This window comes from Mytilus galloprovincialis, chromosome 10 (genome assembly GCF_965363235.1).
Source record: "Mytilus galloprovincialis chromosome 10, xbMytGall1.hap1.1, whole genome shotgun sequence".
In the NCBI taxonomy this organism is placed as follows: domain Eukaryota; kingdom Metazoa; phylum Mollusca; class Bivalvia; order Mytilida; family Mytilidae; genus Mytilus; species Mytilus galloprovincialis.
Genome location: NC_134847.1, coordinates 35,931,497 through 36,003,585, shown reverse-complemented (window position 1 = coordinate 36,003,585; position 72,089 = coordinate 35,931,497). Strand labels below are relative to the sequence as shown.

General features: G+C 31.4%; 1 protein-coding gene across 1 annotated transcript; it reads left to right on the top strand.

Annotated features, from left to right (window-relative positions):
• The first annotated feature begins 33,974 nt into the window (after nucleotides 1-33,974).
• Nucleotides 33,975-71,651, top strand: LOC143049471 (uncharacterized). Its single transcript, XM_076223089.1, has 14 exons — nucleotides 33,975-34,038; nucleotides 36,316-36,383; nucleotides 39,308-39,487; nucleotides 41,424-41,495; nucleotides 44,951-45,022; nucleotides 50,024-50,095; nucleotides 54,689-54,760; nucleotides 55,200-55,271; nucleotides 56,137-56,279; nucleotides 62,998-63,108; nucleotides 63,922-64,026; nucleotides 67,206-67,277; nucleotides 69,611-69,686; nucleotides 71,477-71,651. The coding sequence occupies exons 3-14, from the start codon at nucleotides 39,318-39,320 to the stop codon at nucleotides 71,649-71,651; spliced, it is 1,212 nt and encodes a 403-aa protein (XP_076079204.1). The 5' UTR covers nucleotides 33,975-34,038; nucleotides 36,316-36,383; nucleotides 39,308-39,317.
• Nucleotides 71,652-72,089: the final 438 nt, after the last annotated feature.

Below are 72,089 nucleotides of genomic sequence, written 5' to 3'. Positions count from 1 at the left end.
GTATTTTCATTATAGTCCGATCAGGTCATAATTTTTGTTTTTTCAACAAAGACGATTTTACCACAATTAGAACCTTTTAAGACCTACTCAGTGAGCAATATTCGGTTCATTAATAGTTCAATATTATATAATTAATATCAACTGGCTTAAAACAAAATGATGTTTTTTACGGTAATATGTCCAATCTAAATTAAACCCAAGAGTTAATTTATCGGATCAACAAGTGAACTCTGTTACTTTCAATTTATTTTGAAATGTAAAATATTATGTTTCACTACCTCGGTAGATTACCGACTTGAAATATTTGAATTTAAAAAAGAAACTGTAAAGTGACAAATAGTTTTGTATGCAATATGGCAGCTCTATATTCATAAATACTGAGATACATCCGCCGCCCAGACACAACACAATAATCACAACCTTTAAATATTTAATTATATGGAGAAAAAAAATCATGTGTTTTTTATCCGTTATGATCTGTTATTGATCTTTAATTATTTAAAATAAAATTGGATTGGCGCAATCCGTATTTTACTGCTCGTTAAAAGTCCTCGGCGAAATATAAAAAGAAGTATTTCAACAATTATAAAATAGAATATTTAAATGAAATTATATCGTGTTCTACAAGAAAGAAGTATGTTAAAAAAAATGTGGATCGGATTTTTACGATCGACAAATTTTCACAGAGGATCTCTACCAACGCCCATCAGGAACTGAACGACATGCATCCTGTTTTCATCTACCATTAATATATAGTGTTGACTATGGACGTATAAATAATGTCCGGTTTTATGTCCTCTGTTGACTGAAAAACGTAAAAATAAAGGCTGATGTTTGTTAATTCAGAAAAGGAATACAATTTAGAATCCGGTTAATCAATTATAAAAGTACCTTCTAGAGCCTCAATCTTAACGCACACAAATTTATGTCAATCATTACAAAGCAAGTTTAAACCTTGAATGAATTTTCCCACAGTTATCCAGAAAGGTCACCTGAGTTTACTGTTACATGATACTATTTCCCGCCAAATAAAAATCTCGTGGACAAAATTGATGTCACTATTTTTAGCATTCAATATTGTGAGCAAAGTCAAGTTCAAGTTCAACTACGCACTGTTGATCACTGAGATGCGTATGGTCTTTCCACGGCAATTATTTGCTTTAAAAATATTTAAAGATCACTGTTCTAAACTGAGGTTCTAAATACAACACAAAAGTTTACATTCATTGTGCGTCAATGAATATTATGCAACGACGAGTTGATGCAGCTATAGAAGTATTCCTGTTGTAGCCGAAATGTATTATTTATCCTAAAGTAATGCTAACAAATCGTGAAGAGAAAATGCCGTAGACTTATTAAGCATAAGGAATGGTGAAAAGTATTTTCTTTTTTTCTTGCATATACAAGTTTTAAGACACGTAATTTTCTTTCTTTCTCACATTTTATACCTTCAGCGTTAATTTCCGTTTATTTTCACGCAAGTATGTCTCTTTTCGTAAGTTATATAAATTACCGATAAAAAAAACCCGAGGTCATAATCAAGTATAGATTTTTTTTTTATAAAACTTTAATGCAATTGAAAGCATTAACAATAACCTTTTGCCTTTTAAAACTTTTATTTTGTAATCGTAAAATGGATATGGCGTAGACTTATTAGCATAACAGATAGTGAATAATATTTTCTTTTTTACTTGTATAAAAAACTTTGAGACGTGTCACTTTTCTTTAAACTACCCTAATTTATTCAGCGTTAGTCTCCGTTTATTGTTACACAATATTATCTCTTTTAGTAAATTAAATATTTATTTACTGATAAAAAACGGAAGTCAAAATCAAATATAGTTGTTTTTAAAAACTGCTTTAAATGTACAGAGTAATTAAAAGAATTAACAACAACGTTTTGATTTTGATTTTAATCTTTCATTTGTTTCAAGCAATCAGATATAAACTGATAATCAATAGACAGGAAATACAATTGTTTAATTACATTAGAAATCTCGCATACCTTGACTGTCGCGTGCCGGCATAGATCAGAAGGATTAGGGCAATTAATTACCTGGTGTGACACCGCGTCACTCTAGACTGGGAGAGATGTCGCTAATACAATAAACAAAAGGTAACGGATTTACGCGGAAGTCGGAGGGAATACTCCCAAATTTCTCAGAGAATTTAGGGAGTGATGTCGGAGTTTCCTGGTGTCACACCAGGAAAAAACTCGGTGTATGGAGTTTGAGATGGCTTTCGCGAAAATTGTACTGTAGTATAAATTACAATATATATTTTCACCAAAATATAAGGTTTTGTCTGAACTTCGAAAAAATGATGACAGACAGCAAGACTTGGCAATGATTGATCCAATTTTTAGATAAGGACAACAGAGTGGATGTGGGGCCACTAAGCTAATCTGCCCGCTTTGCACCAGCTAATATCAATTAATGCCTAGGGTGGGAATCGAACCCACATACACCAACTCTGTTTTCCTACAATGACCTAAAGATGTGAACAAGAACATAAATTGACTACATACCAGCTAATCTGTATAAAAAGTACCCATCGATCTGTTCTCTGGTGAGTTTGGAAAAAACCAGTCTATGGTCTGGAATGAGTTGCTTATAGCCACACTTAGGCCATGAAATATCAGTGTGGTCAGGGATTTCAATGGCTGGCTGTTTGAAATCTCTATTTTTGTCATAGGCAATTAATCTGTGGAAAAGATATTTTAGAATGTTTTTAGTGTTAACAGATATACATTAGAACCTAATAACATTTTTGCTAACGGTTATTGTTATGATAAAAGTTTATTTTTTTTACAAACCAATGCCATTGGCAATGCATATTTGTTTATCTTTATTTTTTTATGATATGGTTTTGTCAGTTCAGTTGTTTTAAAAAAAACTTTCGATATTCTGTTAACATAAACACTCCGTCTTGAAATTATTAAATGTCAAATGAAATGGTCAGCAAAAAAGTCTTGTGTTTAAGTCATCAGAAAAATTTAATGCTTTAAAACAATGACTTTCACCAAATGAGCAAACAAAACTGTTGAAATTCTGAATTTAATGGTACCAAGTTTATTAAAATCGGTTCAGTAATGATACCACCATATACTTTTTAAAAATTGTGATGCCATTTGAAATATATTTCTAGAACGGAAAATTGCAAGTGACACAGTCTCAGTTTCATGGTCAGAAACATTTTCTATTGACGGCTGTTTTATACTGTTGATCTTATTTCACATTGAAAAAATACCTATCAATCAGGTCTGCTGTTCGTCCTGTTATCACAGCTGCCCTTACAACCAATTCTGCCTTTAACTTCGGTACCGTCCACTTGTTGTACTTTGCCGCCTCCATTAGTTTATCGTAGTTACAAGCGTCTAAACGATAAAAAGCGTTTCGCTAACCACCGTTAAGACACAAACGACCTCTCGAGTGCAAATTCCGGTGAATGAAAACCATTCCAACCACTCGCTCAACATTTGAATGGAAGTGACGACGCCCCTAAACGCACAAATGACGTTCACTAAAACCAGAGCTTTTGACGGAAATGCATCGAACTCGAAAGTTGTCTTTCCCTTTATATCTCAACTATTTAGAATTTTTCATTTTTCTGCTAAGAGTACTAGGCTTGACAAACAAATACTTTTGCAATTTTCAGACGTGGTTATCGTAAAGCATAAAAAAAACACAAATAATTGACATATTTTCTTGCTAAGTCATAAATATCATAGCAGTTCTATCGGATTCAACGAAAGTAAACATGCTAATCCGTAGGAGAGAAGCACTTGTGACTTCAATTTCAGTTATTTTGAACCAAGAAGAGACATATTAGTTACAATTATTATTTATCTATGGCATGACATTCTCATATTTTACAAAAAAATCATTGATTTTCAGTAAATTGACGAAAAGTCGACCTATCCTGTGTTTATTTTGAATATTTTGAACCAGAAAAGCTCAACCGGAAGTGCCAGAATACTTTTTTCCATCTCAACATTTGGTTGAAATTAGATGGTTTACCAGGCGTGAAATATGAATTATCATGTGTTTAAAGGAAGATTTGAATGTTTTCATGGATTTTTTTTCAATTACGCATACATTTGTAAGCAGTTGTAGATCTTTTACGATACTTTTTGCGATCATAAATATGCAATACGTGATTATTCACGATTCGAAATATATTTTTTTATACGAATTTTCCTATTTTTGCAAAATTTCTGAAAACCTAAAACATATTAGTTTTAAGGATTTTTCTAAAAAAATAAATTGAATAATATGTTTGAGAGAAATGTATTTTCTGCATTAAAAAAAGAAATATCATGTTTGTCATCACTTTTATTTGAAATTCCGAGGAGCAATCTGCCTTTTACAGTTTTGTAAAAACAGTTTACTTTTAAACCTTAATTTTTCCTCGTATACCGATGAGAATGTTTAACCATTTTGACAGACAGTTTTTTTCCAGATGTTAGTCATTATAATTCATAAATATTGGATTATTCACTGACGTTGTATGTATCTTCTCTATAATATTTCCCTCACGATCCTATACCTGATCGTTTACGATCCAATCGCAATACTTGATCACCGTTACTTATTCTTTCATGATCAATTTTCTCGATATACCGAATGACAGTCGTGACAGAGATAACAACAATAACTTAACAATATTTACAAAACAAGTGAGCGAGGTTACAAAAGTTACTAACAATGTTGCAACCTTTCGGTCTTTAAATGTTAGAATGTTAGAATGTTGCTCATTCCGAACCTAGTACTCTACATCTCTACCACATTTAAAATGTTATTCAAAACACTCCAGTTTAGTTGAGTTGCTTCACAATTGTCTGCTTTGAATCGTCTTTTCAAACATCATCATTTTCCCTTTATTTTGATGCGATAATCTAATTATATGCATTATTGTGTAGTTGAATTTCATCTATTTATTTTTTATTTATTGAGGTTTCATGCCATTTTTTTGTTATTTTCGGCACTTGCCTACTATTTAATCTAGTTTGGTTCACATAGATAGTTTCGTACTTCAGTCAGCCGGCAATAGTAAAATTGCACTATGTGAAATACCAGTTACACCTTATCAAATACTGAAGAAATCGTACGAGGCTGGGGTACATGGATATGAGCTATTTTAGAGGCCATGCCTCATTCTTCCTTTAGTTCCATAGCCCACGTACAAAATCCTTTAGTTTGGCAAGCAGGCAGTTGTTAATTTTCACTTTGTGATATTCCAGGGTAAAATATGCTGATAGAATCTAGGGCATAAGTATAATGGACCATTTTGAAGGCGATGCTTACCTCTACCTCTGGTATCATGGCCTATGTGGAGAATCTCTTCTCTTGGCCAGACGGTTATAGTTAATTTTGACTTTGTGATATACCGGATCCGGTACACTACTGTGAGAATACCCATTAATGAGCCATTAAATTAGGTCTATTAATTACGGTTACATTTAATGTGGTAAATTGCCATTAAATTGATCGTCTTGCCATTAAAAAAATGAATATTAACCATTAAATAAAACCACCAAACTTGGAATAATGGCCATTAATTATAAGCACTTAATTTTTCATAAATATATTAATGGGCATGCATTTACCAGATAATGGCCATTAATTTCTATTTTATAACAGTTAATGGGCATGAATTCTGTTTTCAAAATTTTAATGTGCATTAAAGGTAACCATTATTAATAGCACCATTATTTCTATGGTATTTTTAATGGCTATTCCTGCATTTCAATGGCAATTAAAACGACTAGATAGTCATAATAGTGGGCATTAAAAAATAACCATTAAATTTGGCATGAAAAAGTAATGATACATCTATAAAAGAATGTAGCGGCCGTTATTATCTCAATCGATGGATCATTTCTTCTTTATTGGCTGGTTTGTACTTTAATGGCCATTTAACTCGTTACAAGCCACAAATTTAACACTTTAATGGCTGGCTTGTTACTTTAATGGCCTGATGATTTACACGATTTGCATATGCATATTAAAGCAGATGATCAGGAATCCTGCCAGAGTCAAATATATACACCTTACAATCATTTCATTAAGTAATTATAATTCATGTATAATATATTAGGGTTCCAGTATTAATTGTAAAAAGGGGTGGGGGTCAGAAGGCACTGCTGAATTAATTATAGGGACTGTAGGAGATGGAAGGCTCTTCCAATCGAATTTGATCAGTGGTGGTTATTTTAGAAAGATAACCTGAGCAATTAATGGAAATATTCAAATTTATGCATGGTGGGGTCCAATTTAAAGTGCTGTCCGACTCCCACTTTGAAAATAGACCAAAACACAAAAACCCAATTTTGATCACTGTATCATGAAAATATGATCAAAGTCAGATGACACAAGGCCTGCCAGTGATATGGACATTACCACGAAAACTTAACCCTGTTCACAAATCCATGAAATGAGGTCGAGGTCAAGTGAAAACTGTCTGACAGGCATGGAAACCTTGCAAGGTGTACACTAGTCCAAATAATAATGACGTCTTGCAAAACTTTTTTTTTTTGACACCTTCCTACGATGTTATTACGTCTGGACTTTGACAGCAAATTTTGGGGGGAACTTTGAGACTCAACATTTGCATGCAATCTTTATTGCCGGCTAATAATTTCACATTATTACAAAGTCCTACCTTTTTGTGCTTATTGATGCAAAATATTTCCAGAAATATCAAAAAGAATTGATATAATAAGATACGATTCCATTTGAGGTTGGCAAATATTTATTTTGCTTCTGTATTCTGCTTTCAAAACTGTATCCCATAATTTCCAAGAAACGTCACATCCGGCGAATATAAAACATTAAAAACAATAGACCAGAATTTCCGGAACGTTCGATTATTATTATCCGGAATTTCGGGTCTGTCAAAATTTACCGAGTTTAATCCATTTTCAAAATATGTTCTGTTCGATCTAAACTGGACCCCTGCTGTTGTTTCAATCTTATCTACACAAACTTTGAGTCGAAGTATCAATCAGCGGGTGGCCAGATAATGTGCGATCAACCTTACAAGTAATAGCTTCTCTAAAAAGCTTGTTGTGTTTGAGCTGATCATATTGAGACGGCGGTTTGTGATCGGTTTGTGGGTATAGTTTTTTTATTGGAATCGTGCACTCCAAGCAATATGAATATATAGTGTTTTTCTCCTGGTTTTTGATTTTAATTTAGATAGAAGGAGACTTTATAGTCACATATGATAATATATAAAATTATTATGTCATATGTAATTTCATTCATTTGTATTTATAGTAGCTAGAGTAGCAATACAAGATCTTTTATCTTTGTTTTGTTAGGTTGGGAACTAGTTGTTTTATCTAAATCTGAAAATGGAGCTCTACATAAGAATTGTGAAGGAGAATGTAATCAGATGAACAGTGGCATTCAAAAATATTATTTCCATCATGAAATTCATCATGGTACAGGAAGAATTATTAAATATTCTTATATATATCTATAATCTTTCCAGATCAACAATGTTGAAAACCGATTCGTCTTTTGTGTGTCCAGAAGTGAAGGTTTCTTCTGGAAAGGTTTTTTTTTGACAAATAAGTAACTTCCTTCATCATAAACGCTCAAGTTCAAGTTATAACTCTCATGCATGCATAGAAACATTTGCAGATCTAGTGTTTGACCCTGGTTTCAAACTTTGGTACTGTGGAAAGGACAACAAACACAAAATCTTACATAGTAACAAAGAACCTATCAGCTATAGCTAGGAGTATGGAAAAGACATGAAATGGGCATTAATATAAAATCATGTAAAGTAATAGACATTGATTTATAAATCAGGTTGGTTAATGGTCATTAAAATAATAACATTTAAATCATGTCAAGTAATGGGCATTAATATATAAGTTATGTAAAGTAATGGGTCCTTATATAGGTCTTGAACTAGCTAATAACTGACCATTAAAAAAACAGAAGTCATAACATTGATTTGATATAATTTAATGGCCATTAGTTTGCTATTATTTATCACTTTCATGGGCGTTACTTTTTTCTCTACAGAAAAATAATGCCCATCATTATCTTAATGCCCATTAATCTAGTGAAGAGAGAACTATTTCAGTAAAATTAATGAAAATGTAATGGAAATTTCATTGATGCTTGGCATTAATCCTTATTTTAATGGCATATTTTACAAAACTATTAATTATTTTCTGACAAAAAGTAATGGGCGATGTTAATGGATTCATGAGATTTATTGGTTTGTTAATGGTATTTTAATGGTATTTTAATGGAATTTTAATGGTTTGGTCTGCAGTAGTTCCGGAGTACTACTCCCTATCATATTCTTACAAAAATCATGCCCCACATATAGTGTTTGGCCAACTAGCAATATTCAATTTTAACTTTGTGATATATACCGTAGTATCCTCCCCCACCCTTTGGTAACAAAACCGTACGGTTCTATGGCATAAGTACTATGAGTAATCTTAAACGCAATGCCTATCTGTATCTCTGGTATCATGACCCACTTGGACGATCTCTTAATTTGGCCAGCCAGTAATTGGTAATTGTGACTTGGTGATATATCAGGGTAATTCCCCATCCTATGCATATACAAGAACGTATTGGTTTATGACATTAGTACTTGGACCATTTCAAATTCAACTCTTTCCTCTACTCCTGATATCATGGTCCATATTGAGAATCTTTAAAATTCTCAAATTTAAAAAAAATAGTGCATATGTTTTTTTATAACTCAATGGATAGTTTTCATTATAAAACTTATGTACATATACTTTTTTCTGAAGATTTCTTTTTAATTTGTTCGTATTTAGAAGAAGTTTACTTTATTTTACATGTAATTGCTTCCTTCCCCGATATGTTTTCCGTATGCAAAGTGACCTCAGTGTGACCCATCTCGTAAAAATCCGGTGATCGCAATACGCATGGATGTCCTTAAATAAACTATTATCTGATTGTACATATTAAACACGTGCTCAATATCCATTCTTTTTTGTTGATTGTTGACAAACAAGTGACAGTCGTTAAACTTCGGCTTCAAAACACGAAACTTAATTACCTGCCATATTTTCACAACACTGACCGATTGAAAAAAAAATTGATGATTATACGAAATTTATGCTAAAAAAATGATAAAATCGTGCATAAAAGACTAAGTTTATGATGTTTGTATGCATTGGTTCAAGATTTGGAATAACATTTGTTTTCACTGGTCACTCGTTTCATATGACTTTAAGTCTTGCATGCCGGTAATAGTTAGTTTTGATTTTGTGATATACCGGGGTACTGCCCCTATACTATACAGACAAGGTCGTATGTGTCAAGGGCATACATTCTATGAACCATTTTAAAAGCATTGCCTACGTCTACCTCTGGTATCATGCCCATGAAGAGAAGAGTTTAGTTTGGCCAACAGGAAATATTTAATTTTCACTATATGATATTCCGGGTTAGAATACATTTGTATGCTCACAAAATTGTACGGGTCTAGGGCATACGTATTATGGGCCATTTTAAAGGCCATGCCTTCTTTCATCTCTGGTTTAATGTCACAGTAGAGGACCTTTTAGTTTGGTCAGCCATAAATTATAAATTCTAACGTTATGATACACCGAGGTATCTCCTTCCAAACCTATACTGACAAAATCGTACAGGTCTAGGGCATAAGTGGTTTGGGCCATTTTTAAGCAATGCATACTTCTACTTCTGATATCATGGCCACGTGGAAGTTGTTTTTAATTTCGGTACGGTCAATATTTAAGTTTGACCTAATAATATACCAGGATCAGAATAGCCCCCTCTTCACCTTTCTCTATGTTGACACAATCGTACGGGTCTAGGGCATATATGTGTTATGATACATTTTAAAGGCAATGCTTACCTCTAGTTATGGCCCACGTGGAGAATCTCTTAATTTTTTCTGCAAACAATAGTTAATTTTGTCTTTGTGATATACCAAGGTAACTACCTCCTTATGCTGACAATATCGTACGGGTCTAGGGCATATGTACTATTGACCAAAGGTAATGCCTACCTCTACTTCTTTTATCATGGCTCACGTGGAGAATCACTTAGTTTGGCAAGCCGGCAATAGTTAAATTTGATTTTGTGATATACTGTAAACTGGGAAATTTTCGCGGTAGTTTTTTTCTCGCTTTTTGTTTTTGGTAGCAGTTGAAACCCCAAAAATGAACATACAACGAATATTTAACTGGAATGTGTTTTACTACCTATATCGGAGTATAGTGATTAACATTATCTACTAATAGCACATGGTGGAATTATATTAAATGTCAACGGCAAATGTATACCAGCAAGTTATTTTAAATAACACTACCTGACTTTTTATTCTAAAAGTATTAAAACACAGACATTTGGTAGTTAAACATTTATTAATAATTATAAAGACAAGTGAATTAAAAACTATCTCACGTTAAGTTACAACTGATAGACATGATAAAAACAGTTCAATAATTAACGGTACACAAACAAGTACTTATAATGCAGTTTTAATATCAAATAATACATTTTGTCGGGATAGCAGAAAATCGCGAATTTTAAACGGCACGAATTTAAATTGACTCGACAAATCGCGAAATAAAGACGACGGGTCTAGGGCATTGGTACTATAGGCTATTTTTTGGAAAACAACACCCACCTCTTCTTCTGGTATCAGGGACCACTGAGTTTCTCCAGCCGGCAATAATTAGGTCTTTCAACCTTTCAGGTGAAAGACCTATTGTATTTGTTCTGATTATTATTATTATTATTATTATTATTATTATTTTTTTTTTTTTTTTTCTTCCGCCTAAATTTTTTTCTTGCGTAGTATTGATGTTTCAAAAGATGTCGCTTACATATTTGGATTCTGATGTCGTATAGTTTATACGCTTTAAAAATTTACAACTGCGTAACAAAATACTTTACGTTGTAAGAGTTATCTCCCCAAACACTGTTTTTCTTGTGGCCACTACTCCTTCGCAACCGTAAAAGATTACGACAAATTTATTTTACCAAATTGCTCGTTACATCTTAAGGATTAGGATATTCATTTGGACCGAAGCTTTACGGAGACTCCATATGAGAGTTATTCCCCCTTATGTATTTGATATAAGTGAAATGCATTTCTAACTGGTAAACCATAAGTGATAGAGACCTAGGGTCTTTTGATTTGAGATCCTTGGTCCAAAAAAATGAAAATTAGGTCAAGGTCAAAGGTCAAGGTCAAATTTAAAATTTTGATTTTTGCTTATTTTCACTTATTTTCAATTACTTAATAAGATTTCGACAAATTATTTTTACTAAATTGTTAGTTGCGACATGTCGTTACTTATAAATTTTAGTTACAAGGGTGCGTAGACAATAAATGGGAGTTTTCGCCCCTTTTATATTTAGAATTATGCGTAAAGTGATATTACTCATGAACCATACATAATACAGACCTAGGGTCTTTTGATTTGGGATCCTATGTTTATGACCTTGAAATTGAGGTCAAGGTCATAGGTAAATTGGACGTTCTAGATTTTGACCTTTGGTCGAAATTCATTTTTATACATCATAAAGCCATAGGAACTGACATTTTCAACTGAATCTTTATATTTTCATATCAAAATACATCCTTATTGGTTGAAAGACCTTCAATTGTTCTTTGAACAATTGGTTTTTAATTGATTTTGAACTTGTGATATACTTGGGTAATCTCCTCAACGCTATGCTTACAAAATCGTTTGGATCTAGGGGATAAATGTTCAGAGCCATTTTAAAAGCATTGCCTTCCTCTACTTCTGGTATCTTGTGCCATGTGGAGAACATCTGAATTTGGCTAGCCGACAATAGTTAATTTTGTATTTGTGTTATACCTGGGCACACCTTCCCAACACTATGCTTAAAATAGTATGTGTCTAGTGCATGAGTGCTATGGACTATTTTAAAGGCAATGCCTTCCTCTGTGTCTGGTATCATTCCTCACGTATCGAATCCCTGGAAATAGTTAGTTTTAACTTTGTGTGGAATACTGAGGTACTTTCCTCTCCCCATCATATGGTGACAAAATTGTACGGGTCTATGACATAAATGATATGAGCAATGCCTACCTGTACCTCTGTTGTCATGACCAACTTGGAAGATCTCTTAATTTGGCCAGCCGGAAACAGGTGATTTTGACTTTGTGATATATCAGGGTAATCCTTAACCCTATACTGACAAGATCGTATAGGTTTAGGGCATTAGTTCATAGACCATTTTAATGGAAATGCCTAATTCTACCTCTGGTATCATGGTCAACGTGGAGAATCTCCTAATTTGGCCAGCCGGCAATAGCTAATTTTGATCTAGTGATATATCGAAGAACACGCCGCCTCACCCTGTAACTGCTGCAAAAGCATACGGATCAAGGGCATATAAATGCTATTGGCCATGTTAAAGGCAATGCATACCTCAACCACTAGTATCATAGTCCGTACGGAGAATTACTAAGTTTGGTAAGTCGGCTGTAGTTAATTTTGACTTTTTGATATACCGAGGTGACCCACTCTCCCTCATCCCGTGGCTATTAATTGTATTGGTCATTTTAAAGGCAATTACCGGATTATTATAAGACTCTGATTGATCTCTGAAGTTTTGAAAAATGATAGGTCATTGATAAAGTAACTGCTAGTTTTTGTTTTTTCTGTTTTTTTTTTCTTTAATTGTAAAACATCTTGTTTATCTGGTCTATTTCAAATGGTAGATATACGATCTTATTTAGGGCATGTAGTACTTTTGAGATAGGACTATATTCGTAGACAACGAACAGATTATGGAATAAGATTGAGAATGGAAATGGGGAATGTGTCAATGGGACAACAACCCGACCATATGACAGACAAAAGCAAAAGTCACCAATAGGTCTTCAATGCAGCGAGAAATTTCCGCACATGGAGGCGTTCTTTGGCTGGCCCCTAAATAAATATATATACTAGTTCAGTGATAAAGAACGCCATACAAAACTCTAAATTATACACATGCCCATATTGCAGTTTATTCCTTTTGGTCCTTTCAGGTAACGTGTAATGTATTATTATTAAATATGTAAATACATTGTACTTCGAGAAGTCAGAGGTATTTTATTATAAGTAATGTTCTATTTAGTTTTTCCGGGAAATATATCCCGTGTTAAAGATGTATAATCATGAATATTTCATCTCTTTCGCTCAATTTCTTTATTTGTAGTGATCGTTAAATTTCTATACATCATCATCCTTTTATTTATTGTTGTGATAGTTTATATAATCTCACTAATCAGAAATTTATAATGAATTGATTCTGTGTTCCATGTTTACTGACGCATTAACCGTTTCTATTTACTGTACTTTTATTTTATTTTAATGTTGTTGAAAGACACGGACCTTGTAGAAGACTAATAACTCCTTTTGACAATTTTTTAAGTAAACGCGGACCTCTAAAATGACCCCCATTGACTTACATTGTACCAGTTAAAATTATGAAAACAACGTTATTTTATCACATTAATTGGTATTTTCTTCCAACACTTTATCGAACGCAAGTCATCTCATGAATATTATTGAAGGCTTGCGTCATAAATTTTAACTCCAGCTGGTGTAGACGGCAAGCTTAACACTAGTGACCGTTTCATATCATACGTTGACGTAAAATGAAGCACATCGAGCGTCACTGATGAGTCTTTTGTAGACAAAACGCGCGTCTGGCGTATATACAAAATTTAGTCCTGGTATCTATGATGAGTTTATTTATATAATGATGTAAACAAATAATGTAATGTAAACACATAACATAAAAACAACATCAGTAACTTTCGTCAGACTTACATGTACTGATAGTAATGCATCTTCATACACATTATCAATGATCTATCACAAGTAGTTCCTATCAAACTAACTTAAGCAGAAAACATAACAATCGTTGACAGCATCGATACAGTCGTCGATGGAAAAGCAATCAATATGTCTAGCTTTCATCGCAGGTGAGACAATAATTAGCCCACCATTGCATGTGCACATACTATTAATATTATAGAATTGCACACCATAAAGAGTAAATTACACCAGCTAATGAAAAACATCACAGCATATACAGGTAAAACACATCTTATAATGAACACGAGCATACAACAAACTTTAACCCGTTTCTTCTTACATTTTAATGTCACTAAAAAAAGATTCGTGTTGTAACTATGAAAGTTGATTTTAGAACAAAAGTCAGTATGCGTTGTTGTAAAGTCCTTGAATGCACTTTAAACTAGTCTCAATGCACAATACAACAGTCTTCATCCCACCATTAATGTATTACGGTTGGTAACCTCTCATATTTTGTTGTTTTTCCTATAAATATAAAATATTCTTTTCACCTTATTCACAAAGGAGCAAATGCAAATACAGTAGATTCGTTTATTTTCGTAGTAACAAGTTTTTGTGGATTAGGGAAACTAACATGTTCGTGGATACTTAATTTCGTGGTTTTGTTGAAGTCAACATACAAGCCTATAGAAAATTTGTCATTCGCTGAAGGTTTAATTTAGTGGTTCACCTGGACACACGAAATTCACGAAAAATGGTATCCGACGAGTTTTAATGAATCCACAGTTACTGTAGTAAACAATTGATAATGCGTTTTTGTTATTTTATCGAATTGATGAACTTACTTTTCACAGTGCTTCGTGTATTATAATTGAAACAATACATATTTTAGATACTGAAAAAATATTATCAACTCAGTCATGAAAGTAAATTGTCAGATATGTCCAAAAATTATAGGATGCAGTATGTTTTTTGAAATAAAGCATTTAATCAAATTTTATACCAATTAAAATTAATATTTCATTAAAACGATTTGATGGTTTGTATTTATCCAGATTTTTAACTGACAGGTTAATCACATACGAAGCAAGAACTGCTTACCCTTCCGGAACACCTGAGTTTACCCTCCTTAAAACTTATTTCTTCTGTGCATATAATATGAAAAAATTGCATAAATCAAAATAGATATTGTGAAATGATGTAGGTTAAAAACAGGCTTGACATATTCAATAACAAAAACTCACCAGATATTTGATGAACAGTATGCCCAACACTATTGGCAAACTAGCAAATCCAATTATCAATAATAATAATGTCGTCAGGTTCATTTTAATGGAATCTAAAAAAAACATCAAAATATTTTGCTGCATACAATAGATATTCAAAGATAAGGCATTGTTTAATAATAAGTTATATAGATACAATGGATAAGCATGGATTCTTGTAAAAGAAAACATGAGCCAGGAGGATGGGTGCTTTTTTTTTCTTCATGAAAGTACGCTTATCAATTGTATCTATAACTTAACTATTGTGTTAATTTCTTTTAAAACACAAAGACTTATCTTATTTAGAAGATATTGAAAGTGATTTTTGATAACCATGTTATCATGTCTAACGATGTATTGAAAAATATAATTTGATGAGTCCATTTCAGAGACAGCTTTAGTGAGCGTTTATCCTAGAAAAACAAATCCGCGATTATTGGATAGGCTGACGTCACGACAATAGTTGAGCTGTGTTTAATGTATATTAATATCCATGTTTACTCCAGATTGATGCATATAAAGCCAATACAATAATTTGAGTACTTTTGTATATGTCTAAAATAACGAGGTACAAATGTGTTAGCCGGCATGAAAAAATTACTTTATATATAACTAACAAAGGACTATGGTATTGTTAAATAAATACACCATTCTTTTGTTTTCCACATAATTAATATTTCAAATGATTAACAGGTGTCGGATCTAGTCCGAGACCAATACCAATAGTAGATATCACATGTACTCTCCGATTTCAGTTACGGTTTACCTTCTGAAATCCTTCCTCTAAGAGGAGGTATTTTAAATCTATTGTTAACTAAAGTACACTATTTTATATTTTTCCACTTCAATATGTTCGATTCCACTAAACATTTTGGTTAAATTGTTTAAGAAAATTAATTTGTTTATTGTGGTTAGAAAACCAGAACAGGTTCAAACAGGAAGATGATGAAGGCAAAAAAAATGTGCACCTTACAATCAGCATGACTTTATCAAATGACAATACGAATACTAAATATCAAGGCTTTAGTTATGGCATATAATATTCGTAGTATGCCATTTAACAAACAACAACAAAAAATAAAAGAAATCTTGATATGCTGTATAAATGATATGCCACTATTTTGTTTAAGGTAGCACAATACAACGAGATTTGTCACTACCTATCAGACGACTTTTAACTAATGTAATTTCTTTCATCCAGCTGTAAATTTATAAATGATGTACCGACAGAAAGAAAGACAACTCTTTCAAATAGTGATAATTTCAATGTTCTATTGATGGAAATCTGAGATACCCTTTAGAGGATAACTGGTCAATAACAATATGTGTGAAAATCAGGCATGTTAGGGCATCCATGTAGGAGCTAAATGCATTTTAAACTATATTTTCATGACGAAAATGAATGCATAAAAATTGAATAAATAAGGATTTTCCTACCTATTTCCCACTAACTGCAATATAATACACACAAATACCATGGGGATACTTCAGGGTTGGCCTTTAATCATAAATCAAATAGGTTTTGACCAGTAAGAGAGCATTGAATTTCAGCAATTCTAAGTATATAGAGAAAATGCACGCCTTATGCAAAATATCAGATCTGGCTGGAGATGTTATATCATTACAGACCTTGCTGTAAGTCAGTTGCTATTGATCCGAAGTCCGCCCACCATGATAAAACCTTTACTATTAATGATCTCAGAAGTTTAATTACACATTACATTTACTTTTTCCAATATGGATTTTATTCATTTACAAATGTAGTACATAACGTAAAATATATATATATTTTTTATATTGTTACAAAAAGAAAGTTATGCATGTGTAAAACAAATGACCATTTGGTCAGTCTAGAATTATTATTGTATACAATGACAACATGGTGTTTCACACAAAGCAGATTTTTTTTTCATTTTTGCAGTTTGAAATAGAATTATTTATAGTCGCCGTCACGTAAAATTCGTACAATGTTTTTGGTTATTTTTTTTTAACTAACAACTGCATTCACTTAAAATAACGTTTTCGAATTAGCGGAATCAAATATCATTCCAAAAATCAACTACTGTCCTACCTTTTATTGTTTTTGTACTGTATATTCCTGACCTTCACTTAATCCAAGATTATTTTGTATGCTGGAATCCGACATTGTTATTACCGGAAGTTTTGCTGTGGAGTTCCACGTGCTGTTTATTTTCCCAAGTCTCTCGGAGCTTTTCATCATTTTTATTGTTAAATGCAAAAAGTTCGGGAAATTGTATCACATTAATGACAAGGGTATAGCCGGAGAGTAACGAATGTTATGTAAATAAGTGATCCTCATAGAAACCAAAATGGCGGATTTACAATATAAATAATCTTGAAAAATGTGAAGGTCAGGAATATACAGTGCAAACACAATAAAAGGTAGGACAGTAGTGGATATCTGGAAATGAAGGTAAGGGTTTTGTGATAAATACAACTGGCGACACCTTACATGTCAGATGTACAAAAGAGGAGAAAGATACAATAGGCAGAGTCATGAGAAAACGACAAAAGCATGACAAAAAATGACGAAGAGACATATACCACTTCATGAAAACATCAGACCGAGAAACATGAATCCCATCAAACGCCGAGGTGATTTATAAATGAAAAACTTAGTACAAAAACACAGATGGAATTCAATGCCATAGTCAATGAAAAGGGATTACATCGTGGTCAAGACAACACAAAAAAGAACAAGACCATAATTAAACATCTTCTAAACAGTACACAAAGTATAAAGTTTGACAATACAAATTCCTAATGGAAACTGGATGTGAACCGAAACAATTTGCAGGTATAACAATAATACAAATACCGTATCAAACAAGACTCACAGTTACTGTACATGTCCTTAAAATGCCTTTATAATATATTCCTTTAAACATGTACATGTACTGTTGAATTTCGGTTATTTGAAAAAGCCAAAAACCTGTATAATATAACTGTATGGGAAAAAAAAACATTACATAAAAAAAATATTCGCAGTATCTCCAACAAACTAATTGTTTTTTGTTTACTGGTATTGAAATCATACCATGTTAAATCTATAATCGGTGGCTGTATATCGGACTAAGTTTGGAACATTTGTAGATATCTAATAATAATTTTTTTTTAGCGAGCTGCAAACTAGCTTCCAGTAACGGCGAACATTTCTTAGCGCCCTGATATTGTGTAAAGTTGCTTTGATTTTATGCAATAAATGATATTCACAGTTATTCACATGTTAAAAGTACTATTGATCAAAGCAAAAAAGGTTTACTTACATTGTATTTCGTTCAAGGTAATAAATAAATTATTATTATCTGACTGATCTCAAAATATCATTATTCATTTGTATGCAGATAAAATCACATCTTATTACATGTAAATTAATGAAAATTGAGAAATAATCAATGTATAAGCAACCCAATATATGTTCACAACAACAAAATAATAATATACAACCAAGAATATAATGTACATACTAACCTTCAAAATAGGATGTAACTTCAGGAACCTTTTTTGGTAAACTGAAGCATCTTCGGGCCAAGGCTACATGTGATAATTACATTTGCCACGTAACTTGTTTTCGCCACTTTGAATTTATATCTTGTAATTATTTCATAATATGTATACGTAAAATTGAATCCTGAAATTGCAGTAAAAGTCATCTGAAGAATGATATTCTGCAAGACAAAATTACAAATTAAAAAATTAAACTATCTTTCTATCTCCCTCTATCTGTCAAATATAAAATCCGTTTAGTTTATGTGTGTGTTGCATTTTAGTGTTGTGTTTCTGTTGTGTCGTTGTTCTGCTCTTATACTTGATTTGTTTCTCTAAGTTTTAGTTTGTAACCTGGATTTGGTTTTATTAATTTCGGACAGCGGTATACTACTGGTGTCTATTTAATAACATGTTTTGCATTTTGGTGTGTCCAATTCAATTTTCGCAAATCAAAAGATAAAGTTTGGGACAAACTTCAATATCCGATCATGTTTTCTATTTATTTCTTCTATTTTTATTTTTGTTGCGTCGAAACAAATAGCATCGACGAGTCATCAGTATTTTTCAGATTGTGTTTTTTTAAGAAAAACACTTTATAGTGTTAGCGTGTTTTATATGGTAACTATTTTTTTTTATCTATTGCTTGCTAAATATTGCATTATGTTTAATCGGATTAGAATCATTTAGATTTCTATTCTGAACTACTTTTTCACTTGTTTAATATATAACCTCGGTGACAATTTTGAATGTCACAAATCAAAGATATTTGAAAATATCGGGGTTAGGTGGTCGAGTGGTTTCGTTATTCCAACTTCTATAATATCAATTGCCTGTCACTAAAGAGGTTCTGATTTCGAATCCTGCACATGACAGGTAAGCTCGATTTACATCTCGATTGTCAGGCTTCTTACCTGCTTCCTATGCCTTTAAAATAGCACAATAGTGCAGAAAGTTATGTTAAACACGAATCAATCAATCAATCTAATGATTATTCACTTAAAACAACAAGACACTCTTTTCAAATGATAAACTTTCTCGAGGAATATAACACTTAACAATGCCTGAATAGCATTTGAAGAAGCCATTTTTAATCTGTAGCAATTAAACGTGTCAACGATTAGCTTATGCATTCCTAGCAGAAATGTGCAAGAAAAAGCAAACAATATTACAACCGTAATGAACACATATCCTTAGTATGTACATTGTTTTATTAGAACATACAAATGTATATAGATTAATATGAATGGGAAATTATCGTGAGAACTTTTAAGGGAAAGGTTTGATAAGGGACAATATTTAACATTTGAAACTGTAGAAACAGATAAATTTATTAACCCAATCACAATAACATTAACTGTATTGGTCAATTAAAAAACTGTATACGTTTTATAGATTTACATAAAGGTCAAATTCAATATCAATATAGAAAAACATTTTTGATCAAAATGCATATTTTATACACAATTTTCTTATACTCAGATTTGCACAACAATCTTTCAGACACATACATACTGTTGAAAAAGAACATGTTGAAGAAACATCATTGTTCAGTTTTAGGTTGTTGATTTTTATCAAAATATCAACATTTTACAACTTGCAGTTTTTATGGAGGCTTTGGTTTATCAATCGACCCATTACGGTGGTTTGCATTTCTTTATTTCTATTAATATTAATATTTTGTGACAACAATGCCTGCATTTTCTATTTAGCAGGTACAGGGAGTTTTCAAAATACTTACACCATATTTCACAGCACAGCTTGGAATCGGGAACACATGTCTCATTGTGATTATTCCGGTCACCAATCCAACATTTATCTGGGTATCAGACATATAATACCTTGCCGGGTAATCTGCAAAATTATAATGTATGCGTTTGTTTTAGGGTTGACGGTAGGATGCATGGTGTTAAGGAATGTTTAAAAGAAACAATACTGTGACATTTTGCGTTACATCTATTACGAAAACAAATTTCGATTATATATCAGTAAGAGCCATTTGTTTCCAATGTACCTACAAAATCGGTTATGTAGTTTATTGTGTTAGTTGAATGCTACATGAAGACAAATTCTATAGTTAGTTCTTTGTAAAAAAAGCAAAAAAAAAATACATAACAAAAACAAAATACAGACATTAATTTATTGTTTGATTCGAAGCTAATACGTGTTTCACTCGATATTTTGTTTGATAGCACAAGTGATGTATACATTTATCATCTTTTTTCTTAATTAACAGTTTTCCTTACAAAAAAAATTTAGAAAAAAAATTAAGATAGAAATTATCCAATATTATATTCTAATTTATAAAGAATAGAATACTTCTATTATGTTATGTTTTTTAAGTGTAAATACGTTGACCGAATACTACTTTTTATCAAGCATGGTAGTGACAACTTTCAATGTAATTTAACTACATTTTAACATATGAATCAAGCTGATGTGTACAAGTCAAATTTATTTGATAATTGATTCAATTACAATCAAGCTTTACGATTGTAGAAACTCAAAATCCACTTGATAAACGACTAGTTTATTTCACACTCTTTTTGCTCTGGTCACCAACATTCCCATAGGTGTGTGTGAAAGATTTGTATAGCCTTATGTAGCGAAATGAACTTATATTATATCAGTTTGATCACTTTACAACAAACATAGTGAAAATACAAACATGCAACATATGATATACGTACGAATATAATTCTTCAACATTAGTCTTTTTGTGAAACGGTCGAATCCACAAGAACATGTGTAGTTGCATCCTACGTCTGATTCGTCAAAATGTAAAATTTCTAATTCATAATCCTGGCTTTTATTACTTAAATGCATTTTATATTTGTCCTTAAAATACGATTCACCATTTAAACAAATCAGCCTGTTTTTAATTCCTCCACTCCATTTTCTCCATTCTGTTTTCTTGCATGTACCAAACTGAACGTAACATGTCAATGTTACGCTTTCACCGAAAATTACTGGATCGGTTGTAATATTCCAAACAACTACAATAAGAAGTGCATCATCAAAAAAGTTTTACCAATACACTATGAGGTGATTCAAATTTGCTTGTAATTATCTAGAATAGCAAAAATGTAATTTTTGTTCATGGTTCGGTCATCCTGAATCTTTAATTAACAGCTCACAGTATCATATTTAAACATTTTTTTTAACTCAATATCCCAAACAAAATATCGAAATTTGCTTATTACATGTATTATAAACATAGATAATGACAATGCCAGGGAAACAAACTTATATGTATTATCCTGATTTCTAAACTAACGATAGTTAAAAAATTTCAAACTCACAAAGTTCATACTTTTTATAAGGAAAATTGAAATTTTGAACATCCTCAGACTGGACATGACCTTCAAATCTTTCTACAACGAAGAACTACACACTTTCGTAAAATCATTTACTATATACAACCTATAATCGAAATTCCGTTAAAATTAAAGGCTTTTCCTATAACCATTATTGTAAAAGAGAGATAGAGAGAGAAGATGCAAAGTAGGCTATAAAAATAGATTGCACCACGACCAAAATTACAAGCTACAATAACCAAAACCTAAATACAATAAACATTTATGTATAAAAGTGAGATAAAAAATAAGCATGCGTATACGTACATGTATAATACATTGAGTTGGTTAAATACATTGTTCCCTGAGTTAAAATAGTTTGATTACTTTCATTCATACACATACATCTAATTCTTAAAATAAAATCACAATTGTTGAAAACAAATATGATGATGCAAGTATTCACAGTCAGTAGTTGTGTAAATAACATGCGTCAGATTTTATTCGCATTGTATTGTAATTCTTATCTTTATTTTTGTCATGTCGTCAACAGGTTTAATTTCCATAACAAATGTTGTCTTGCTTGCTACATGGATAAAATACCCGCACATAAACATTACATTAGTCATCAGTAAAATTCTATAATTTCACTTTATATGTAAATATCAGTGGCTTTTTTAATAAACACTAGAACACACCCATGATATCGCGGGTCCGTGACTGAATTAAAGTATATAACTATGCGCAAGCCTTATCTTAGTATTAGCACTGTCATCTGATAAAGTCATACCGATTATAAGATACACAATTTTCTCTGCTTTCAAATCTTTCTGTTTGAACCCGTCGAATTGGAACTTATCAATTATTGGTAATATTAAATATTTGGAAAACAAAAGGTCCTGGCATGGAGTATTTTTTAATCAACAGCATTGTCCTATATTAGTTGAATAATAAAGTTGAATTCTTTGATTCGCTGTTTTACGTCATGCCCGCTAACAAATTGAAACTTATTTTTAGTCCAGATTTTTAGTATTCGTATTGTTATCTTAGAAAGTTTTACGGATTAAAATACTACAATAGGTAACAATTTGACAATTTAGTAGTGTCAACCCTGTGATTATGACCCGTTTGTATAGCATATTAATCCTGAATACACCGTTTTGTGGTGCGCCTGTCAGATGCGGAACGTACCTATAAGGTAATAGGTAACAGGTGATTATACTATTTGTATCGGTATCGGACTCGACCCGGAACTTCCTAATTATTGGCGATATTAATTACGTAGAAAACAAAAGGGCCTGGAGTGGTGTAATTTTTAATCTACACCTTTGTACTATATTAGTTGTATATAAAGTTGAATTCTTTGATTCGTCGTTTTTACGTGATGACGGCTGACAAATTGGACCTCGTAATTTTAGTATTATAGATATACAATACTGTTTTCTTTTCAGAAATAATCAGTTTGCATTCCCTTTGTATCAACTTTCATATGCATATATGTATTATACTTAAAATTGTCAATTGAAAACAAATACGTCAGTATTATTGTGATCACAATGTAATTTATGTGAATCGTATACATCTTCAAAAGGTATCGTTGAAAAAATATTAAAACTTTTAGCTATCATTTATCAAAAATAAATTGTTTAAAGCCTATAATATATGTGTTTAGTTGCACTATTACCGAGAACGTTCAATATCCTATCGTTCATGGCAAATTAAAATAATTGATATCATGATCCGAAAAAAATACAACATGTAATAGTAAGAGTTCGATACAAACATGCACATTACTGAAAATTGTTCAGTTTCACGTCAATTGAACTTTGGTGGATTTCTATATGACAATCTCTTTATTTTATATTGTTTACATTTATTTATTTTATGTGAAGATATACTTAAATTGACCAGTTAAGGTTCTTTCAGGCCCGTCGACAACATGAGTGGGCTTACAATGTTGTGTGGTTTTTCGACAGGAATAAGCATGACTCTTTAATTGCGTAGTGTAAATATGTTATTAAGTGAATCTAAACTAAATGCTGCTCAAACTGTAGGAACCATGTAAAAAACATCTTTATATTGCAGGTTGTGTGTAAGTAATAGGATTTAAGAGGTACACCACTAAATATTTGTCCCAATGTTTTCATGTTAAATTCTTTAATTTTAAACACGCATTCCTCTTTTGTCTTTTTGTATTTATTAAGTTCGCTTTTCTTGTCAAAACAGTATCTTAACCTGTGTCGTGCCGACACACACACCACAACACAATCAAGTGTGCACAAGAGAAAACTGGTTCCCGAAACCGTTATTTGAGATATAAGAAAAAAGCACAAGATGCTCAAACTTTGAAATTTTACGCATTTTTAAATACTTCAAAATTATCAACCAAAAACATGTTTTAAATTATCTTACAATTATTACCAAAATTTCAAAAGTTATACCTACATGTACGCGTAGGAACTATATTTTTTAATTGTGCACTACTGTCTTGAATGTTATTTCTGGTCGGATCCCTTGGTGTCGTTTAACTCCTTAAAAGTCTCTATTAACAACTATAGATTGCTTTTCATTGTTTTACAACTTAAACATGCAATCCGTCACTAAATAGGTTCCATATTTCTGATAAATCAAATAGCATGTTAGCATCAGCTGACATTTAGATGGTTATCAAGATCATCCTCCTAGAATATTGCACTTTTTATTTGTAGACCAGAGGAAAACTTTATCAACAGCTCAACTCTTGGCAATGAAACATAACTCATACATTTTCTCAATTGTTACCAACCTTCCACGATTTAACATGAATAATATCAAGACTCATTTTAAAAGCTACATATATAAATTAAGATAAAGTATGGTTTTTAATGACTCAATTTTTTGCTTCAGACAAAAAAATTGTGAACAGCAAAAGGTGACCGTAAAGCCGTAATCAAAAAGTGATTCCATGCCGTATAGTAGTCTAATGCCCCGAAATGACAAACTATGAAACAAAGTTAACAAGGAACCATCGGGATGAATCTTGATTAAACAATTACAATAAACCATGAGGAATGACAAGCAAAAACAACTATTGCAGGGTATTTGGGGCCAGCGCATAAGGAATGTAACGGGGCTAGACATGATTGATATTAAACAGGACAATTCCACAGCTGTGATGTTCTCGATAACTCTTACATTTATCATTATTCATTGTACGTATTCATTTGTCACCTACATGTTTTTTAAAGCGTTTGTCATGCATAAAGATATCTAAGTTGTCATTACTTACCGACTAAAGATTGATTTTTTGTTGTTTGCTTGAAGGAATAGTATAAAAACTTAAATACAAATGAGGAGAACAACAAGTATCCGGACTTCAAATATACACAAAATTTGATTCAGATGAGGGTTTATAACATCATAAATCAGATATATTTTTGTTAAATCGCAATTCAATAGGTTATTATATATGCATATGGGTTTTAACGTTCACATGTGTGGAAATTTGTTTGTATAACGATATATAATTCAATATTTCATAGCTAGTTTTCTAAAAAAAAAAAATCAACTTACCTGTGGATACACTGGATATTTGAAATGCTTCACCAAGAATAATTACCAAAAAGATTAGGTATATACAATGGTGATGTTTATGTTGCCTTTCCATATAGGGATAGTGTAGTATTTCAACAGCCTGGCTTCTTTTTTCCGTTGAACTTGTGTTTACAATATAACATGTATAAGAAATGCACTTTGATAATGAATTGTTTATCTTAACAATTTTCAAAATAAGTTGTTTTCACACTTACGAATCACTTTGAATAAAACATACAATTTTCCTTGTGACAAGTTTTCTCTACTTTTTTGTGAGATCGTGATTTTTTTCTAAACTATTCTGGAACAGGAGTAATTTAAAAACAAAATGATGCGATTACACACTTTATGAGTGCATTTGTTTGATACTTGTTGTTCATGTTATCGTTGAAGACCATTTTTGAAACTAATTATCGTTGGAATGCTGTCTCGTTGTTATACATCCCATATTGCCAATGTCAACTAACTACATTTTAACTGTAATCTCTTGTGTTTATGGAAATACAATATAATCGAGATTTGAAAAGGGTAATGGGTCATAGAGACAGCAATCCGATTAAAGAGCAGACACCTGCCCTAGACCCAAAAATCATTTCAAATTCTAAACATATCAAACGATTTGAAGAAACCGTTACGACATAGAATGATACAAAAATACAACTGTATAGAAGTGAGATGTTTAGCGCTATGAAACAGGTTCAATCGACTATTTTCTACATTTTAATATGCCTGTACAAGTCAGGAATATGACAGTTGTTGTCTATTCGTTTGATGTGGTTTATCCTTTGATTTTGCCATTTGATAAGGGACTTTCCGTTTTGATTTTCCTCAGAGTTTAGTATTTTTGTGATTTTTACTTTTTGATATCGAAACACTACCAACTTTTTGAAAAATATAAACATTGTTAAAAATGAGTTTCGCAAAGAAATTTATATGAAAATGTACTCGTTGTAGTTTTTAATTTACAATATACATATACATGTATAGAGAAATGTATCGTACTATGGTGCATGGTAATCACCTAACACCATTTAGTTCTGATAACCATATAAATACCGATTATGGGAATTTTACATTATTTTTGATTTTTCATAGAGAAAAATAATAGACGTAACTTTATTGTAGACATACATGTACCTGTGATATGTATAACATGAATTATTAGTTAAATTACTTACCTATGAATCTTCTCAAATCTCATAAAACAACAGGGAAGTAATAAAACTTTATTTGTTGACTTATTTATTTATAGAACTTTCGTAATGTCTCTAACATGTCTAATAAAACGATATTTGTTTCAGAGGATTACCTTCGTAAACGTACAAAATTATCAATAATTTATAACATAAGAATTTTCAGTAGGACAATGTGACGATATGCATACTGATAGAGATCGTTTTGAATGATAATCCATAATTAGTAGACAGTTGTAGAATTTTTTTTCATAATAAATCATCATTCGGTTTAAATCAGAATAGAGAATGCTTTTAACATTAATAAGATAATATTTGAAATCCGTTGTTTTCTTCTTCTATTTTTAAGGACTCGGTACATTTTGTACATGTACATCCAATTGTAAAATTCGTAAAAGGCATGATAAACAGTCAGAATCAGCATATGTATGTCAATGAAGCATCCAGTTGATAAACCTGATACAAGCATCTTGTCGCATCTTGCTAAATCTCTTGATGTTATATTTCAATTAAAACATCTCATGGTGCTAGCGTTAAAATTGCTCTCAGAAATATGTTTGCCTTTGGATTATCCAATGTTTGTTTACATGTATCTGGTCAAGTCTAGTAATGTTTAATGATTTTTCGACTCATACATGTAGTCTTAGCGTCGAAGAAGCGTCAATTTTCCGCAAGGAGAAGATGGATCAAAATAATCAATTTTAAATGTCGACTACACATATTATAAACAATTATGCATGTGTTTTAAAAGTCTAAATCTGACTACTGGCATACATAAATAAACAGACCCGTTTGATTTTCAATATCACAGGGTTTATTTGAATGGTAAATTTAAAGTGCATGAACAAAAATATGACAAAATTATATATTTGACAGACAGATCTTTATTTTTGTATACTAGTATCACATTTCATGAAATTAGATTATCATTTTGTTTTGAATGGGATGGGTCAATAAATCTAAATACATATAATCATCTAATTGATGGTGACAATTTCTTTCACATGACATTATGTCAATCAAAACAAACTCAAATATTTTCAAATATTTCACCAGAAATGTAAAACTCTTTTATGCGATACTACTAAGCAAAAGGTGTACCACGAAGTATTTAAGCGTAGATTAGGGTAAACATTTGTGTTGGTTGTTTAAATAATGTATTTTGTAGGTTTTACCACTTTAAATATTGATTAGTGTCAATTCATTTGAATAGCAAATCCAAACATATTTAAATCGATCAATTTGGGAAATAACCCCAAATAAAAAAAAAAACAACCTTGAACTAAAAACAAATGTTGTAAATAAGATTGTAAACCAATGTATTACGTAGTTTAAATAGAATAAACAACCGGGCTTCAAGTTTTGGATACGATCCAAATAATCACAATGGCTAGTTTATGAAAATATAACGAAGGTATGTATTTATGGATAAGTCTAAATGACGTTTCTGTAACACCATTAAACGGATATTTTTGTAATAAATTCCTTTCATATCATAACCAATAATTCTATTTCATTTGAACGACTTTAAACTAAAGCAATTCAATGAATGTTACTGTTAATTAAAAACCAAGAAATATAGAAAGTAACAATAATGTAAGATTAATTTTTTATTTCCAGTAAACTCATGCACCTGATTTACACGAAACTATAAATATGAAGAATAAGATAGATTTTAAAAAGTTGCGAATGAGACAAAGGGGATCTGTTCTCGAAAGCACACACATAGCATCCATACGGAAATACTGTTTGCAATATCATGCTGATTTTCATACATTGTTTTTGTAAATTATTCACTTGTTATTTAAGCTTAAAGCTTACATTTAACTTTTTGCCTAATGTACGAGCAGGATCATTTAAATTCAAATTGTATGTATTTACTCTTTCGAAAACAAAGTTAACATAATGTTTTCAAAAAAAAAACGATTACCAGTGAATGTTCCAAGTAACATTTTTATTAAAGGTCAAAAACCTTTTTGTCATTTACACTGTTCGACAGGTTTATGGTGATTTGGTCTTTGAAATGAGACATACATGAATATCGTAGGGCAAGATTTGAAATGTCCTGGTTTCAGTTTGAGTTGTGGTCGTTTTCTATCGCATTAATTTTTCATCGTCAGTAACTGTTGTTCCATAACATGAGATCTTAGTTAATTTTTCATCGTCAGTAACTGCTGTTCCATAACATGAGATCTTAGTCTTCTCCAATGATCTCTATACATCAATATTGTCAATTAAATTGCATATCAGTTTGTCTATTTTATGTCTTTCATTCATATCAAAATATGTCTGGATACTGGAAATTGAACGCAGAAAAATAGAACAAAAATACAGAATAGATAAAAGAATCGCAGTGGAGTAGTTTAATTTCATATACTTAATTGGAAGTTACATGTAATGAAGCATCTGGTCGGTAAAGCGGCTCTGTCAATACATATATTCGAAACATAGTTGAAAAAGGGGTCATCAGATCGATAAAAATCAGCAACAAAAACAACTTAGAAATATCAAAAAAAGGACAAAGTACAGCTCTGAGTGAACGTACATCTTCTGAAAGCCAATAACAGCTATTAAAGCAATCATTTGTAATAACTAACATGTCAATCAGTACACATCCAACATCCAACGGATTTAGGGTGAAGGCATGATAAACAGTCAGAATCAGCATATGTATGTCAATGAAGCATCCAGTTGATAAACCTGCTGTATCCAAATCCGACCTGTAGGATTTTTTTTTCATCTTCAAATATGATATACCAGCACTAAACAAAGACAGTTGAATTTAACGATTTTGCCTAACAATTATTGGGCGTATTTATCACATGCCTATTTTCTAAATCAACATATATGTACATCCTGATATCTCGGTCAACAAAAGAGACAGTTATTGTATTATTGGACAGTTTACACTAGTCGCAAGATTTCAGTCTAAAACGGTCATTTTGCTCTGATCGTGTCTATAAAGAATAAAGAAAATGAAAAAAAAATAAGAATAAAGAAAAACGGCATAACAATAAGGAATACAGAAAGGAAGGACCCCCTCCAGATTCTCATAAAACTTTTCGTTAAATCAATAGAACCTAATTTAAGTTAAGCATCGAGTATATATCCCTGTTAATGCGTTAACATTTTCTTTCATTTTGATAACGCACTTATTTAATATAAAACCTGTATTTATTTGTTAATTTAGGCTGCACTGTAATCAATAATTTTTCTTCGTCTTTGTCTCATTTGTCTTCTTCTTCCTCAAATATTATTGGTGTTGTTAAATAGTTTCTGTCTATATTTAGAATACATAAAGATTGAGTTCAATAATGAAAAGGCAATAAAAATCAAAGATCCTTAAACTTTTAAAAACCTGCTTTTCACAATTACATCATGTGTACACCTGTCATGGGTTCGTACATGTATTTGTAGGTTCTTACACGTTTTATAATAGCTTCTCTCTAAACACTATTGACGACATTTTCAAAACTACACAAAAATATCCCAAAACCGCAAATTTAGTGGTTAAAAAAATAACGATAATGACCATAAAAAAGATAAAGTAAATAAAATGTGTAGGAAGTAAATATATGTATCTACATTGATAAGACTTGATTAAACCATTGAAAATGACTGTTTTAGACTAAAATATTGCAACAACAAGTACGAAGAATTAACGGTAGAAAGTTGTGCAAGAACAAAAAAACTTCCATATTTATGCACTCGTATAATTTATTTTTTCAAAAAAACACGTATAAACATAACAAAATGTCTGATCCCCAATTTAAATTAAACAAAAATAAGGGCGCCAATTATTTTTGACAATGTCGAACGCTTAACGTGTTTGTCATGAAAAGACAAAAAGGTCTTTTGTTGCAGATCAACGGAATGAATTTGTTTTATAATTTTTTTAAATATTAATCAATGTATACTAGTATCACATTTCATGAAATTAGATTATCATTTTGTTTTAAATGGGAGGGGTCAATAAATCTAAATACATATAATTATCTAATTGATGGTGACAATTTCTGTCACATGACATTATGTCAATCAAAACAAACTCAAATATTTTCAAATATTTCACCAGAAATGTAAAACTCTTTTATGCGATACTACTAAGCAAAAGGTGTACCACGAAGTATTTAAGCGTAGATTAGGGTAAACATTTGTGTTGGTTGTTTAAATAATGTATTTTGTAGGTTTTACCACTTTAAATATTGATTAGTGTCAATTCATTTGAATAGCAAATCCAAACATATTTAAATCGATCAATTTGGGAAATAACCCCAAATTAAAAAAAAAAAAACAACCTTGAACTAAAAACAAATGTTGTAAATAAGATTGTAAACCAATGTATTACGTAGTTTAAATAGAATAAACAACCGGGCTTCAAGTTTTGGATACGGTCCAAATAATCACAATGGCTAGTTTATGAAAATATAACGAAGGTATGTATTCATGGATAAGTCTAAATGACGTTTCTGTAACACCATTAAACGGATATTTTTGTAATAAATTCCTTTCATATCATAACCAATAATTCTATTTCATTTGAACGACTTTAAACTAAAGCAATTCAATGAATGTTACTGTTAATTAAAAACCAAGAAATATAGAAAGTAACAATAATGTAAGATTAATTTTTTATTTCCAGTAAACTCATGCACCTGATTTACACGAAACTATAAATATGAAGAATAAGATAGATTTTAAAAAGTTGCGAATGAGACAAAGGGGATTTGTTCTCGAAAGCACACAACGGAAATACTGTTTGCAATATCATGCTGATTTTCGTACATTTTTTTTGTAAATTATTCACTTGTTATTTAAGCTTAAAGCTTACATTTAACTTTTTGCCTAATGTACGAGCAGGATCATTTAAATTCAAATTGTATGTATTTACTCTTTCGAAAACAAAGTTAACATAATGTTTAAAAAAAAAACGATTACCAGTGAATGTTCCAAGTAACATTTTTATTAAAGGTCAAAAACCTTTTTGTCATTTACACTGTTCGACAGGTTTATGGTGATTTGGTCTTTGAAATGAGACATACATGAATATCGTAGGGCAAGATTTGAAATGTCCTGGTTTCAGTTTGAGTTGTGGTCGTTTTCTATCGCATTAATTTTTCATCGTCAGTAACTGCTGTTCCATAACATGAGATCTTAGTCTTCTCCAATGATCTATACATCAATATTGTCAATTAAATTGCATATCAGTTTGTCTATTTTGTGTCTTTCATTCATATCAAAATATGTCTGGATACTGGAAATTGAACGCAGAAAAATAGAACAAAAATACAGAATAGATAAAAGAATCGCAGTGGAGTAGTTTAATTTCATATACTTAATTGGAAGTTACATGTAATGAAGCATCTGGTCGGTAAAGCGGCTCTGTCAGTACATATATTCGAAACATAGTTGAAAAAGGGGTCATCAGATCGATAAAAATCAGCAACAAAAACAACTTAGAAATATCAAAAAAAGGACAAAGTACAGCTCTGAGTGAACGTACATCTTCTGAAAGCCAATAACAGCTATTAAAGCAATCATTTGTAATAACTAACATGTCAATCAGTACACATCCAACATCCAACGGATTTAGGGTGAAGGCATGATAAACAGTCAGAATCAGCATATGTATGTCAATGAAGCATCCAGTTGATAAACCTGCTGTATCCAAATCCGACCTGTAGGATTTATTTTTCATCTTCAAATATGATATACCAGCACTAAACAAAGACAGTTGAATTTAACGATTTTGCCTAACAATTATTGGGCGTATTTATCACATGCCTATTTTCTAAATCAACATATATGTACATCCTGATATCTCGGTCAACAAAAGAGACAGTTATTGTATTATTGGATAGTTTACACTAGTCGCAAGATTTCAGTCTAAAACGGTCATTTTGCTCTGATCGTGTCTATAAAGAATAAAGAAAACGAAAAAAAAATAAGAATAAAGAAAAACGGCATAACAATAAGGAATACAGAAAGGAAGGACCCCTCCAGATTCTCATAAAACTTTTCGTTAAATCAATAGAACCTAATTTAAGTTAAGCATCGAGTATATATCCCTGTTAATGCGTTAACATTTTCTTTCATTTTGATAACGCACTTATTTAATATAAAACATGTATCTATTTGTTAATTTAGGCTGCACTGTAATCAATAATTTATCTTCGTCTTTGTCTCATTTGTCTTCTTCTTCCTCAAATATTATTGGTGTTGTTAAATAGTTTCTGTCTATATTTAGAATACATAAAGATTGAGTTCAATAATGAAAAGGCAATAAAAATCAAAGATCCTTAAACTTTTAAAAACCTGCTTTTCACAATTACATCATGTGTACACCTGTCATGGGTTCGTACATGTATTTGTAGGTTCTTACACGTTTTATAATAGCTTCTCTCTAAACACTATTGACGACATTTTCAAAACTACACAAAAATATCCCAAAACCGCAAATTTAGTGGTTAAAAAAATAACGATAATGACCATAAAAAAGATAAGTAAATAAAATTTGTAGGAAGTAAATATATGTATCTACATTGATAAGACTTGATTAAACCATTGAAAATGACTGTTTTAGACTAAAATATTGCAACAACAAGTACGAAGAATTAACGGTAGAAAGTTGTGCAAGAAAAAAAAACTTCCATATTTATGCACTCGTATAATTTATTTCTTCAAAAAAAACACGTATAAACATAACAAAATGTCTGATCCCCAATTGAAATTAAACAAAAATAAGGGCTCCAATTATTTTTGACAATGTCGAACGCTTAATGTGTTTGTCATGAAAAGACAAAAAGGTCTTTTGTTGCAGATCAACGGAATGAATTTGTTTTCTAATTTTTTAAAATATTAATCAATGTATACTAGTATCACATTTCATGAAATTAGATTATCATTTTGTTTTGAATGGGAGGGGTCAATAAATCTAAATACATATAATTATCTAATTGATGGTGACAATTTCTTTCACATGACATTATGTCAATCAAAACAAACTCAAATATTTTCAAATATTTAACCAGAAATGTAAAACTCTTTTATGCGATACTACTAAGCAAAAGGTGTACCACGAAGTATTTAAGCGTAGATTAGGGTAAACATTTGTGTTGGTTGTTTAAATAATGTATTTTGTAGGTTTTACCACTTTAAATATTGATTAGTGTCAATTCATTTGAATAGCAAATCCAAACATATTTAAATCGATCAATTTGGGAAATAACCCCAAATTAAAAAAAAACAACCTTGAACTAAAAACAAATGTTGTAAATAAGATTGTAAACCAATGTATTACGTAGTTTAAATAGAATAAACAACCGGGCTTCAAGTTTTGGATACGGTCCAAATAATCACAATGGCTAGTTTATGAAAATATAACGAAGGTATGTATTTATGGATAAGTCTAAATGACGTTTCTGTAACACCATTAAACGGATATTTTTGTAATAAATTCCTTTCATATCATAACCAATAATTCTATTTCATTTGAACGACTTTAAACTAAAGCAATTCAATGAATGTTACTGTTAATTAAAAACCAAGAAATATAAAAAGTAATAATAATGTAAGATTAATTTTTTATTTCCAGTAAACTCATGCACCTGATTTACACGAAACTATAAATATGAAGAATAAGATAGATTTTAAAAAGTTGCGAATGAGACAAAGGGGATTTGTTCTCGAAAGCACACACATAGCATCCATACGGAAATACTGTTTGCAATATCATGCTGATTTTCATACATTTTTTTTGTAAATTATTCACTTGTTATTTAAGCTTAAATCTTACATTTAACTTTTTGCCTAATGTACGAGCAGGATCATTTAAATTCAAATTGTATGTATTTACTCTTTCGAAAACAAAGTTAACATAATGTTTAAAAAAAAAAAACCGATTACCAGTGAATGTTCCAAGTAACATTTTTATTAAAGGTCAAAAACCTTTTTGTCATTTACACTGTTCGACAGGTTTATGGTGATTTTGTCTTTGAAATGAGACATACATGAATATCGTAGGGCAAGATTTGAAATGTCCTGGTTTCAGTTTGAGTTGTGGTCGTTTTCTATCGCATTATTTTTTCATCGTCAGTAACTGCTGTTCCATAACATGAGATCTTAGTCTTTTCCAATGATCTATACATCAATATTGTCAATTAAATTGCATATCAGTTTGTCTATTTTGTGTCTTTCAATCATATCAAAATATGTCTGGATACTGGAAATTGAACGCAGAAAAATAGAACAAAAATACAGAATAGATAAAAGAATCGCAGTGGAGTAGTTTAATTTCATATACTTAATTGGAAGTTATTGATAACGCACTTATTTAATATAAAACATGTATTTATTTGTTAATTTAGGCTGCACTGTAATCAATAATTTATCTTCGTCTTTGTCTCATTTGTCTTCTTCTTCCTCAAATATTATTGGTGTTGTTAAATAGTTTCTGTCTATATTGAGAATACATAAAGAATGAGTTCAATAATGAAAAGGCAATAAAAATCAAAGATCCTTAAACTTTTAAAAACCTGCCTTTCACAATTACATCATGTGTACACCTGTCATGGGTTCGTACATGTATTTGTAGGTTCTTACACGTTTTATAATAGCTTTTCTCTAAACACTATTGACGACATTTTCAAAACTACACAAAAATATCCCAAAACCGCAAATTTAGTGGTTAAAAAAATAACGATAATGACCATAAAAAAGATAAAGTAAATAAAATGTGTAGGAAGTAAATATATGTATCTACATTGATAAGACTTGATTAAACCATTGAAAATGACTGTTTTAGACTAAAATATTGCAACAACAAGTACGAAGAATTAACGGTAGAAAGTTGTGCAAGAACAAAAAAACTTCCATATTTATGCACTCGTATAAATTATTATACATTTATTATAAAAATAAGGGAGCCAATTATTTTTGACAATGTCGAACGCTTAACGTGTTTGTCATGAAAAGACAAAAAGGTCTTTTGTTGCAGATCAACGGAATGAATTTGTTTTATAATTTTTTAAAATATTAATCAATGTGTATTTTCAAGTCAAAATCATGTAGTGCATTGTCTGAAGTTTCACAATCTGCTTACAAAATATAAGGTATTTATTTAATAATTTTAAGGGACTATGTGGTACGATTGTCAACAAGACAACTCTCTAAAAGAGATCACGTAGAAATAATCAACGATACGTTACTTTATGACCTTCAACAATGAGTTAAATTAAACATTTACTGTACAAAAAGTTATAAAATAACATGACATGACATGCCACAAGTATATTAAATAAGTGAGAAAAAAATCATTAATGATGTACAATACCTGGGGACAGTATAGCTATGTTCCTTACAAAACAAAATACGAAAAATAATTATGAAAAACACAGACTATTCAATAACAGGCACACTTATGGCAATCACATAGAAAATCAATCAAGGTACGGCATGTTTGCAGTCACACAACTGTTCACATAACTGGGATAGTGATAAAACATCACAATATAAAAACAAATTATAAAACTCACTAGATAGATAGAAAGCAGGGAAAAAAACTTATATTGATAAAACACTGGATTAAGTGTAAAGTTAATTATGTGTTGTTGGCTTATTTTTTTTAGTTTGGCACTGTAATATTTGATTTTTTTTAAAACAAACAGGAAACGAAAAACTAATTTGTTTATTTTCAATGATTGAAAGAAAATACAAGGATACTTTAAAATATCAGGTGAGCAATGTTTGTATCTTTGTGTTTTTTAACGAATGAATGTAAGAGTAATATTGTTCCTTAACTCGTTATATGTTCCATCTTAATCTACATCTATGTTGGTCAAAACGACATTCCATCAAGATAACACCCGCTACGTCATGAAAAGATTACAATTAAACTTCACAATGTCAATCTGTACCGACTAAGATTGACATATTTCAAATATAGTGAAATTGCAAGGAATTACAATAATCATGGACTAATAATTCCTGGAAGCATAGTATATTTATAATTTGAAATTTTCTTTTAAAATTGCTTCCAAATGGTAGAATTCGGAAAAAAATGTTCTGGTTAATAATTGAAATAGAACTAAATAGAAAAAAAAACACATAATTCTACTCAATGATATTATTTGACAAACAATTATAACCTTTCAATAACTATTACAAAGAACACGCTTGAATTCATTTATAAAATTATTAATGTCGGATCGCATGTATTTTATGTAGGTATTTAAGTTTCATATAAACACATTGATTAATTTATAATTGAAAAGAAAACCTTTTGTAACCAACTTCAGAATGATATTGTTTTATGTTATGTCATTATGGTATATTTCTATTATGAACTACAAAAAACATTGAACCACAAACGTCAAAATCATTCAATCTCGTAGAGGAAATAACTATTTGTGGATTCTTATAAATTCTATATAACTGTTGGACTATTTTAAATTTCCGTCTATTTCTGAAATTTATTCTTACATACTTTTAATTTTTTAACCCGGTATGCTAGCATTGCCTATGTGAAATTTCAAATTGTTTGTATGTACATTGAACGAAAATATATGTGACGTATAAAATTTTCTGATGTCAGACACGCAAATCAATGAATATGCTTGTAGATAGATATTTTTGCGTTCTGTTAAATTATTCTTTTTAAAACTGTTACACGATGATGACTGCTGTACCCATATTTTGACTATTATATTTATTGTGTCTGTTTAGTTAACGCATCATTGTAAATGTAACGGAATTTGATGAGACTGTCATCAAAGTGAGAGGGTTAGCGCTATAAAACCAGGTTTAATCCACCATTTTTTGCATTTGAAAATGCCTGTACCAAGAATATTACAGTTCTTGTCCATTCGTTTTTTATGTGTTTTGTTATATGATTTTGCCAGACTTTCCGAATTGATTTTCCTCTAAGTTCAGTATTTTTGTGATTTTTATCCTACCTGTCACCATCTGACGTAGGCTTAACATTATATAATGTCAAATACTAGTCATTAGAGCAAATAAAGTCTTCTTTTTGTGTGTAGATCTCAAATGTCATACTAATTAAAACAATTTAAACGTGATGGAAAGGGAGCTTGAAATGTGTATGTCCCTTGAATTGTTGAACCTTCCTCAAGTGGGAATCAAAGAAATTCAGATACAGTATGTCCTTGGTAAAAAAATAAGTCTACTGCATTGAATCCTTATTCATGTGAACTCCAACTTGATTCCCATAGCTAAGTATGAGTTATGCGTGTTCAGTTATTAAATGTAAAAGAAAACGTCAACATTGCAATTAAAACCAAGGTAAATCATTTGATTGACTAATTGGATCCACAAATAGAAAAATCCAGATGCACGATTTGTTTTATCTCTATTTATGTATATATAAAAGTCATCAGTCCTTGGAGGGCAACTAAAAAGTACGTTAGGTGGTGTCTAGACTGAAATACATACGAATAGATGATATATATAATCGAGCCAATGCCTTATAAATTGTTCATTTTTAACTTTTTATAATTTGAATATACGTTTTAGTATGTAATTAATCAGTTATTGAGAATTTTAATCAATATCGTGCCTCTTCATTGTCATAATTGTTAAAATTGACAAAAACGATGAAAAATGGAAACGATACGGAAATAGTCAACACAGAATCGGTAAATGGGTAGTCATTTCGTCAAAGAAGTCTTATAAAAACTGTAATTAACTGCTTAACTTTGTAAGATAAGTATCAGATAGCCATGTAAAACAAACGGAGAAACTAAGGAAAATATAACTTCAGAAATACATGTATGTGCAAAAAGAGGTGCGCATTTTATTCGGTAGAATTAGTGACTGATTCTTAATGTTTTACAAAATTGCAACTTTGAATCGCGTACATGGAAATAATAGGAATTACAACAGTATGTGATCGTTTTTATAAGGAATAATGCTTTACACCAAGATAATAAAACTAAGAATGGCAATGGAGAACATGTCAAAGAGACAACATCCCGACCAAAGAGCAGGCGACAACCGAAGGCCACCAATGGGTCCTCAACGTAGCGAGAAAATTCCGCAATTTTATACTAGTTCAGTGTAAATGGATGTCACACTTAACTCCAAAACGTATAAATGAACTAAAATTAGAAACATCAAGACTAACGAAGGCCAGAGTCTACCGCCTTGGGACAGTCGCAAAAAAGCGGTGGGGTTAAACATGTTTTATGAGATCCCAACACTCTCCCTATATCTCTAGCCAATATATAATATCGAAACACATAGAAATAAGCAATCTGTATTACTACCAAATATGCAATACTTAATGACTTGACAACAGTATCGTAACTATATCCTTTCTGAATTAGTCTGTTTAATGGTTTGGTTCGCCTTTGAGGTGAATGCCGACATTTTTGTACTTTGTAAATAATATTACAATGAAATATTGGATATAAAATACATGAACATATAAGATGTCTGCATGTTGATTTATATTTAGGAATGAAGTCCTTCTACAAATGATAAAATTTAGTAAATGTTTTGACTAATAAGTGATTTTGAACATCCTGCTGTAATATTGTTTTGATGTTACGTTGTTACACATATGAACGAATCGAACAAATTGTGATATGCATACATTGGTGCACCATTAATAATCTTAATTTGTTTAATTTTATCTTTCAGTATTAAGACGATGTACTGTAATAAAGTAGCTGTTCTTTTTGTCGTCACAGTCAATGCTGTTGTGGTTCTATCATGCCCCAACAAGTGTACCTGTAACACAATTATGCGAGGAGTTATTTTAAATTGCACTAACCAACTTCTTACTGTTATACCAAACATACCTAGTGATTCATACGAGATGTAATATATTTTTTTCTTTGCAGTCCTTCATACATATATGTGTAGTTGTAGATTTTAAATAGCTTCAGACAAAATTGATAATGATGACAATTATTTTCACGCAACTCATAATAAGATTACAGAGATCAATGAATAAAGACAGAGAAAAATATATATATACAATACCATTACTAAAAGAAAAGACAATTGTCACATGGTTACGTCTTGTTTTGGTAGGGGTTTATAAACTATCAGAGGACCGAGGTGCAACTGCATTTCCCATCAGTGGATAAAATGCAGATTATACTCACAATGTTGTATTGCTTCTAATATTAACATGTTGTATATCTTATTTGTATTTGCTGATACCGAAGGCTTTTATTCCCGAATTAGTTCTAACAAACCTTTAAATGTAAGTCCACGAATTGTTCATTATTTATACTCTTTGATAATGCCAAATTATGTGCCCGGTATATTTTGTGATTTTGAACAACCATCTTGTTGATGATAACACAGCAAAGTAGTAAGCACGGGTTTGCCTTAACATTATATTACACAAATTTGTGAATTTCTGAATTTAAGGCAAATTTGGATTCACTGTAACGTATGACTATTCGATACCATGTGTATAAGAAGCTCATAGCTGCCAGTGCATGTTTCAGGATTTGAAACTGCGTAACTGATTGACTAGGGCATGCAGAAGCTTGATATGAAAATAAAAATGGAGAATGAAAACTGTTCGTTCTCTTTCGTTTAAATTTAAGCACAATTACAAGATCCTCTTTATTACAGTTTTCCAGACTAAAATACAGTTTGTATCTCAAAAGTAATGCCCGTAACTATAAACAAAATGCTTGAAATATAAGCATCTTCTTTTCTGGCATTAATTTGTCGCTGATATGACTACAAAGATTTAGGGCTGCCATCTGTTTTTTAAAAGGAGTAGGTTCAGTTGGCCCCAAAATATAGCAGTTTTACAAAATTGTAAAAATGTAATCTTTTAGCTATTTACTGGAAAGTAGAATGCTTCTGTTTCATAAATATGGGCTGTTTTTATTTTTTTTTAAATACAATGCACACATATCGGGTATTAGCATCATTAAGTCATACTAAGTTACTGAAATCATCACAATTTTAGCATTTTAGTTGAATTTTAGACGGTTTCTGTCTTAAATGAAAGTGGCCGCATTCGTGTTCATTCATAATATTGAAATGTAAATAGTATTTGATGATGATACATAACATATATAAAGGTTGAGGATGAACACTGATGCGGCCACTTTCATTTTTGACAAAAAAACATCTGAAAAGAGACGTTTTTAGGCATATTTGATAGATTTTCAATATTTAAGCCTGAATCAGAGCATTTTTAATGACTAAATCAGTTAAAATCGTTCACATAAACTAATTGTTTCAATTAAAATAGATACTTAAGTAATTAAAAAGTTTCAAAAATCTTTTATTAAATGAACCTGAAATTTGAGGCCAAAATCGGCTCTTATCGGACTTATTACTTTGTTTGATTACCAAGCTGGTACAAATGAACTAACAGCTCTGAGAGTATAGTAAACACGTAAATAGTGACACAAGTTACTGGTTCGTGTTTATTTTGATATCTTTCTACAGTTCGGCCAAATCGTGTGGCAAGGAAATTTTAATTAATGTCTGTTTAACGTATTTGACCAATTCGACATTATCTTCCGGAAATTTAGAAATTCAACATACACCGTTAATTCCTCATTAAAAAACATGAACATTTAACACAAATACTACTTTTAACATTTGTGTCCACACAAACTATACTTTTTAGTTATATTTTTACATTCCTGTTTACCACATTCTTTAAGAGGGATATCATAAGCGAGAAGTGCCACACAGTTATATTTGATTAAAATACGTTTTCTAAGATATATACTCATTTAGGGTAATATATTGATAATCATTTTTATGTTTACAGCGACCTTACCAGAAACCAATTTACAAATATTAGGAGATTTACGTTTTACAACATACCCGAACTTAATTTCTTGTAAGTAAACAGATACGTGGGACATACTATCTCATTTATTGCAGTGGTATGATGAATTTTGTTAAAGTAAGGCTTATAGGTGAATATTATAACTTTTGCATCTCACTCGATTATATAATACGTATATTTGTTGTGTTAACCTTGTATAAACTCAGACATATGATTTTAACATTGAAAAAAACTACTTATAAGAAATGCAGTATATAAATCTGTTTTCAGTTATTAAAGAAACTCTTTCACCAATTCACAATTGATTTATCGAGGTTACGAGGAAGAATAATGATTCATTTTTTAAACTAATCATGTTAAATGACATATTCATGAACTGATGAACATTATAAGCTCAAAGTATAAGGAGAATAGCATACTACAGGTCCTTGTCAACATTTTTGATATTGACGTAAAACTTCATTTTAAAATTAGTAATTACTGGAAATAATGGACAGTTTCATGAATAACTTGTATCAACTAAGTGCATCAAGAATAAGATTTAAACCATTTTGGTGACGTCAGTTTATTCATTTACCGTGGATTCTTTTTCTAGAATCAACGCTTCCTAAATCTGTCACTGAAATGGCCTCAACATATTAGATTCTTTTGTTTCCTTTGTGTGCCTAATTTTATTAAGTTTGAATTGATTAATTAACTGATTTCTGTTCACTAATGGAATTGTTTTAAATACTTACCTTTCATTTTTGTGATTTCTATATGCTTTCACTGGGATTCGAACCCGTTCATGAATTCTGATACGTGTTACTGACATCAACATATCGACGAAACCTTTGGGCTAACAATCGGTTACGATTTAAATGTGTGTTTTATATATATAAATGAATGTATGAAATACATCAGTACAACAGACACACAGGGCTTCTACCTTTATATATACATAATAGGCAAACGAATAGGATGAATTGGTAGCCACGAGGTTTAATGGTTAAGATAAATGAGTTTAAGGTACGGACTTTTATTTTTAGGTTCGAATCCCTGAATTATCTTTGTTGTCCCTATTCTCTACTTTTCAAGTTTTTTTCTTGTTTTGTATGTCATTGTGGATAATTTGTGTAATAAAAGCGAGTTTGGTCGTTTATTTTCGGATTATTGTTGACTATTCCACATGTTTGAAACAAAACTGGTTACATTCTCATGATTTGTCCACTTTTGTTTTATAAATTTATATAATATGATTTCATCTGTTTTACTTCACAATTTTATAACAGTTAATTCGTAAATACCTATGCTAGAAAATCGTGATGTTCCTAGAATTAGAATGTTTGTTGTCGGGTTGTATTCCATTTGACACATTCTCCTTATCCTTTTTTTAATTTTGATAGAAATAAGTTCGAACATATCTTATTTTGTAAAGAAAATTTAATTGTGATATTCAATTTATTGTAATGAATTGTTTGACACGATAACATTGTTATTAAAACTCACTTACAATACCTTCTATTAGAGGTCGGTCATTTTAAGACGTATCAGCCGTATCATATACGTTGACGTATCCGCATCTGCAGATATACAAAAAAACAGTCTATGATCCCGAGCTTCAATTTCATGTACTTTCAATAATGCAAATGGGCGACTGATTAATTTCTAATGCAAAAGTTTACAAAACAATCAGGAAATATCGAGTTTTTGTGGAATATGTAACCCTACTTTTAAATATATTCCGGGTAGTAGGAACAGATTACAGGCATGATAGGAGTGAATACGGTAAAATCATTTGTTTGTGTATGAACTTGTGCTCACGTAGAACCAAATTGTTAAAAAAATATTGACAAATAGAGTGATACTCAGTACTTTTTATTACCTTTTATGATAAAATCTCAAATGAACAATATTCAAAGTTCCTTACGTGTATATAAGTAGTACATTTGATTTTTTTTTGGTGTTTATTCATATGAGATCTTGAAATATGTTTAACTAGATTATTAAAGGATTGTGTACAATATTCGTGTACCTGCCCTACATTGGTTCCTTTTTAAAGGCATGTAAAAGTAGTTGATAGAACCCATTATTTATTTTTTTACAAAAAACACCACTATCACAAATATTGAAAGTGTATGTTTGATTGTTTCGAAAAGATTCCAATTAGTTTTATTTTAAATGAAGTATGGTCTTATTTATAAGCTCGGGATCACATAATAGTTATGATATATCTGCAGATGCGGATACGTCAACGTATACGATACGGTTGATACGTTTGTAAATGACCGACCTCTTATTAAGAATAGGCGTTAATTTTTAAAAGACATTAACACAATAGTTCAAATTATAGATACAATGGATAAGCGTTGATTCATGAAAAACAAACCATTCGCTTATGGTTTCATTTTCAAGAATCAACGCTTATCCATTGTATCTATATCACATAATTTCTTTAATTTTAGTAATGTCTTGATTTCACCTATTTGCTGTTACACATACATAACACGTCATATCAATCGGAACTCAGTCAAAATGCTACAATAAGGAAAAGTACACAATAGATAAAATGAAAGCTCGATGTTGACCATAAGAAAAATGCAATGTCGATTTCAGTGGTTCTTTATGATGGATGGCTGGTTAATAGCGTAATCAGAAAATAGAGTTATATAAAGTATATAAATCTCAATAAAATCGATATGATTAATAGAAAAAACGTGGTTTTTTTATAATAATTGTATGGCACCGTACAGTCTTAAAATTTCTCTACACTATGGAATTATCTGAATCGTATTGTGTCGACTTGACTATGTGTTGAATGATTAACTGGAATTGTCAAACATCGGTCATTTTACTGCCCGGATGCTCATAAATAAAATAACGTATCGAGTTACGGCAAAATACAACCATCATATCAAACAGACATACATTTTTCGCAGGGTAACAACATATTTATTCTATAACTTCTCATCTGTGAACGGAAGAAGATGATAGTGATATATTTATAGTGATTTGCTGTCGGTTGGGATAAAATTAGTTAAAGTTTTTTTCTTCAAAACTCATTATGTAATCAAATAAAGGTAAACACAAAAACTATTGGATTTATATGAACTCCAAAAATAAGTGTCATTTTCTATGCAGGCATAATGTCCAGTCATTCCACTCCTTCAAATCTCACGATCAAAAATATGCCACATTATAAATTTATAGACCAGAAATGTATATAAACTCATCATATATACCATAGTTGTCATTGTGTACGCCCGAGTTTTGGTTATTCAAGATATAAGACTGCAGTTAACCAATTTGCAGTGAACATGACAGGTGTGACGTTAATACTTTGTAAGCACATGTAGGTATATAGAAAAATTTGATATATTCAAAATGCAATGAGCTCATTAACACTGAAGATATATGTTACTTCAATATTTTTGAATTAATCTGTTGTTTTTCTCTAATGCATTATCGACTATTTTCAAGAGACTTCTGTGATAGCCTCATATTTCATATGATGTTTTATTTCAAAGGTACTTGAATGGAAATGAACTTCAAAACATCGAGGAATATTCGTTTGTTCTATTAGATAGATTACGACATTTGTAAGTTACATTAATTCATTATATCTGCAAATTGTTTCAAGTTAAAACAAACCGCAATACATGTAACTACCTCTCCTATAGCTTGTGCTATATAAAAAACATTCATTCCTTATGTCTGATACAGTGGCTCAGACAAAAGATGAGAAGTTACCATTTAAAAACAGTAGACTCATTAAAAAGACTATTATCACAGAGATATGTCTCGGTTTTTGTAATTTTTATGTAAATGTTGAAAGAAAAATTGCAAAACTTAACAAGTAAGGCTAATATTCATAGTTAATGAGACATGTGTGAGGTACATGGCTAAACCGTCTCTATATATGTAAAGAAGATGTGCCAATGCTCATACAACTGCATACAATATATCATTGACTTAATATAAGATGTTGCCATGAAACAAACCTAAACAGAAATATTAACTTGTAAACTACAGTGGAGATCACTTCTAACCTCTCATTAGAACTGTCAGAATAATCTGTCATAGAACTGTTCTAAACTGTCTTAGAACAGTTCTACATAGAACTGTTCTACCAAGTAAAACTGTCAGAATCAGTTCTAGGTAAAACAGTCAGAATCAGTTCTTAGTAAAACTGTCAGAATCAGTTCTAAGTAAAAAAGACTAAATCAGTTCTAGGCAGAACTGTCAGGATCAGATTTAGGGTATTACTGTCTTAAACTGTCAGGATCAGTTCTAGTGTAGAACAGTCCAAATCAGTTCTAACCGTAGAATTGTCAGCAGAACTGACTGAATCAGTCAGGACTGTAGAACAGTTCTAAATGAAGTCACTGCAGTAAGGCCATTTTGGAATTTATAAGAAAAAAAAATCAGTTCCAATTACTTTACTGTATAATAGCAGATTTTCTATATTTTTACTCATCAAACGTTACATGCACAAATATCGAAGCGGATAGAGAGATTATCCAACTCATCAGAGATATATTTGTATATGATTGCAAATAAACATCGTGGTTTACGTTACTTCGTTCTCCGTTTTTAACAGTCTCTAACTAAAATATAACTCTGCATTTAATTCATGGAATTAATTTAGTCGTTATTTACCTTGTTAGCCTTGGATTTACATTTATGATTTAAGATTCTGTTATGACATGTTCAAACGAAAATTGTCAATGAATGAATTATGGGATATTAATGAAATACGTGTTGTCTAACTTCATTTTACTATATGTACATTTGAACATTCTCGTCAATTTAGACAGACTTATCCATAACAATTATAAATGATATCTGGGAGTCTGGGACGTCAGAACAATATGCTCGATCTGAACATGAATGAAACATTTGTCCCTGGACGTCAGGCTACAAACAAAATCAATCATTCTTTTTTGCCCTCTTCATCAACCCAAACGACAAATAAGAGGTACAAAATATAACAATTTTGTAACTAAGAACATAATAGACCAACAAGTCCGTAACATCAAACGTGCGGTCATACATGTAGTTCCTAATAGTAAGACCGACCAGTTCAAAAACTCAATTTTTGTGCGCACTGCAGTAGATTGGAACCATCTAGAGGACTTTGTAGTGTGCATCACTACAACCAAGGAGTTTAAATCAATACTCCACAGCAAGCGCGATTAAATTATGCACAGACGAACCTGTCACACAATAGCCGAAAGTAATCTGTGACGTACCCACCCGTATTACAGAAGTGGGAAATACAGATACAGATACAGAAATAAATTAACGGAAAACATTGTACTATTCCAAGAAGAGAACTTCTTATACATTTTAAAGTATATGAATCATTCATGTGAGAGTTTGATGATGCCGTTAAATAGTTTTGTCTAAAATTACAAACCATCACAAACCACTGACTTTAGTGACGGTTCATTATTGATAATATTATGGACACAGAGAGGATATAAAGACATTCTAAATTGACGTGGACAAACTTTTGTAGTGATGGTAGTCATTGTGTTCCAAAGTTGGTGTCATATTTATCACATAGAAATATTATTGGTTTACAATGAGGCCATATATATTTATATGATGAAGTGTAAATATGTTCAGTTTTGGTTGATGCAGTGAAATAATTTTGTTAAAATGACTCAGTCTGATATATCATGTATATCGAAACTACTAAAATTTGTTTACTATTCTATATTTTGAATAAAAAGAAGACATGCTAATACTCTAAATTAATGCGAAAAACAAATTGTGGTCATTGTTTTCCAATATTCATGAAATTGCGGTTATGTGTATACTACAGTCTCTTTGATAACTATTTCAGTGCTGATATCTGTTTCTGATGCAATATTTTGAATAAAAAGACATGACAGAGGAAATGCTGGCACTCTCAATTGATGCCAAAAAAAAATTGTGGTCATAGATTTCCAATAGTGTGGTTGTTTGATTAATTGTATACTATAGTCCTTCTTGACCTAAAATTATAACAGAATTACTGTGCAGCTATATAGATTTACATTAAAAAAGGCAAATATGGACAGTTTGGGTTGATGTGATAAAAAAATATTATGTATGAGTCAGTCTGAGGTATGAAAACTGCTAATATTTGTTTATAATGCAATATTTTGAATAAAAAGAGGAAATGCTGGCACTCTCAATTGATGCGAAAAAAAAATCTGTGGTCATTGATTTCCAATATTACGGTTATTTGTATACTACAGTCTCTTTTAATCTAAAATTATAACTGAATTACTGTGCAGCTATATAGATTTACATAAAAAAGGGCAAATCTGGTCAGTTTGGGTTGATGCGGTCAAAATATTTTACTACACGAGGTATGACAACTACTGATATTTATTTACGATTGAATATTGTGAATAAAATGAGTCATGGTGGCACTATAAATTGATGCGAACAAAATTTGTGGTCATTTTTTTCCCAATATTGCTGTAACTTTATATTAGTCCCTCATGACCGAAAATTATAACTGAATTACTGTGTAGCTATATAGATTTGCAGAAAAAAGAACAAATGTCAGTTTACGTTGATGCAGTCAAAAGATATTTGTTAAACGGGATCATCCGAGGTATAAAACCTACTCGTAAAACAGATATAATATTTGTTTACGATTCAATATTTTGAATAAAAAGAGGACATGCTGGTACTATAGGTTGCATTTCTGTAAATATTGACAATGCAACTTCCCATAAGAACTTCTTTGACGGCCAAAACTGTACCACCTGTACTATGAAGTTTAAAAAAAATCTTATTCTAGAATTGAAAGTTCATCATGTTCATATGCACTACAATTTTTTTCAAAGGTCAAAATATAGGGCTGTGCGGCATATTTTCAAAGTTTATATGCCCTGAACTTTTCAGAGTTTAAATTAACACAAATTTTCTTAACTACCCCTACCTCGAATGACAGGTTACCATAGATTTCAATGTAAACAAAGTACACATGTATATTTACTGGTAACATTCCCAAGTTATAATGTCTCTATGAGATGGATTACAGAGAGCATAACTGGGAACCAGTATGTAAACAAAATTAATTTTCTATGAATATTCTAATTCTCCCAAAAAGAGGCGTGGTTTGAGAAACAGCTGTATTTACAAAGTGCAACATATAAATTAATGCAAACAGTTATAAATCAATTCTAGCCGTAGAATTTATAAATCAATTCTAGCCGTAGAACTTATAAATCAATTCTAGCCGTAGAATTTATGAATCATCTCTAGCCGTAGAACTTATAAATCAATTCTAACCGTAGAACTGTTATAGTCGTAGAACTATTCTAGAAGTATAACTGACCAAATATTTAGGTAGAAATGTCTAAAACTGTTCTAGGGTAGAACTGTCAGGATCAGTTCTAGGTAGAACTGTCCAAATCGGTTCTAGGTAGAACTGTCAAAATCGGTTCTACTTAGAACTGACCAAATCAGTTCTTGGTTAGATCTGTTCTAGCTAGAACTGTCTTAAAGGTGCCAGGCTGACAGTTCTACATACTGTCCTAGAACAGTTCTCCTGACAGATCCTGACAGATTTAAGGAGAGGTTAGAAGTGACCTCCACTGTATCATGTGTATGTAAAAGTGAATGAACCATGACTAGGGGTGAAGCTATGTAATCTCCATGAAACAATACTTAAACAAATGCCAAAAATTTGCATACAAATTATCATTAACCTAACGTTAGCAGTTCATCTTCAACTGATTTAATCACAAACCTAATACGTGTAGACTAAGCAAAAGTTTTACAGTCGATAGACCATGACTGAGGGGACACAGCTACATATTTTCCATTGAGGTGAGAAGTGCTAATGATTATACGTCTACTGAATACCAATAAACATTGGCCTACCACAAATGTTCCCCTTGGACTGATCATATCACTAACGAATCCATGATAACTAAGCAAAAATTTCAAAGTCAATAGACAATTACATGTACTAAGGAGGCTGAGTCAAACAATCTCCATGGAATTGAGGTATACCAATATTTATACAACTGCATACCAAATATTGACCTATCACTAATGGTTCCCTATAAACTGACCTAATCACAAACTTTCACATGTAAAATGAGCAAACGTTTCAAAGTCAATAGACTATGACTGAAGGGGAAGGGTCAAATAATCTCCATGGAAATGAGATGTGCCAATGCTAATACAACTGTATACAAAATATAATTGACTTACAACGTATAGGTCCCCACAAACTAGACCTTATCACAAACTAATATATTGTTGACGCCGCCGCCTTCGCCGACGCCGGAAATAGCATACTATATCCCGCTTTTTGACTCCATCAATGTCTTGACGAACATTGGTTTATATCACAGACCGTTTACGAGCTACAATAACAGTATACTACCTCGCGTCTAAAGCAATAAATGAAGTGCGTTCTTGTTTACTTAGATATGTATAGATTTAAGTACTGAAGTTCCTATTCAAACTTTTATATCTCCATTGTCAGCACCTGAAATTAATATTAAAGGAATGACTTTTTTAATAATCATTATTTTTTCAAAACTGTGAATTTGAAAACCGAGTCAATTCTTTTATCGATGTAGATATCTTCACGACAACAGCCTGACCACGATTACCAAAGGACTTTTCAGAGACTTACCAGATTTGTATATCTTGTAAGTTTTGAAACTTTATACATATACATCTATCAATCTTATATACAAATGATTATGACAAAGGCTTTAATACGAAATATCCAGTCTCCGAGATAAAAACAAATGTCAGTAATAAGAATATTACTTCAAAGGACATAATGTTCTGAGGCTTCGCATCATTCAGAGATTTTACGTAACAATTATTTATTTGAGTGTAAGTATATTTAAATTGTCGAAATTCGAATATATCCGAAAAATTTTGCACCTTTTGTTTGCGGTATACAATTTTTTCCGCAGGTTTATTGTTTTCTGTTTGGTATCAAATTTTGAATTAAGATCCATTTTGGTACATCTTGTGATCTATTTGTTTTGCAGTCTCCACTGGCAGTCAGCAGAGCTAAAGAACATTTGTTGTTCGACGTGCTAGTCAGATGCAATTTGTTGAAATATGTTTTTTTCTTTCTTTTTGGCTTTGTTGTTTGTGCTGTATTTAGACTCCACTACCAAGAAATTTGTTTTCAATGCACACGTATAAAAATTGCGGTTTTTATCCAACGCACTCAAAGGTTTGCTATAGTCGTATGTTAGGTTGGTATATTAGAGTCATAACTCGAGCGTCTTTTTGAAAGAAATGCCATTCACTTATTTTGGTCAACGGCACTACTTGTGTATCTCAGAAATAAGTGCACCGGCACTGACATGATTTATAACATACTTTCTTTTAAAATAAAAATGTGAATCAGTTAAAACATAAGTATGATAACGTTCAATCAACACGAGAAAAAAACCCGCATGCACTTGGGGAAAGTGGACGCTCAAACTTAAATCATACTCCTATCCGAAGGAAATTATCGTTATAGGGGATTTGATGATAAAGTTTTAATATAATCAGAAACAAAACAAATTATATATAAAAATGTCTACGTTTTTTCGTATTATCACTTAATAGTTAGATCAAACGACGGATGTCACATGTGGAGCAGAATCTGCAAACCCTTCCGAACCACCCGAGAATACCCTCACTTTTTGGTCGGGTTCGTGTTGGTCGTTAGTTTTCTATATTGTGTCTTGTGTACTATAATTTATCTGTTTGCCTTTATCGTTTTTGCCATAGCGTTGTCCGTTTATTTTCGATCTAGGAGCTTGAATATACCTCAGATATATATTGCCTCTCTTTTAAAGTCATGTTTGTGGAAAGATATATACGAAGTTTGTTTTACATGCACACACGTATAAAAATTGTAGTTTTTATCTAACGCATTCATAGGTTTGAACGTTGTTTTCAATTTAGACTTGTTTATATTTATTTCGTTTGGGCGTGTTTTATTTTTTTCTTCCCGTTTATATAAACCGTTTATCCTATTTCGACTGTAAAATTCAAGGGTTTATCCGAAATTGAGGTAAATTATAAGGTCTTCCTTATACTTTTTCGATCCCTAACATCACTGAAGAAACACTAATTGTCGAAATCCAGATATGGTGTAAAAAAAAATTGTGGATTACCATCTTTGCCGCAAGAATGGTTTTGTGTTTGGTATTAAATTAATATAAAGATCCATTTTGTTACATCTTTGTGGTCAATTTTTTTGGCAATCGTTAATGAAGGTCAGCAGGGTTTAAGAACATCATTTGTTCGACCTGTTAGTGAAATCAGTTTTGTTAAATTATACTTTTTTTACTCTTTTTCGTATTTTTGGAAAATGTTGTTTGTGCTGTTTTAGACCCCTCTACAAACGAAATTTGTTTTACATGCACTTGTATAAAAATTGCAGTTTTTATCAAACACAATCATAGGTTTGAACGTAGTTTTCGATTTAGACTCCTGGCGCGGGAAGAACAAAAAATTTGCGAAAGCAAATTTACAGATCTTACATTGTTTGGTTGATGTTTAGACGAGTTGTATATAGAAAAATGTACACAGATGTATCACCATCACTGTTAGGGGTCCCATCGATAAATCTGTTGTAGAGTTGTGACTGGTTCAGACATACTTCTAAATTCAATTATGTCTGTAACTGTATCTTGCATTAATTTGTAGGATCCTTTACTATAGATAATTCAGCTGGTTTGTAACAATACCATCGTCATGCCTTGTATTTCATGTAATGTATTACGACGATAGACTAAAACTGATGAGGAAAGGTAACACAAGGCGACCGAAAGCTTTATTTTTGTGAAGCCAATGTGGTCGACGGATCTAGCGCGTTGGATACAGTGCAGGCGATTTGGTGTCACGATATCTCAGTAGCATGAGTTTGAATCCTGGGGAGGAAAAAGAAAAAAAAATGCGAAAGAAAATTTACAGATCTAATAATGCTTGATTGATGCTGGGACTGTTACACTAATAGTGCAATAGTCCCAGGTTGATGTATAGACGAGTTGTACACTTAAAGAAAAATATTTGTTGAAATTTGTTTAACTTATCGGATATTGCTTACATAATAGTTTAACTTTCGAATTTCAAATCACTTGAAATATCTTCAATAAACTTTTCAAAAATTACAAACATTTAAAGAAAATAATGAAAGATAGAATAATCAATGATCTTATTAAAAAAAGCAAGATACATATTAAAATTTTGGCGTTCCAATTCGAGAATGTGTCATGTTTTGTTATACAAAAAGGCGATAATGTCTACATTTAACAGTTGAGACATCTGCGTTTAAGCTATAAATATCAATACCTACGGTAGATATATATATTTATATAAATATCTAGCGATTATGCTAAAATATTATTACAAGTACAGAGACACGGTCTCCGCGTGGTTGCTTTTAACCAGTCATATTACTAGAAATGAATAGGGGGTAAGATAAATAAATGATATTGGTTTAAGTGCATATCCTGTCATGTCATTGACTATATGAACAATGCAAAATAGTATTCTCAAATATGAATATAAGTCATACAAATAAAACGGGGCATACACAAACACAAACACAATAAAGAGTTAGCTTACTGTTTAAAGATTGAAATTCAAATCGATATATTAAATAGCCGCAAACATTTATATAAAGTAATCTAAACTACATTTTTCCCCTCAGATTAGGACCTCAAACAAATAACTATAAGGCCACACCAATTTAATTTCTTGTTCTACGGATTTTTGGAATCCAAAAATTGGGGCGAGCGAGCGATTTGAAAATTTTAATAAAAAAATATTTAATTTGCAAATTTTTGAGGCGAAGCTTAAAAAGTTAAGGCGAGCGATTATAATTTTTTTTTGTAAACATAAAATAGTAGGTTTTGACTATATTAAAACTTGATTTATCACTTGTATTTTGACATTTCTTTAATTTATGGAGTATTTTTTCCCTGTTCAACAAGAAATAATTGAGTAATTAAATCTGGTCTATGTATGTGTGACTGACAATGAGACAATTGTCCATCCAAGTCATAATCAGGTTCAGAACAATCCCTTAATGTTATAAATATCCCTTATATGAGGGGTCAATATAAGTTATAATATTTATTTTTTTGTATAACACTTTTTAGTACAAAAGGGCTCATATTTTCCCAAAGAACTGTAATATTTATATGGTATTAAATGGTCAAAACATGTCCAAGAACTTTGTAATATAATATTCCTGGACGTTAGCCATGTTAACACATTTACTTTAAACAGTTTAATATCAATCAAAATAAAGTGGACCCCAATTTAGAGAAGTTGTTTAAAATATAATGTATTTCTCCTCTTTTTGAGTTAAAAATTCTTAGTTTTTCTATTTTCTTTTCTACAACTATAAAATGACCCCTTGTCTGAGGGAGGGTTGTTCCCAACCTGATAATAACAAAAATAGGTCAAAGTACGGCCTTTTACACAGGGCTTTGATCCAGACCAAACAGCAAGCTATAAGGGACCCCAAAATTATTAGTGTACACAATTCGAACAGGAAAACCAACAATCTAATTTATATTTCCAAACGGGAAAATACCAATTAACCACATCAACAAACGATAACTGATGAACAACAGGCCCCTGACTCAATTAGGACAGGTGCACAAACCTGCAGCGTGAATTGCCGTCAGCATACAATATATTTTGCAGTTGAAAGCAAATCCTTCTGAAGTTCTTTGTACTTTATTTTAACAATGAACATTTTTTGATAGGGAATATAAGACAAGGGGGGAAAGAAACCTATGTATTTATATCAGACCACTCCCACTTGGGATACATTGGTTTCATGCTGAAATAAATATTCTCACAGATATTTACACAGTGTAGAGGGGTGCTTGTATTATATATGTTTTATTGATGTTGATATAATTGTATACCTATAGTTTATATAGACTTTGGTAATAAAGATATATATATATATATATATATATGTTTAAAATCGTTATATAAAGGTTAGACTGTGATTTTAAAAACAAATGTTGAGATCTTTTTATAATATATACAAAAAACACGGTGCAGGAAATGGACATGATTACATTTCCGGATGCGGGAAGCGGGAATATAAAAAAAATTAAAAAAATCTGTTTTGAAAAAAATATGTGCCGGTGGGTCCGTCGAACAAGGAATCAAATTGGTGTGGCCTAATCGTTTTTGAAAATTACCTTTCCATTTGTTGTCTTATGAATGCATAACCCTTGTTATATATTTGTTTTCAGGCGTTTACAAAACAATAAGATATCTGTTATTGAATCATTTGCGTTTACCAATTTGCCTGATTTGGGTAGAGTGTAAGTGTATTTTTTCTTATTATCATTTATTAATTAGATCGCAATATTGTTCTATAGTCTATTCAATTAATACAAAATATCAAATTTAAAGCAAATACTAGTTATAGAAATTGATTCGTGTATCGCAAAAAAACAACATTTTTTTAACTGCAACTATGAAAAAGGGACAGTTTTTTTTCTAAACTGTCTTTAAACTATAAGTAGACAAAATTAGCATTTCCATTCTCAATTTTATTTAAAATTGGTTGAATAGTTGTCTCATTGGCACATCTAATGATTTTTAATATAATCATAGTCAAATCCTTCATTTTCATTTGACATTAGTAACTTCAGATAACGTGCAGAATGTAAAAGGCATATAATATTTCAATTGTCTTACTTTTATATAGTTTACTTTAATGTTATTACGACTGATATGCCAAGTACATATGTTTTATAGGTTTCTAGAATATAACAGTATATCAGTGATCTCGGAATACTCTTTTGTTAATGTGTCCTCATTATACATCCTGTAAGTATATTAGAGTGAATAAAACAAACGAATTCCTTATATATTAGAAGAAAACAATCTGCTATTGGGCCATTTTGAGATTCCCCACTCAAAACAATAAGGATATCGTAAGTGCATACCTATTTCGTCTCATACGATGAGATGTTACGATAAAGAATTGTGTTGATAATAAATAAATATACCCTAGACCAAAACTTGTCAGGTAAAAATACAGTGAACTCAATTATCAAAAATGTATTTATCATATTCTTATAGAAAATAATGGTATTATTGTGCCCTTTAATATAACTGATTTGTACAATGTCATACATTTATTCATTTAATTTAAAGAATTGCTTCAGCCGTGTGATATGACTTTTGTTATCAACTGCTTTCGGTTATTATCGCTTGAACGTTATCGCATGGCATTTCGCCGTCATCGACAGATTCTTGAAAATACACCTCAATGGTACGTTGTTGTTTTTTTTGTGCAAAACATAACAAAGTTGGAAGAAAAAAAACATTCGAAATCAGTAAAACATATTATGAAAAAATACAAAATAAATTTTACAACAAATGCATTTTTTCAAAATATTTTCTACCGTATACATCTTATGCTGAATTTTATTTAGTCAACATGCATCCTTACAGATGTACATCAATAATGCGTGTACTGTAAAGATGTGTATTCGTACATACATGAAAACAAAGTTTTCAAAACGCCTTGTATCGTTTATTGTGTTCAGTTTAACGTTGTGATTAAGATAATGCTATATTAAGGCTTGTATTATGAACTATAAGTTGACAATTTCATGATTGAACAAAAAACATTATAATAAGCTAAAATTATCTTAATATTAACCGAAAAATCATTATAATCAAACAGGAACCTTGAATTAGTGTGCAATTGCCAGAACTTTCCCTTTTTGACCTGGGTAAAGCAAGTATCGAGATATGACGTGACCTGTTCAGATCGGAACCATGTTGAACTATCAAGTCTTCATATGTGCCATTTTAAAGATTGTGACAGTATGTAATTTTTTAAATATTGTTTGAGTGTGTGACATGATCGTATTATGAACTTGTATCTTCATCTTTAATTTACCTTTTTATAATCAAGGGGAAATGTGCATTATTTTGTAACATACTTCCAACCAAGCATTGTATAACATTTGTGTTCTATAAAAATTGTAAAATAAAGTAAGTGGAGTTCCTTTGATAATGCCAAAGCACCGCACATTCAAACATCAAACATATACTTGAAAATTTCAGACTTTGACCAAATCGGAGTAAGTGGCGTTTTTTTTGTATCTATTTGTATCGACAGATTTTTCAACAACAAAAAAGAGGCAGAACATAAAGATCCAAAGGGACAAGTACAAATTCAGCGATAAGTCTCCTTCGGAGAAAAGAGGACAAGCACTTGTGCCACAAGTGGACCAGGATGTTCTTACTCTCAGATGTTATGTTTTGGTAGGGTTCGTGTTGCCTAGTCTTCAGTTATATATCTTATAATGTGTAGACTGTTGTTTGCCTTAGCGTCGTTTTTTTCTCATATTACTGTCCGTTTGTTTTTGACTTATAACCTATGACTTTGTTTAATAGCTGCCTTGTTATCAGGAATCCTCTAATAATGACTTCATGATAGGAAACCAATGCCCTATCTGGAATATTGTTTTAAAATGAAGATACATGTATATACTGTTTATGACGGCGCTGCTGGAATATTGCTATAAAAATTTACAAATTAGCAACAATTTTACATCTGGCTTAAAGTTTTACTACACACGGTTAACAATGTTCACAAAAAACTTTTGGCTTATTTCACAATTGTTTTATAACAGTGCCAAAAAAAAACCCAGACATATTTAGATGTTTTAGATTTTAACGAGAGAAATTTATGTATTACTGAAAAACTATTACACCAAGATTTTCGATATCACAAACTAGTCAAAACATTTACTATATTTTATCATCGGTTTAAGAACATCATTCGTAAATATAGCTCAACATGTAGACTCTTATACGTTCAGGTATTTCACATCCAATTTTTTTTATGGAAATATTCTTTATAAAGCACAAAAATGTCAGTATTCACCTCAGAAACTAACAAAACCTTTAATTAGACTTATTAAGAAGGGATATAGTTACGATACCGTTCTCAGGTCATTAAAGATTGCATATTTTGGCATTAATATTGATTCACTATTAGGGTCTTTGCATCGGAACTATACACCTTTATTCAAAAAACAGTTGTTGGCATGACAAGGGTTATGTTCTTCTCATATATGTTATGATGGTATGATACTAAACCCCTAACGGGAAGGATTGTGCCTGATATTCATATGATGAAATCATAATCTTTCAATCAGTTTAATTGAAGTCTGGAGCTGGCATGTCAGTTAACTGCTAGTAGTCTGTTGTTATTTATGTATTATTGTCATTTTGTTTATTTTCTTTGGTTACATCTTCTGACATCAGACTCGGACTTCTCTTCAACTGAATGTTAATGTGCGTATTGTTATGCGTTTACCTTTCTACATTGGCTAGATGTATAGGGGGAGGGTTGAGATCTCATAAACATGTTTAGCCCCGCCGCATTTTTGCGCCTGTCACAAGTCAGGAGCCTCTGTATTTTGTTAGTCTTGTATTATTTATAACTTTAGTTTCTTGTATACAATTTGAAAATTAGTATGGCGTTCATTATCACTGAACTAGTATATATTTGTTTAGGGGCCAGCTGAAGGACGCCTCCGGGTGCGGGAATTTCTCGCTACATAGAAGACCTGTTCGAGACCTTCTGCTGTTGTTTTTTTTTTCTATGGTCGGGTTGTTGTCTCTTTGACACATTCCCCACTTCAATTCTCAATTTTATGTATGATCTCGAGTGAAATAAAAATACATGAGTGGTTTTTTTTAAGAGTTTGATATAAAATTGCAATTTACCGACATATGAATATTTTATTCATGTTGTTTTTAAAATTTATGTATGAATATATATACAAGAATATGGGTCATTTTCAAAAAATGCCTAATTTTCAGTACACCCATGGTGTTTTTTTTTAATTTCTAATGGAAATTCAGTTGTATTGGTTTAAATGAAAGCTTGTCGGATTTGTGAATCAGAACATTAATAATAAACACACCTTACATCTATTTAAATAAGATTAAATTGCGTTTAAGTCCGATTTTGGGGGTATTTGTGTGCGTACAGTGTCAGAAAAACACATTTCAAATGATTTTTTTCCGATTTTCTAATCGCATTGATATCTGCAAAAGCGACTTTTTAAGAACGTTAATTATTACTCTAACGAAAAATCGTAGCTTCTTTATCAGTGTATGTAACATACAAACTAAATTCAATCAGCGTACGGGAGGGAGGTTCATGTTCATCCTGTTACCGCTACTTAAATCAGCCGTTAAATTATTCTCCTTAGGGACGACATCAAAAGATCGATGTAGGATAAAAAACTTAAATCAAATAGTTTGGGGGTGGGGGGGTTAACATTCTGCAAGTTTTGTATATCTAAAATCGATTTTTACATATATCCCTATTGGTAAATCAATTTTTCCCAAATTAAGTTAAGATGGGGGGTGGGGGGGTCAGTGAAAAAACTATGTGAATTAAGTTCTTTATCCTACATTGAACTTTTGATGTCGTCCCTTATATGAATATTATTGAATCAGTCAGTGTTGATTTCAAAAGTGCAAAGTGCTTTACATTTAAAACGCCTCGTTTCTTGAACAGTGCAGAGAAAAGAAATTTCAAGACATTTAGTGAGAAAAATAGAGTGTACTTTTTCATGTCTATGCTGTTACCAACAATTTTGATTAATTAAAACCAACAGTATGCTTGTAAAAAGTACAATAACGTGTTGGAAACCAAATTCACCAAAGAAAACCAAAATCACTTCACCAAAGGGAGTAGTTATTTCACAACAGCAATCAAAAACGAAGAAACTTGTCTATCCTGTTATGTCTATCCTGTTACTATGGTTGCTATGGTTACAGTAACAGGATAGACAATTGTAGGGAAGAACGTTGTTAATTTTTTTATCTTAACATAAAGGTGCAAAACGAATGAAATATTTCGTTGTTTGAACTCATCTTAAGGTTATAACGACTTAATCTTCCCAAGATAGACTTTTATATTGTAATATATCAGAAACGTACGTTCCTGTTACCAATGAAATAAAGAGAAAAGTAAACTAACTTATGAGGCATTTACTTGATGTTGGGTTTATTTGAAAGGGTGAAAAAATGCCGAACAATACAAATTGCTATCTTAGTCTTGCATTACTGGTGGTAATTTTTACAACCTTTGAAAACCAATTTTTTAGAGTCATTTTTCAGTACAACCTGGAAAATTGGCAATATAATCTATTATTTTACAGAATGCGTATATATAGAAGTTTATTCTCTTGAAAACCATCTAATTTGCTACGTAAAACAAGCTTAACATTTTATCTTAACCTTTTCTTAATATCCAAAAATTTCTTTTGAAAATGGTAACAAGATAGACAAAATATTGTACCACCAATCAAAAAATGTTTCAAGATGTTTTTGTATGACATCATTAAGATTGCATCTTTTAATATGTTGTTCTTAAAGTACTGTTTGTTTTGATTTTCTTATGTAGAGGGTTGTTTGAATAAGAAACTTTAATATTTGTTTCAATTTTAAAAATTCGATTTTTTTGAAAATATTTCTATATTTCCTGTTTTGGTCAATATATACATTATATACTCATAAACTGTTGACATTGGGTTTTTGTAATATTGATAGTATAATGGAAATATTGAATCCAAAGTTTCCAATTGCAGTTTCTAAACATATAAATTATGCAAAATATTTAAAGTCAATGAACCATGACTTAAGGTGACGAACAAAATTATAAGGAAATAAAAAACAGTAATTTCTCTGCATACTTTATAATAACACTGCATATCAAATACCATTGATGTATCGGAAGTGGTTTCCTTAACATTTCCATAAACATAAACTGAAGCCTTAGACACACTAGATCACGATTGCACCACGATCACCGCGATCTAAAATAAATTCAGATCATGGTTAACTCGCAGTATGAGCGGCATGAAAATGTAAATGTTCGTATCAATCACGTTGCTTCTACGTCCGCATTACGCTTCTACAACGATCCTGCTACGATTATACAACTTTCTCACCACGTTTGTTCTTAGACCTCTCTGTGATTATCTCGATCTCTCTACACTCATCACGTCCTCACCCGATTGCAACACAATCTTTCCACGTTTCTACTGTGGTTTTAGCAGTCTCTGATTTTATAATTACCACGACCATACTACGATCATACAACGTTCATACCGCGATCTTACTACGCTCCCAGAAATAACGTCATGCAACATTGTGTTCTATATAAAGACTGTATCATTCCTTCTATTTCTCGTTGATACATATAGTTTCTTCGTAACAACGCAGTCGTGTAACCAAAATCTACGCAAGGTTATCGGTAGCGGCAGAGCGATAATTGGTCGGAACGAATCATGTTCCAGTTGAGATGTCGGACCGAGCAATCCAACTTGAATCAGAAATTTGTCGCTGATCCGTCAAGATCAATGACGATGCTTTAGTGAACGATAGTAGGGATGACACCGATGTGTCAAGAATGATTAAGACGTTGGAGGTAAAGGACCAGAGTTCCAAGTTACATACAAATGAACAAAAACTTGAGAGCGTTTATAAATTTTATATAACAATGACAATGAGCATGATGATCGTAGTATGAACGTAGTTGGGTCATTAGAACAGCGTGATGAGGACGGTATGGCTATGCTAAAATCGTAAAATAGTCTTGAACAGCGAGGTATAAACTTGGTTCAGTCGTAGTGACAGCGTGTTTGGTTCGTGGTTGGAACGTGATGGTCGTAGTGAGGTCATTGTAAAGTCGCTGTGAGATTGTCGACCAGTCTTCCGACTAGAATCGCGCTACGATGGTACAGCGACCTTTGCGATCTTACCACGACCATACTGCGCTCTCACTATGCTTTTACTACGACCGGATTTCGACACGACTACACCACGATTGATTTGAACATGTTCACCACGCCACGCCCACCACGATCACGACCATACTACGACCTTACTGCTATTTGCACGATCGCTCTACGATCGTCAAAATTTTCATTTTTTTTAACAGATCGTAGTGCAATCGTGGCCTAGTGGGACTGCGGTATTAAACGTACAAAAAATGTAAAAGTTGAAAATTCAATTAACCTTGATAGTGGTGAAGCTTAATATTCTACATGATAAAAAGACGTGCATATGCTAATAGTATTATTGACCTAACATAAGTAGTTCATCGTATACTGATGTAATCACAAATTTTGAAAAATAGTATGTAGCAAAAATAGTAAAAAAAGTAGCCACTGAGAAAAATTTGTGTTATCGTTTATATTATAACGTGTGTTACCTACATGTATTAATGAGAAATGTTCAATACATCTACAAAAAAGAAAAAAGAAACTGACCGAGAGCATTCTTAAAACTTTTTAGTTTGATTAAGCTTTTGTATTCAGTTGGTAAAATGGGTATTTAAAGAGAGTGAAATAGCCTTTCGTACGTTATGCTATTACGTATGTTTGCTGTAGCTTTGAATACTATGATTATTATGCTCCCCCTTGGACAAAGTTTTAATCGGTAAAACGCTGCCCGCAAGTCTTAAAAAAATGGACTCACCTGCAATTCAAATTTGATGATATTTAATTGAGTCAACAAACGAACGGATATTTGTTTTCTTTTCATATGGCAATATCAAGGGAACTATATTCAATTGATTGTGTCCCTTTTGATCAAATTACATCCCTTAGCTAAAGATTAGAAATATTACTTGTTTTAGATTTGCGGATAATCTAATCCTTTTCCGTCATGTATATAAAACTAATGTATCTTTAAAAACTTCCTAAGGCGGATATTTTCAACAAATGCTGTTAAATTCTAAGGGAAAATGCTTAAAAATTTGACTTTGAATTTGGCCGAAAACTTAAGAAAGTAGGGAAGTTAAAAATTATTTAACTTTGAAATTCAACCTACAAGGTGTTTCCCTGTATGCGAATAAGTCATGAACAACATCTTCTTGCATATGTATTTCTGTGTTGAATCTTGCTATTTTACGATTTTCCGTCATTTTATGTGATCTTATACAGCAATTATACTATGGTTACGCTTCCGATTTTTAAACTAAAAAGGCCAAAAGATTTTAGAGTAAACAATGTCCATTTGTACACGGACAGAAGCCTTAAAACATGTACATTTACCTATATGCGAACAAATTGTTCATTCGATAAATGTATTGGCATATTGGCATTTTTATTTAAGGAGCTTATATAATCATATTGTAATGGCTGCCGTCATATTAGGGCGAAATGGCCGCTATGCAAATTACCAAATTACCCCAAATTTTGCCATATGTACAATAACATTAATGGCACAACTTCAAAACCAAAATACAAACATCGAAGGAACTCCAACGCCTGTCTTTCTTGTTATATAACAATAAAAGGAATATTGTTATCGTTTAAAATAGCATAATGTTAGACTTAAATTAAAAACAAAAACACAGAGTAAATGTTTCAATGGCGGAGTATGACCGTCGCTTAATAGAAAAATCATAGCGCTAGATTAACTCATTAATAGTGCGCGGGATATTGGTTACCTTGTAGGAAACATTTTTGTAATACGTTGTACATTGTTTTTTCATTATTCATAGACAGCCCTTGTCCTTCCGACTATTGTGCAAATGGTGGATCCATAAGTATAGACGGAAATGGAGATATTGTATGTTTCTGTGTTCCTGAATGGACCGGTACTAGATGTACTGGTAAGAAAATAATGTCTGTAGTATTTGTTTTTCAAAAATTTAGTTTTTATACATTCGGCAGTTAGTTTTCTCGTTTGATATTGTTACATTTTATCATGCTGGTTTCTTTTAAACATGTTATATATGATTATACAATAGGGGTTTTATTATTTCTCACTGCTGTAGGCCGTACATCGATATCTAATAGCTTATATAAACGCCAGTTCATCTTTGTTGGATAGTTGTCTCATTGGAAATAATACCATATCTCCTTATTCTTAGTTTGCAGTAACATTGCATCACCCTTTAAAAGTTTATTTATTTCTTTCGTTGGCTTGAAATGGTGCAAACTGGTATTAAGAGACATATAAATACATTTAAGAGCGACACTTGTATCCCTATATTTCAGACGGAAATGCTGACAAAAAATCTCCTGTCCTATAAGGTATTATTAAAGAAAACTAAATAAAAACAACTGCATGCGATCTGAGATCATATATTTAGAAGCATGTTAAAAAGAAAAAATAACTAAGAATAAGTGAGAATATGATTGGGTTGCCGATTCAATGAATTATAACACACATCTCTGTAAATGTATAAAATATACTCATGGTGCAATCTAACGGCTGCCATTATCCAACATGGTAAATTCATTCAAACTGAAATTAAGAAGAAGAAAAAGTAAGACCAGTTATTTAATAATCAGTTATCTTGCTTCAATGACACGATAGCAAAATTTGCTATTTACATTATATATCATGCTGCGATCAATTTATGAACCAAATTCATGCACAAACTAATTAGCGGACGAAAAAAGGGTTTTCTGTTTTGTAGATGAATCATGTTTTGTTAAATATGGCTGTCAAAATGGAGCAGATTGTGATAATATTGGCACATGTATATGTAAAGATGGCTTTGCAGGCATATTATGTGCAACACGTGAGTAATTATATGATTTTATGATATTCGATGACTTCTCGTAAATTATTTGAATAAAGGTATTGTGCACAATGTGATGATTTTTAACATTTTATTTTGATTTTTTGTTGACAAAATCAAATGAATTGCGAAGACATATACATGATATACTCCCCATGTCAACATACTTCTTATTTGATTCGCCAAAATTTCCGTATCAAGGTATCCATATGACGATACCGAAACCAATCATGAAAGACAAAAGGCTTATGATTCAGTAAATCATAAACGCGTTACGTCTTAGTCAGACTTATCAGTAGCGATTGGTTCAAAACTATAATTACTATTACTAAAGGCAAATCAAATATAACAAACTTGAAGTGCATCGATAATTTCGATTAGTTATGCCAAATAAGCCAAGGCAATCTATAACAGGAGCTATAAAAACCGTAGAGTTGGAATACTTCAAGCACAGTTAACTCTTCCGATAATATGGTATTGGAAATTTTTAAATAAAAGCATCGTGATCATTTAGATAGGACCTGCTATTAATGGCTAGTCAATTTTTTTCTACTTTTGTCTTGTCATTCAGTGCGTATCCGTTACAGTCTCTGTTAAATCGGTTTAAAGGTTCAATTTCTGTGTACAGACTTATATGATTAATATAAAAAAAGGGAGATGTGGTATGATTTCCAATGACACAACTCACCATCAGAGACGAATTAAAAGTATACATAATCAACAATAGGTCACCACACGGCCTTCAACAATGAACAAAATGCATGTGCAAGGCAAACTGTAAACGACAACGAATATTTTGCAAATGTAAACAGTTCAAACGACATTAACCAAAATGATATCATATTCAGCAACGAAAGACAACCACTGAATTACAGGCATGTACAGAATGTGTTTAACATTCTTGAAGGTTGCACTTTGTAAATACAGCTGTTTCTCAAAACACGCCCCTTTTGGGGAGATCTTGAATATTCATAGAAAATTAATTTTGTGTACATACTGGTTCCCAGTTATGCTCTCTGTTGTCCATCTCACACAGATATAACTTGGGAATGTTACCAGTAAATAAACATGTGCATATTGTTTACATTGAAATCTGCAGTAACCTTTCATTCGAGGTAGGGGTTGTTAAGAAAATTAGTGTTAGTTTAAACTCTGAGAAGTTCAGGGCATATAAACGTTGAAAATATGCCGCACAGCAGTTTATTTTGACCTTTGAAAAAAATTGTGGTGCATATGAACTTTCAATTCTAAGATAAGATTTTTTTCAAAACTTCATAGTAAAAGTGGTACAGTTTTAGCCGTAAAAAGAGTTCCTATGGGAAATTGGAATGTTAATATTTACAGAAATGCAACCTGAAGGTGCCCAACCATTCCAAAATGAGATAAAATCGTATCTACACAACATACAAAGAAAAACAAATAAAAATTAAAAACCAATTGTTTAGAGAACAATTGAAGGTCTTTCCATCAAAACAATGTATTTTGATATGAAAAGTTGTGAAACTAAGTTTAAAATGTCATTTCAATCGTCAAATGATAGCTCCTAGTAAGCTGATTCCAAAAATATATTGTTTCCATACATTTTTTTTAAATAAGGGAGATAATTTGTTACTTCCGGTTTGAAAAATGTTACTTCCGATTATATTTGATATTTACTTGACACTGATTCCAAAAATATCTGGTTCTATATACTTTTATATTAATAAAGTACAAAAAAATAGCTATTTCCGGTTTACAAAAGGTCACTTCCGGTTGTTTTTTACAAGGTTAAATGGTTTGATACCTTTTTCTAAAAGTTGTATATCTTTATCATGTATACATATAGAATAAAAGCAAAGGTCAAAATCTAGAACGTCAAATTAAGCTATGACCTTGAGATCAATTTCAAGGTCATAAACCAAGGACCTCAAATCAAAAGACCATAGGTCTTTATTATATTTAGTTAATGAGTTATATCACCAAACGCGTATTTTTAAATACAAGAGGGGAGAAAACTCCCTTTTACATTCAACGTACGCTTGCAATCAAAATTTACATCTTACGACATGTCGCAACTAACAATTTAGTAAAAATAATTTGTTGATATCTTATACAGTCTTTGGATATAAGTGAAAATAAGCCAAATTCAAATATTAGAATATGACCTTGACCTTTGACCTTGACCTAATTTTCATTTTTTGGGACCAAGGACCTCAAATCAAAAGATCCTAGGTCTCTATCACTTATGATTTATAAGATAGAAATTCATATCACTTATATCAGATGCATAAGGGGAAATAACTCTCATATGGAGCGGTCATATCGCTTCGGTCAAAATAGGACAAATCATGCGAAGGATATAACGAGCAATTTTGTAAAATAAATTTGTCATAATCTTTTACGGTTGCGAAGGAGATGCGCTAACAAGGAAAACAGTGTTTGGGGAGATAACTCCTACAAAGAAAAGTATTCGTTTACGCAGGGTAAATTTCAAAAGCGCATAAACTGTTCGATATCATATACCAAATATCTAAGCGACATATTGCGAAACAAATGTTTATCGCAAGAACAAAATTAGGCGGAAGAAAAAAAAAATAATCAGAAGAAAAACAATAGGTCTTTCCACAGAAAAGTGGAAAGACCTAATAAACACTTGAAAAGGGCTGAAATCATCAGAATGATCCAATGTAAATCATTCTGTATTAAAACTATAAACACAAGGTACAGATACGAGAGTACTCGCAGCTACTAAAATGAATTCTGATGTAAATACCAACTATTAAAATCCTCATAATTATAGCAAGACTTGTATACCAATTAGTACACACTAATGGGTATATATTTATATATATATTAAATGATAATGTAGCCTACTGGGACAGTAGAGCAGTAAACATATCAGACGCATTTTTTGTTCTGGACGTTGCAAGAGAATCTGCAACAAATTGAGAATTATTAGTTCTCGTATCTACATATTTTCTGGCACACAAAATACAACCTTGAAAAACAACTGGCAACAAGAGTGTTAAACTTCGAATTCGTGTTCAATTTGGCTTTCAACTGCTTTGATTTCTACACAACGAATGTTTCTGAAGGTTAATAGCGACGAAAGGCTATGCCAAATTGAAAGCCTGGTATCTTGAAGAAGATTTAAAAGTTATTCATGAAAATTATCATTGACATCTTTTTGAATTCCTTAGATCCAACAACTCAATTGAATGATATACAGAAAGAATCTACTGCATCAGAAGTTACTTCAGAAACAACAACATGTAAATAATTAACCACATTATTTTGTTTTATTATATATTTACTAGTAAAAACATTAGTTTTTAATTTTTGATAAATAGCCTGCTGTTTAATTAATCCGTATCGCTTAACTCGGATTTCATATTGATGACAGTAGTTAATTCCGACTAACATGAGGTCCATGTTTTAATTTATGCAAGCTTCTCATCCTTTCTGTATCTCTTTCAAATAAAACCCCGAAGATTGAATAGTGCAATATTTTTTTCTTGAATGGGTCCCGAATGACGTCATTGTTTGGCATAAAATAGCACATGTTCTGGCACACGAAATTCTAGATATTATACATGTATTTCAAAAGTGCAGTCGTAAATTATTTTTTTTGTTAAGTACAGTATACTTGTGATTAATTGTTGGTTACTGGTTAATTTTTTGGTTATTACCAGGTTTTATTCATAATGGACATAACTAAAGGAGACTAAAAAGAACTCACTGAAATACCATACAAAATACAAACCAACCACAAAAAAATACAGTAAACAAAATATTTTTATGGACATCAGGACGCAAATTGTAAGGTAACTCAGGTGCTTCGGATCAGTAATAATATGATAAAGCTTTTAAAACAAGGCAAAACATAAATCTATTGGCAACCCATGTGCTTTGAATCATTAAGCAGTTGCATACTATTAGTATACTCTCTTGTTTGAATAAATAATAAAGTGTATAAAACATGGCAAAATCACATGCCGTATCACCCCGTATCTCCCTCGACCAATATCATACCTCGGGCTGAAAGGCCCTTGGGCTGATATTGGTATCTCGGAATGATATGGCATGTATTATTTTCTATATATTATATTTATCTCATACTTTGCGAAGGTTTTTATTAAGAAAAATGGAGAAAAAAGATGGCGATGTACTACAAAAAACTGCAGTGCTACAGCTTATACCGATGAGCAATGCCTAGCTGTTCTGAGTGAGACTGATGGAACATTTAAGTGCTGTCCGAAGTATTTCCAGCAATTGTATACCATACATGGATTCAGGAATGGACATTATATTCCACTTTTATATTGCCTTTTGCCTTCCAAATAAGGAGACTGTTATAGAAAAAATGTTTTCTTTGCTTTAGGAATGTTGTGACAGGTTTAATCTTCAAATGATTTTTACATCTATGCTTTTAGATTTTGAGGAGAGAATGCACGTTGTCGTTAAAGAGTTTTCCCCAGGAATTATCATCAAGACATGTCGTTTTCACCTTGGCCAGGCATGGTGTCGTAAAATACAAAATCTCGGACTTGCAAAAGAGTATAAAAAAAAGGGCAGTGATGTTAGCAAGTGGTTACACCATTTTTTTATAAGCTTTTCTGAACCCATATGAATTAGGTGATAGCTTTGCTGAAGATTTGATACAGGATATGCCAAAAGACAAGAAAATAGAAGCGTTCATAGATTATGTTTTGGCAACATATGTAGATGACAGTGCTTTGTTCCCACCATCCATATGGGCCGAAATACCATCTGCCGCACAACGGACTAATAATGGAGCAGAGGCATTCCACAAGAATTATAATGAACTCTTTTACTTATCCCACCCTTTCATGTTTGTGTTTTTGGACAATATAGTAAAACATAGTATCACACCCTCCCTCGTGTGCCTACAGTTGAACCATTTTAAGATATTACCTGTATTTAGCAGAAACCTGTGTTATTAGACAAATAATGTAAGTTCCTCTATAGAGCATTTCCTATAGAATGAACCTGTATTTATATCCACCTGTATTATGAGACCTCCTTTTTTGCTCTCCCTTATATCGTCTTTTCAAACATGTTTCACTGTAATCCTATGTTAAACTATAAAATATATTTGCACTTGTTGAAAAAATATTGTTACACGATGATGACTGCTGTACCCATATTTTGACTTTTTTATTTATTGTGTCTGTTTAGTTAACACATCAATGTAAATACATTGTGTGTATAACGGAATTTAATGAGACTGTCATCAAAGTGAGAGGGTTAGCGCTATAAAAACCATTTTCTACATTTGAAAATGCCTGTACCAAGTCAGGAATATGACAGTTCTTGTCCATTTGTTTTTGATGCGTTTTGTTATTTGATTTTGCCATGTGATTATGGACTTTCCGAATTGATTTTCCTCTAAGTTCAGTATTTTTGTGATTTTACCTTTTTTTTTTTCTTCAGGTCAAGAGTTTACGCAAGGTCATCAGTTTTGTCTCTGTTGCATTTTTCATGTTGATTTGGTCTTTTCCTCATCGCTTTTCGACATATCAGCATCGGTAAACTACTGTTGCCTTTACAAGCTTATCTTATATGTAAGTATGTTTTATTGCAGATGCTGTTATACTAGGACCTGTTTTCGGAATTGTAGGATTGTCAGTAATAGTTGTAGCCGCTATTCTGTTCATGAAGTAAGTAATAATTATGTCATATCTGTGAAAACGTGTTGTCTTATATACAATGTAAAACGATAACCAAAAATAATTATCAAACTTCAAAGTACTCCACAATTAACTTACGAATTCAGTATTTAAGTGAATCCAATAAAACATCGTACTGAACTCAGCAAATCCGACAGGGTTAGCAGATCAGATCAGGCGATATTTTTTTGCGCCAGAAAATAACTCATTTGCGCCACAACTTAATTGCACCAATACTTCTTTTGCGCCACCTTATTTTCAAAACTATAGGTATCATTTGCGCCAATAAAAGATTCATCTAATTGCGCCAATTTTATCTGTTTTCATTCATATATAACAACTAAATGATTGACTATGTACCATCAGCAAAAAATTCCTCTGACATTGTACACAGAATTATTAAATTAGCCTCGCATCCTAATAAAAATTATCCCGATCCCGCTTTCTGGATCGATCGTTACACAATACAAAGTCATCATCTTTGTTTGTAACAACACCAGTATCATCCAATATTCTGTGAAATTCTGCTTGATTTTAAGGTTAAGCCAAACGCAGTTTTCTTCTCTCTCTTTACATTGACTGACGCATATATTATAAATGTTTCTTTTCTAAATTTCCTTCTTCAATTTTGAAGACCTCTGAATTTATTATTTTTGAAGGTCGCTCTGACCGGATATTGGTTGCTTTTTTTTTGCAAGCAGTTCTCGAAATATGACGTTCTAATTTCTGGACACTAATAATGAAAAATTTATATTTCTTTTTACAAATGAAAATATGGTATTTTATACTGCCAAAATCTGCTATGAAATTTTAATAAAGCAAAAATGTATTTTATACTCATGATAGTTGACTTGTATTTGTATTATAGTTTTGAGAAAAAAATATGTGTTATAGTCTCTCAAAACTCTTTATAGAGTGGCTCTTGTTGTTGACTTGTGTTTTAAAAAGCTGTATGTTTTATATGTGTAACAAGTGGTGAGACTTTAATAAAGTATTTGTCTTGTCTTGGTATAGGTAAAACGGGCCATGCACAGGTATAAAATGGGTGAAAAATATTAACAGGTAAATGTGGCGCAATTTCATTTCATTTATTGGCGCAATTAATACCATCAAAATAAAAGAGAGTGGCGCAATTAATACCTTTTCAAAACTGCATTTGGCGCAAATTGTTTCTGCCCAGCAAATCATTGTCAACTAAGTACTTCTACATTTTCTAGACATGTATATGTAAGCGGCAATAAGTGAAATTATGGTTTTTAGTTTAAATCAATTGAAGGGAGTCCGTGTATTGTCTAAATAAGGTTCAGTATTACTTTTAAATTCGCAGATTAAGGCTTAAAAATTTTAAAATATGTGCAGTCATCAATCTAAATACCTAAAATATAAATCAAATGCCATTACTGAAAAGTTGAAGTACATCTTGTTCATAGTAAAATGATAAGAACTGAAATTTTTTGTGTCCATTACTTGAATTAGAACCATCATATATGGCACGACAAAAATTGTAAAAACATCAATTGAGTAAAAAGCTGTTTAATTTTAAGTTAAATTATTGTTGTCTGTTTTCAATGACGATGCGATACTTACTTTTCATAATCGTTTTGAGTGTCATTATTTGTATATTGCTCTTTTTTGTATTGCAAAAAAAATCTCTTTGTTGTTACAAATATGAGGAACAACTTTGCATTAACAGTATTATTGAATAAGCAGAGTCTGTACAATAATCATAGCTTTATAACAATAGATTTAAGCGTCTTATTTATTATTGTTTATTTTTTCAGGCGAACTGAAGTTTTAAAGAAATTCAAGGACATTCAAAAACAAAAAGATTCTGCCTTGTATGAAAATGAAATTCGATTAGATAATCGAGTCTATCATGATCTTACTTTGGCCAGGGGAGACAATGATTCACCATATGAAACCATACGCATATATTTAATCCCTAAAATAGGATAATCTTTCAAGAAATATTAAAATTCATTCATTTTATGGTACAATGGACTTTTCCTGTTAGACTACATGTATATTACACATACGAAAGTAACGAGCAGACGTGTATATTAGAGAGAGTTATATCTTCCCTTAATTGGTTCTGGTAGCATAGTTGAAATAAGACTTCATACCGAATAACAATATAAACTTTCAGTTGGATTGAAAAGATTTTTCTATGACTATAGTAGTCATAGAAAAAACTGATGACTACATGTATTAATTTTACACGATACAACTAAATGACTAAAAAATCGAAAAATACTTACGGATACTACATGCATGTAATTTGGATAGATAGTTTATTTATCATATTGTAATAATAATCTTTTATTTTAAGCAATACAACTTATAGAATATAAATATTACAAATATTCAATTACATCTGTATTCAGTGAAATAGAT

Bases quoted from the DNA above. Each gene is read 5' to 3' on its own strand.
- LOC143049471 (XM_076223089.1), top strand. From the start codon at position 39,318: ATGTACTGTAATAAAGTAGCTGTTCTTTTTGTCGTCACAGTCAATGCT. The intron at 64,027-67,205 runs GTGAGTAATTAT...TGAATTCCTTAG, and splicing joins AGGCATATTATGTGCAACAC to ATCCAACAACTCAATTGAAT. The intron at 69,687-71,476 runs GTAAGTAATAAT...TTATTTTTTCAG, and splicing joins GCCGCTATTCTGTTCATGAA to GCGAACTGAAGTTTTAAAGA.